Source organism: Pinus tabuliformis, chromosome 3_2, assembly GCF_031772625.1.
Source record: "Pinus tabuliformis cultivar Carrire ecotype Pingquan chromosome 3_2, CPIR1, whole genome shotgun sequence".
Taxonomy (NCBI): Eukaryota; Viridiplantae; Streptophyta; class Pinopsida; order Pinales; family Pinaceae; genus Pinus; species Pinus tabuliformis.
In genome coordinates this window covers 370000753-370072841 of record NC_142302.1, presented here as the reverse complement: position 1 = coordinate 370072841, position 72089 = coordinate 370000753, and the positions used below count along the sequence as shown (strand labels likewise).

The window sequence follows — 72089 nt, the reverse complement described above, 5'->3', positions numbered from 1 at the left end:
TAGGGAGAAATCCTACATGTGACAATGTGTTGGACTCATAATGAGTATTTCTTGTAATGACTATGAGCCTTGTTTTCTAAGCAATCCCTCGAGGACTGAAATATTTATATTACTCATGTGGAATATAAATATATTTCTCATGTATTAGAATATAAATATATGATTGAGGAGTGGGAAATGATCCACAATAAGTCCTCGGAAAATTGACATGAAGAAGATAAGTGCAAAAATAAAAGAGGTGAAATGGAAAAATTGAGAAGAAATACAAGGGAAAAATGGTGAAACAACAAATTAATAAACCATGGGAGGAACAATGATTAGAGATAGTGAGGGAAGATGTTTCCTCAAACTAGAGGTAACAAAGGTAGACATTAGAACTCTCACTTATGCAAGTGTACCTAAATAAACATTAAGCTCTATGCTAGTCATGAGAGGGAGGAAATCTGGGAAAGAAATGTGAGAACAAAAATTTAAATGGAACAAAGCATTGGGATTACAATCCTTGCTCGTTGAGTTTGGGTACTTTCTTTGTGGGCTATTGAAAAATTAGAAATGATCTATCTATGTATCTCGTTATATAATTAGTTTGTAAAATAGTTTCCAAGTAGATATGTTAGAGCATGGATTTTGTGAAATGTTTTTTACTCACCCTACCTATCTTTAGATGGAGATGAACAAATATGAGTATTGGAGATAGAATTCTCCCATTTTTTTTGTTGTAACAAATTGTACAGGTATAGCCATGTCAATCATTAAGTATGCCCCAACTGTATCGACAATATTCCCAAACCAAAAACGTTTTAGTACTAAAATGTTGGATCAGGTGCACAGCAAACATAAATACACACAGCAATTATCAAGCACATAAACACAAGAATTAACGTGGTTCACCCAACCAATCTCGGCTACGTCCACCAAACATAGGCATCAAAAGTTTATTAATCAAATTAGGAGATTACATCATGAGATCCTCACACTCTCTTAGCAAATCATCCAAATGACTACCTGTTATATAGCATAGAGAATCTAATAGCCTCATAACTCCCTCACATCAAATATAGGAGGCATTAACTCCCTCCCAACAACCTGGAGCTAATCTAGGAACTGAATCCCTATTGTTGTCATCCTTCAGAGATTTTTGCCTATTTGACTAAAACAGAAAATCTCAACAATCTCCACCTTGACAACAATTCACCTGATGCCCTGTTATTATTATTTTATCTTTTCTGCAAGCCAATAGAAGCCAAACACCAGTGTAGCTTCTCCAACAAAACTGGTTTCGTGAACATGTCTGCACAGTTCTCCTTTGTATGCACCTTTTCAAGAGAAACTCCCCTTTCCGTGATAACTTGTCTTACAAAATGATATTTGATTGGAATATGCTTTGACTTACTATGATAGGCCGGATTCTTAGCCAAATGTATTGCACTTTGACTGTCACAAAGTAACCTGATGTTATCCTGTAACCTACCAAACTCACCAAGCAAACCTTTCAACCAAACCGCCTCTTTGCAAGCATGAGAAGCAGCAATGTATTCTGCTTCAGTAGTAGACAAAGCAACAATGTTCTGTAGCTTTGACATCCAGCTAATAGCTCCACCTGCAAGAGTAAATACGTACCCTGAAGTTGATCTTCTCTTATCCAAATCACCTGCAAAATCGGAATCAACATATCCGCAAACATATTCACTACTCGTATTGTAAGAAATACAATAACTACTTGTTGTAAGGACTCTAGACACCACATATCTCCACAATGGTATGATATTGGCCACTTTGGGCCTAAGCCCTCATGGATTTGCTTTTGGACTTACCCCAAAAGGCCTCATACCAATGGAGATATTTGTCCATCCTTATATATCCATGATCCTCCCCACCTCTAGTTAATGTGGGACTTTGGTCGTATACCCAACATAAAAAACATGAAAAGTCAAACATTACATACTAAAAGAACATATTAATAAAATTTGCATGGTGAAAATTAGCACGAAAGGTTATAACGCATAAAGGTTTGCAATAGAAATCAGCCTTAAAACTCCTATGGCCAAGCAAAGCAATGATAATAAGTCCACGTCTCCTTTGAAATTTTATGTATCAAGATGAAACCCTGAAACGCGAAGCCCTAGTGGAAAATAAGTGAGAACCTCTGACATCAATCAAAGAAGAGGTTTCTATCCTACAAAAATGCTCAACATTTCAAAGTGACGTCCTTAAAATGTAGAGCCCTACATATATTCACAAGAGCTAAGAAGGAAGATGAGATTTCACTATTTGTGAGCAAGTAAATAGCCTGATCATTATTTAAGTAATGTTTTGTTAAATTTCAAGGGTTGCGGCTTGCAATTCAACTCAAATCAATTATAACGTAATTAAGTTATTTATTCTTTATCTTACAGTATTTTTTGAATTGCCAGCTTTTGCATCTTAGTATGATCCTCCCAATAATCTGAGCGCAAAGAAGCCTATCATGTGGCAGGGAATATTTTTTCTACTAGGGTTTTGGATTTTAGACCATCATTGGAAAACCTGGCTCAGTGTGAATAAAATTAAGTTTTGAATATTTAGTTTTTAAATATGTACTAAATAAAAATGATTTTATATAAGATTTGAAACTAAGGAGAGATTTATTTTTCAGTTTTGAATATTTATTTTTTAAATGTATATTAATTACAAAAGTCTAGGGAGAGTTGTAGTTTTGAGAGAGATTAGTAGATAAATGTTGTTATGATTTTGCTTAGTGAATTTTAGTTTTAAAATTGTCTATATTGACAAAAATTATTACAAAATATTTAAATTTTAAAATGAAGATACATGGTCAGCTTTGGTACTATGATTGTTTCCTTAACATGATAAAAAATGAACTAGTTAGAATCTAACAACACTTTAGGATACCTCTAAGGACACATATAAAATAATAATTATAGTTATCATATTAAAATAATAATTTATGTTTTAATTTAACGAAGTCAACATAATATTATATTGCATGATGGTTAATTTTCATATATATATAAATTAGACAAACCCTTGTAACTTGAAATGACCTCTTTAGTTTTGGAATTAAATAATATATATTTTTTTTTATTATGTTTTGTGAGTGACCTCCTTGTGGAAAAATATCATGTTTGATTGATGATTATGTAAATAAACCATTACAAATTTAATTATATCTCAATTTAGAAATTGAAAGTGAAGATAATCATTCACTCACAAATTTGGACAACTTGTAATTATAATTATCAAATCACTTTCCCTTTCTATAATATTGTCTCATTAATAATTTCTATATCAAGTTAATTAATTATAATTTATATTAATTTAAAAAATTAGCCATTAAGATAGAAAGTGATTAAATAGTTAATATACCATATTTTACTGTACACAAACTATAAAATAGAAAGCAACAAAAAAAACATTTTTCTCATGATATTAGGAAACCTAAAATCTCCCAACAACTACTAGTGCTTGTAGATTTTTTCAGCCCCATAATTGATATTTTTTGTATTATTGATTTTTTTTTTTAATTTAAAATGAAAAAAATAATAATTAAGTAGATAGATGTCTTTGTTTTGGAATAGGGTTTCAAAATCATGATCAACCTATGCAAACCTCCCAAGTGATATGCATAATATGGGCACTTAATAGGCAAGGGTAATAGATGCTTCACCTGATCAAAACCATAATCAAAAGTAAACCATATCCCTATATAAATAATCCTTGCATTGTGCAAATCCAATAAACTATATGCCTCTATAAAAACACCTTACATTTTGCAAATCAGAGTATACGACTTTAAGAATTCACAATATACCTCTCTTTTGATACACACCAACCTAGATCCATCCTTAGTTAAGGTGAATGGGAAATGAGAATCAAAACCAAGTGAGTGGGAAATGAGAATCAAAACCAAGGGTTTTGAGCGATACCAATAGGAAGAGGGAGAAGATGTATCTCTGTAAAAACACCTTACATTTTGCAAATCAGAGTATATGGCTTTAAGAATTCACAATATACCTCTCTTTTGATACACACCAACCTAGATCCATCCTTAGTTAAGGTGAATGGGAAATGAGAATCAAAACCTAGTGAGTGGGAAATGAGAATCAAAACCAAGGGTTTTGAGGGATACCAAGAGGAAGAGGGAGAAGATGTATCTAGGCTAGTTTATGAGAATCAAAACCTAGTGAGTGGGAAATGAGAATCAAAACTGATGGTTTCGACTCATAGGAAGAGGAAAAGGGAGAAGATGGATCTAGGCTAGTTTAATTCCCCCTTTAAAAAGACTATATTCCATGTCAATATCATGGGAAATACCATGGGTTCTCATAAACATGGAGCTCAAAAACCACTGGTAACTTCACAGAACAAGACAACATCCTTGGATGCAATAAAACAAACCTCCCAAATGATAGCTAGAATATGGGCACTTAATAAACAAGGGTCATAGACGCTTCACGTGATCAAAACTAGTATATGGACACTTAATAGGAAAGGGTCAAAACCATAATCAAAACTCATCAAAACCAAAATATGGGCACTTAATAGGCAAGACCATAATCAAAAGTAAATGATATTCCTATGTTAAAAAAATATTACATTTTGAAAATCCAAGTATACTACTTTAAGATATCCCTTTGTAAAAAAAATCTTACATTTTGCAAATCCAAGTATACTACTTTAAGAATTCATAGAATACCTCTCTGTAAATATACATGAGCCAAGCTAAATCCCTCTCTAAGCTTGAGAGATCGACAAATCCTGAGAGATCAACAGTTAAGGCTAATGCGAAATGTGAATCAAAAATTAGGGAAAGAGAGAGAGAGAAACAGGGAGAATGAGAAGTTGGATTTAGGAATGGTATAATTCCCCCTTTAAATAGATTATATTCCACATGAATACCAGGGTTTCTTATAAACCTCGAGCTCAAAAGCCAGTGATGGACAAAACAATATCTCTTGATATAATAAAAAAAGCAATAATGTAGAATTTTCATTTTTACATAGAGTTATTTTTAATAAATTAATAATGTGGAATTTTCATTTTAACATCGGGTTATTAATCATCAAATCTCGAGATAGATCCAAAGTTAAAATGGATCTAGGTTTGTTTAATTATTAATTATTATAATTATTAATTTTATTTCTTTTATGTAATTTCTATTTTTATGTAATTTCATTGAGTAGAAATATTTTAATTTTTAATTAATTAATTAATCAATTTTTTTAATTTGATTGAGACATAATGTTTAGATAACATAACATGACATTACAATATCTTTTCCATACAAAAAATTTAATAACATTAAATTAAAAAAAAAAAAACTATAAAATATTTTGATTGTAAAATGAGAGATGGTTTTTGCACATGTGGTATTGATAAGTCATGGTATTGGCCCATGGTATTGTAACAAATCATGTTCACAACTTAATAATTCCCATGGTAAAGTGGGGGTGAATATCCATGGTTAAATTTTTTTTTATATTGTAAGTATTAAATTTTTATGTGCTTATTAATAATGTTTAAATATGGTTACAAAATTATTAGACTAACTTTTATGGTAAAATGGATCTTAATTATAACTATTATTTATATCCCATATATTTGAATGTGATAAGGGATTTAGATATATCTTAAAAGTAATTATAATATTTTTTCTTTTAGATTTAATTAAAAAACTGTTATAAAATTAAATTCAAATAAAATATTTATAAATATTTTGATTGTGAAATGAGAGATTATTTTTGGGCATGTGGTATTGGCCCATGGTATTAGAAAAAAATTGCAGTCAATGTAAGGTATTAAATCATTTTAACCTCCCAAACCAAGGGCAATTATCAAACCCAAAACTAGCGAATCGAGCCAAATCAATGTTCGGTTAGTTTATCTGCCCACTTTTTATTTTGGGCTAGAATCAAAGATTAATTTTTTTTTAAATAAAATTGGGGCTAACTATATGAAAATGGTTTTTAATAATAAAAAAATTTCCCTCTTCAAATGTAAAAACCCTCAAATTTCACCTTTGGGCTATAATTCGCCCTAAAATTTACCATGCCTTCATGTTATATGTGTACTCTTGCAACTCAAAGAATTTTTTCATACCAAGTATGCAAGCCTATGCATCTTTCAACTGCTTCACATCTCCATCAAAAGTAGGTGGTTTTTCTTTCTTCATTCGTCTCAAAAGTACCCCCTATCATTCCTCCTGTAAGGATGATAACAACATTGATCACGATGTCTATGAGAACGAGAACTAGAATAATACGTGTACTCATCAGCCCTCCTTTCCGGAGTGTCCAACAACCTATCATCTCTTACCATCTTAGATCTATTTGACTTGTGTCTATGAGGAGATCTACTGCCATATTCTCCATTAGTCCCAAGCTCATGTGCACGGCTGATCGAAAGTGACCCTTGTCATTACAGTTCTGACAAAGTCTGAAGAAGTATATCATTGACCTCTTCTTGCTTCTCTTATTGTTGTATGATTTGATCATTATCTTCCTTACAGATCCTTATCTCTTCCTTCATGCTCCTCAATGTATCATCCAAATCATAAGTATTCCCTACACCACATTGCTCATCTAAGGCATGGGGAGACTCTACGTAGTCTACCACCTTTCTAGCCATTTTATCTCTTTCTTCCTACAATGCATAAAATGTCATATAAACAAAATCACAATAAATTGATGTACCTTAGTATAGCTTCGGTAGGATACCTTCTCTACAAGATCACCAAATCAGCTTGATACATGTATAACATAATGATAACAATGTATAGACATGCATAAATAAATGAATCAACACATAAACATCACTCTAACTAGGATCCAGTCATCCATGCAAGGCCATATCAACAATAGATGCTATTACGTCATGGATGACAAATATCATTACTCCATTGTACACATTGCTACATGCAACTGATAATATGCATCAGCAATGCCTAACCAACTACAAATACGCATAATTTCTTGTAGTCAAACATAATCGATTAGTTCTTGTAATCAACCTACAATACTGATGCATGTAATCAAAATATTTAGAATTTAACCTAATATGAAAGGATTTAAGTAGGAAACATAATATCAACATGTAAGCGACAAATAACCATGTGCAATTAGTGCGTCGAATACTCTTCACAAAATCAACATCAAATTCTCCATGATAACCATACTACAACCCTAATCCATCATGAGTAAAATGAAACAAGTATATAAGCATGAGAGACACGCATCCAACTGACATGCATGCATGAACGACAAACATTCAACTCATTCAGTATGAGATTTGAACAATGCTCTGATACTACTATGTAACACCCTCCTCCCACATCCACCCAATTTACTATGCCAATTGGGGTAAACATGAGACAAGAGGCTACTATGATCAAATTCGACCTCCTAGGTGACCTTAATGAAGTGGAATCGATAGAACATCACATATAGTCATCCAATACCATCAATAGAACCCTCAAGAGACAAGTCAACAACTCAAACAACCTGTCCCTGGGTGTCATTGCTATTCTGGAAAATTTAAGGCTCCGCTACACTCATGCTATGGGAGAGGGAGCAACCAAAGACCTAAATTTGTTCCCATATGCCTTCCTACCAGTGACTATGGTTGAAACTTACCAGTTATATAGCACCGACTCTGAAATTTGAGCCACTTTTTCGGGCCGAGAGCCCAGGTCATTGCAACGAATGGAATGAAAGCTCATAGTTAAATAAAGTACATGGAAAGAATGATGCAAAAGTAAATATTTGATCAAGGCCTTAATAAGACCCCTAATATCCATGCCAGGAATTTCATCAAACATATCATCGACATGTAACATACAGGTGTAAAAAACAGAGTCAAATGTAGGGATCTCTTACTTATCTAAGAATCATGATGAACCATTTTTTCCTCATGTCATTAGATGCCTTATCACTTATTAGGTCATAGATAAAATATTAATTCAAATACAAGTAAAATTATGCTAAGAGACAAAAATAGTTGTTTCCATAAAATGAACATATAACCAACATAGTAGGAACAAAATTATAATAACCATATCAGCCAAAAAAATCCATATATACACCAGTACATTTAAACGTGAAATCAATGGATTGAATTTCTCAATAATTAATACAATGAACCAGCTAGAGATGGGACTACCACATTCTATCCCACCATAGATTGGATGAGCCAAGTCTCTCTTCATTCAATCACCCTTGCGCCATTTTCGAAGCGTGAATGTGGGACTCATAGAACACATCAAAAACACCAATCAATGTTGATGCCACTAGATTTCTCCACCTCACCATGAGGAATTTGAGTGCCTCCTAGTCTCCTAGTCTTTATCATGCATCTGCAGTCCGATCCAGGGATCACTAGGTCGTACACCGAGACATACTCTATAGGCCTTATTGTGCATTCCATCTCGAAATCACTAGGACCAACTGAGACAAAATCCATGTCTTCGCTTTACCATATATCTCGCCATCCACTGGCCAGGAATTCTATGCCCACTGAGGCACACAATATACCTTTACTGCAACCCACAGCCAGCTTCAGGGGTTACTAGGCTAATGGCTTCGTACATCCTTAGTCCATTTCAGGGACCACTACCACCATGTGTTTGTCAATTCTGAGATCTACCCCACTGAGCTTCGATTCCAATCTAGCCATCCCACATAAACCGCATGAGAGAACCCATCTCATCAAATCTATTGGGAAATGGCAAGGCTAGGATGAAAATACTGTCGCACTTGGAAAAACCCATGCCAAGGTAGAAAAGGAGCACATGAAATCCCATGCATGGGAAATATAACAAGGAAAATAAACATGCAAGTTGATACCTACAATGAATCCTATTGTAGTTGCTTCCTCTTGCCTTTCCCTACTTGATCTTTACTTCCTCTTCCCTTATTTTCCTTTCTTTCTCTAGTGCTAAAGTACTCTAAGAAAACTCTAAGTGTCCAAGAGTATGAGAGAGAGAGAGAATAATGAGAAAGATCCAAAGCTAAACTGGCAAAAGGTTACCAATTGATCCTCAAAAGCCTTTCTATAAATGAGGCCTATATTTTATTCATTTTCCACCATTTTCCTTCATTTTCCTCCTCACGTGCAACTTCTGACCTTTCACCTCCTTCTTCTACTAATTTCCATTATTTTCATAACTATTTGTGCCAAAAATTCCATTTTTCCTTTCCATAGCTTTAGACATTTCCTTCACCATAAACAACCAAACGAAAACCCCCTAGGATGTCTTTCCCAACATTTTTCTTGGAATAATTGTCCCATTCATTGGTGGTTATTGTTTTTTAACTTTTATTACATGAAATTTTCACGAGGGCTATTACACTTGACCACTGGAGGTGCCACCTCTCGAGAGAAAGATGATATTAAAATATAGTCCAAATAAATGTTAGCTATCATTTCAAACAAGCAATCCCAAGATGAAAAATATAGCATAAATAACAGTGACCGAAGAAATGATCATGAACTTAGCTTTATAATGTGAGGGGTAGGGCAAGAAATCTTGATACTCTAAGGGAAGGTCGCGTGGCTGAAATGGTTAAGGTGTCACTGATCAAAAGAAGATTGGAATGGTGACATCATGACTCGAGGCTTTCAAGATGTTGATGTTTTGAGGTTGCAACTTTTCAAGATTAAGAGGTATCAAGAATGGAAGGTCACATAGTAACAAGGTCGCAAGATTATAGCTTATCACCTAGACTCATTATGTGACCGTGTGACCCAGCAATCTTGGGATTGAGAAGAGGAAGAATTTTGGGTTTGATCTGCTACGAGGTTGATTAGGTCTCCATATTACACAATGGGAGTTATCACGAGCTTTGTGAGTGTGATTTCATATTTCTCAATGGTTGAAGTGGCTAAGTGATGAATTAGGAGGGAAAGAAGGTTTTAGGGTGAGTGGTAAGCTTATGGGAGTGTGAAATATTAAAGGAAGATCACCTAATGAGGATATATCCTTGAAATGAGGAATAGGAGGGTTAAATTCATAATTGAGATGAGTAATGGAAGTTTGAAGGCTTTTAGGGTGATTTTAGGCTATGAAATGGCTCCTGGAGTTGATTAAATCATAGCTGAAAAGAAAATGCAAGATCTTGATGGTAGAAGAAGACATATGGAAATGACAAATGATTTTAGGGAAGGTGAAAAGACGGTTACTAGGAGAGCATTTGTGCACCTTTTAGGTTGCCAATTTCATATGCCTTAAGCACTGTAATAAGCTGATGAGTGATAAATGAGAGAGGGGTGTATGTATAGAATGGTCACACGTGCGAGATTTTAGAGATTACAGGGTCTGAGATTAAGTAATGTCATTAATCCTGATCTCTAATATGTTGCGACCTAGTGACTAAATAACTTAATGTTCTTGAGGTGACAAGTTGACAACATAGTATAGTTCAAAGAGAAAAGGTCAATAGGAGTGTGACTATGCGACCTTGTGACCTGAACATATTGATTAGTACTAGTCACAAGGTCACTAGGTCACTCATTATAAAATGTTAACACTTGTGTGACATGGTAGATGTGTGTCTCGATGAATTGGGTGAATAAGGTGTGCTTGAGGGGGGTCGTGAGTCACAACTTTACATTTGGAGGTAAGGCTTGCAGATTCGAATTTTTAACTTGAGAGAAAGCTAAGCTTGAAACATGTAACTTGCAATTTTCTAAGGCAATTGAGGAAAATCCGACTTGATACCGAGATGCAAAGCTCTGTGAAGGTGTAGAAAAAGGGGAAAAGTCTAGTAAGGAGGGGGGCTCGAAAATTTTGAATGGGGTCAAATGTTGGGGTTGTTGTAGTGGCTACAAAAACTATTTCACCATAATTATACATCAGTCTTTTCATCTTGGTCCTGAGGATGAACCATATCAAAGGGTTCGAAATGTTGAACAACAAATAACGATGATGTGATTAGTCAAATAGTAAGTTTCAAAAATCAATATGGATCACAAAACTTTGAGATCAAATATTGGTATTGTCAATTTGCAAAAAGGTGTATTTTTTTTTGTGCAAGTCGATCTAGTCTTAAAATTTGGAAGCATAGTTTATTGATTGCTTATAAAGGTGGGTGCATCGATAAGAGGTTGGTTCCTTAACCTGCTTGTTGTTTACATCATCATAGGTTAGTGCCTCAACTATATTTCTACCTACATCATTTGGAGGTTCATGCCTCAATTACGTTGTTGCCTACCTCATCACAAGATTGTGTCTCAATCAGGTTGTTCCATACGTCATCATTGGTTGACCTACATCAATGAGGTTGTTTCCAACATCATTTAGAGGTTGGTGCCTCAATCAAGTTGTAGCCTAGAAGAAGTCGGTTCTTGAATTTTTGAGGGGAGGGGTGTCTCCTTCTGGTTGGCGCCAGTACACATTGCAAATTGAATGTTGAGTATTGAGGATAAGAATATTTTAGTTTTCTCACACAAAGGTTTCCCTGTAAAGAATGGTGTTCTCATTTGTTGATGTGATCATTGTTATTTAATGTGCAATTTTATTTGATATTATGATGCATGTCATTTACTGATGGACTCCTAAATATTCATTTATTGATAAGATTATTTTTGAGATATTAAATTTACCATTCCACTGATTTAGCCCCCTCTTAGTGTAATATTTACTCTAAAAATTGGTATGGGAGGAGGTTCCTTTAAAAACAATTAACTACTTGAAGGGAGATCGAAGAAATTGTGGCCAATTAAGGAAATAGTAAGAACAAGTTTTCCTAGAAAACGAAGTGCTATGAATATGTGAACAATACATCAAGTCCCAAAGAATATATTTTCTTCATGGTCATGGATGTTGAAAACAACCAGAAAGAGGAATTAGCTATTGCATATTATTTTAATTGTGGTAATGAAGGTCACTATACATCTATGTCACAATGCCCTCTTATAGATAATGAAGATGATGTTACCCATCTAATTGATGTCAACAGATCATAAGAAAACGTCAAAAAAATATTTGAAGAATATATTTAATAAGAGAGAGGAAAAGTCTCCAGAGGAATAACATCTTGATAGATCAATTGCAAAAGAAACAAATAAATCTAGAAAATAATAAAGACAAATATATGTTGTTTAGAAAAATAGTGGAAAAACTATTTGACATACTTTGAATTTAAAATTTAATATATATATATATATATATTAAAAAAATAAAAAATAAAATCATTGTTAATAGTATCCTAAAATAATTGATAAAATTGATATAAATTTAGGAACTATATAAAACGCTAATATATTTAAAAAACTTCACTAAAATATATGCTCATGATTATTATTATGGAAATAACAATAATTATTATTACATTAACAATTATTTCTATAAAATTATATACAAAATCAAACCAAGTGTTTGCAATTTATACTTTAAAGTAAACGCTAATATTAAGTAAACACCAAAGTTAGAACAAAGTTTGGTTTTATGTAATAGTGAGAAAATATTTTTTTAATTAAATTGTTTAACAATGAGTATACACATATATTTATATTATTTTAATGCCGAGTTGTTTTTTCTAATAAATCAAAAAAAGTCCATGTAAAAGCTAATATTATGTAAACACCAAAGTTAGAATAAAGTTTGGTTTTATGTAAGGGTGAGAAAACATTTTGTTAATTAAATTGTTTAGCAATGAGTGTACAAATATATTTATATTATTTTATTATTTTAGTTTGTAGTTGCTTTTTTTAATAAATCAAGAAAAATAAACTTAATAGAATTATCAATAACTCAAGTATATTTAGTTTTTTTTAATGATTTGAGTTGTGTACTATTAATTTATTTCTTTATGTCAAAGAAAGTTGCACTCCTCCTTAAATATAAGTAATTTTAGGGCATATTATTTAGCAAGAGTTTTCTTTAAGATTAAGGGGAACCTATTATACTTTAGTTGTAAAATTAGGACTCGAGATAAATATAACGAGCTAGTATAGAAAATGAAGCTTGACTCATCACTTGTATTCAAGGAAAACCAAGTCACCTCAAATTAACAGTTGGTTGTCTATATAGGGAAGCTTTCACTCTTGCTAGATACCACCAAGATATCTAGGTCTCAAGAAAATAAATTCTTAACCAAGAATAAGAGCTTTAGCACATACTCAACCCCCAATTCTTTACAAGACTTATAATAACATTCATATATATTTTATTGTTAAATCAAATATATATATATATATATATATATATATGTGCATTGTGCTAAATTATTTATAGTACAACATTAGAAACTATTTTGAGTGAATCTCAAATGTGCTCATTCAAATTCATCATGATTATATCAATGACAATGTACACTCCTCTATATACATATTTTTTTGAAGCTTTAACTTAAATACTAATTAATTAAAAGTACTAATAATATCATAAATAAAGAGTATATATTTAATGTTTACTCGGAAAATATTTTTAATAATAATTAAAGATAAAAAAATTAGTTATATTTTTTCTTCTTTCGTTTAATTAATAAAATATTATCTACATAGGTATAACATTAATTAATTTTATAATTAATAATAATAATGTAAAATAACATTATAATTTATTTATTTATTTTAATAATTAATACTAATTACTTCCTGATTGTTTTATAATGTATATTAAAATTAATAATTATTATAATTCAACGCTGACCCTTATTTATATTTTCTTCTGGTTGCATCCAGTCTGTTCGCCCTGAAATTCCTTGTACCCTTTTAAATAAGCTGAGTACGGCAGAACAAGTATAGGGACTAATAGGAATTTCAGAGCTGTATCATCCATTAAATCCGATGGTTTGGTTTGTTAGGTTTTGTTTTTTTGTTTTTTTTTATTTATTTTAACTAAAAAATAATTATTTTTAACTTGAAAAAATATTCATAGTTTAAAATTTTCTTTTAAACTGTATTTAACCCAAATCACCTCATGACATACAATTTGCCATCAAATTTCATTCCATGTATCTCAAATTCCATGTATGGGAAGGCATGTATTGGAAGGCATTTGCATAATGTAAGAACACCTAAAACTTTTGTCTTTCCATGCACGCGAAGCACAAGAGGAATAAGACAGGGATTTTTATTTCCTGTAAGCACACATAATCTGTGCACTTGTAACACGACAGAAGAAATACAGAGACTGGCGGTGATCTAATTTGTTTCATGTGACCTTACATACCACCAACAACAAATGTCAAAAAATAATGTATGCTTTAATATCTAGCAGACGGGAGAGATTGTTAAAAGGCGTTGTCTACGGATCTCCAATTTCTTCGAGAGGGTCCGTAATTGGGCAATATTTTGTAGGAGTGTTGAATAATAAATTTGATGGCGAAAGTGAATTTAGTACGATAAAAAAATCTATAATTACTTAAATAAAAACATTCTACATCATTCTAGTCAAAAAGAAACAAAGACATTGTTAAAACAATTACAGTACAATATTGTAATTTATTTGGAATTTTAATCCCCAACACTGAAAAGAATGAGTATTTTGGATAAATATTTCTGAAAATGACTACAGTACAAACGTAGTGGCGAGATAGTATCTTCTAGAAACTCGGGCGTATAATACAATTTTTGGTCAGACTTTCGTTCATTTGTACAACAGAGTTTTTCGAGTTTCAGGGATTTGGTTAGGCAGAGAACTTCTAAACCTTTACTAATTTGTCGGTGGAACGATTCTCAGCATAACTCTATGTTTTTCATTGATTTATTTGCTCTCTTACATTGGAACAGCTCTTTAGAGGTGGCAAATTAGTTTTAATGGTTCTAGTGGTCTTGGAAGCTTTGGAACTGTATGGGAACGTTCTCTTTTCAATGGGAGCTGCAATGGGAGCTTGGTAAAATTTTGAGAGTTTTGAAGGCTGTTTTTTTGGAGTTCGGGGTTCCTTTGGGTTGGGGAATACAAAGCATGTAAACAAATATGTTGAACTGTCCACAAAAAGTGAGACATTGTCGAAACCTTCCAAAGACATCCTTAACACGGATATCTTTAATTGAGAAACTCCAGCAATCTCTTGATGGATTAAGGAAGCATGTGACACCTCAAGTTGATGAGTATTTATTTTGTTGCTTATGTATATGTATCCCAAAAGATTGTATGCATATTGTATTAGTCAATGCTTAACCATTAGAGTTTCTTTACTTTTTTTCATAAGAATAACTAGAGAAACATAGGTAAAATTGTTCTTAGTATTTTTAAGGCAGATTGTTTCAAATAGTGGTCAAGGGAACTCATAATGAACTTGACATTTCAATATTTTATATATATAAAAAGGAGAGACTCACCAAGAGAAACACCCATAGAATATATTTATATATAAAAGAGATTATATATTTAAATTGATTTTAATATTTGAATATTTTGATTTAATATTAATTTTCATTATTATATAAATTGTATAATTAAAAAAATATTTTAAATTTTTTTTATTATATAATATTACCGTTCCGATTAGCTGTTTCTTGTAAATTTTGGGGACCTACATTCCAGAAACTCATGCAACATAGTTTATTTGTTATTCAATACATTGTATAAATTTGTTTGTGATGGGAAGAAAATGACAAACTATGGGTAGTTGTAGTAAACACTCTTGCCAATTTTGGGGTTGTTATCCATTTGACATTTGTGGGTGTAGTGTTTTGAAATGGGTCAATTTTAATTTGAGAAAAAAATACATATTTTATTGTAAAGGATTATTTTTCTAATTTTTTTTTTTTTTTGTATATATAAATGAATGTTATAAATAATAATGTCTAAGTTATTACACAGGGACTTATTAGAATAGGAATAATCTCAAATCCCTAGGAAATTTGTGGGTTGGGACCTACCTCTCCAATCTAATTTTTTTAATTTATTAAAAGTAATGGAAAAATAATAAGGAGAAACTTATAATGGAGGAACTTTTTAGATTTGGAATAATTTCCTATTATGAATTCTTATCAATAATTATCAGGTGGATCATAAGGATATAACGTCCATGAAATATTTTAGAATTTTTATAGTAGTATACACAAATCAATGTTTGAGCTTTATCTCCAAAGTAGTTATGTCTTTTTTTCCTTTTAATTAAGTAATTAAAAAAAATGTTATATGAACAAGTGTCCTATGAAATGATTTATGGTTTTTTGAGCATGTAGTATTGATAAGCCATAGTAATGTCCCATGCTATTATAACAAAACCTATTTACAAATTAAGAATCTACATGAGAAAATTACGGATAAATATATTTAATTAATTGTTAATATCTATATTAAAAGTAAGTTAATTATTTCTTTTTTATGACTTTGAAAAGGAATAATAATAATAATGATAAATTAATTTTAATATTATGGCTAAATTAGACATTAAATTGACATATGAGAATTTTTTTATTTCAAGATTATAAAGGTATATATATTTTACTACTTTTTGAATTTGAACCTATAACATTTTATCAAAGAAACACATACTCTGAACCACACTCTCAACCGTTGTTTTCTATATATATATTAAATTTCTCTCCTTTATATATATAGTTTGTTAATATGAAATTGAGATTTATAATTTATCCATTCCACATACAAAACAAATATATGTAAAATAAACAATACAATAATATGAGAATTTTCCTAACTATAAACACATATCATATACTTAGTAGGTATTCTTCATATACTTAGAAGGTCCTCCTTAAGTCAAGACTGAGGAGTGTTTACTTATTGTTTCAAATAAAAAATGGTGTCTCACACATTATTAAAGAAAAGTAAAGCATAATAAAAAAATTATTAACAATGTTAACATTCAAGTGATGAAAAAATTATCACATCAATTAAATAACTCACAACAACCTAACAAATTTTGTAGTACACTAGAGCCATTGATAAATATTTCACCACGTCACTCATGAAGACATAAGTTTGCATACAAAAGAAAATGCATATCTACATATGTTTATGAAGAAACAAGAATACATATATCCATTTGCATATATGAGCTAAATAACACATAATATCTGAACACCAATCCGCATAAAAAGATACAAAATCCCACTTAAAAATGAAGGAGAAACAAAAAGACATAAGAAGAAATCAACCCCAAATTCATAAATGCAATAGTTGGATATTTCATGGTTTTAATATTATGTTGAAGAAGATCAAGGCACTCATGTTCTCATAGTGGGTAGCTTGGAGGTCCATATTAACCAACTATGGATTCTTATCAATAATTATTAGGTCAATTTTAAGGATTTAACCTTGACGAAATATTCTATAATTTTCAAAGTGTTAATGATGTTGGACCCACCAAAGTTCAGTGGATCTCGTCGACATGAAGTCCCAACTAGACCTCAAATCGTTTGGAGTAGGAGTCCCAATAATGGGTGGTATTGTAATTCCTTGATTGCATTAGCGCGTAGAGATAAGTAAGATAACTTGGGGTGAGAGAAAATGTGTGACCCTATGGAGAGTGAAGATTGATTCATGAAGGTTCTAGCACATTAAGGGGAAAAGGAAATGAGCCCCTTAGAAGCCTGTAATAGTACACATCTTGAAAGGAAAACACTAACATAATGACATCAGAAGATAAAACGCCTTATAGTCCACAAATTAAATTGATGAGTTAATCCAACAACACAAATTCAACAAGATTCGGACAATTGCATAAAAATTATTTCATAAGAAAATGCGTAAGTTAAAAAACATACATTGTGAAAGAAACCAGAATAGGTCAACTATAATAACAACATATGCATGAAAGCTTGTTGGCTCTGATATTATTATTATAACTGAAAGTTTTATCCATAAATACAACATTGATGACCAGTCGCCCTAGTAGTGGAACATTACATTCAAGAACATATGCTCCTCCAAAGAAGTATACTTGTTCTACGCTGTGGAGAAGCCAAGGATCGTCACAATACACCCAACCCTTTTCTAAGCCTAAGCCTAGCCAAAAGCTTGACTCTCAAAAGTATGTTCTATGAGTTATGAGGTTCTATTTATAACAAAGGGTGGGGTGACCCTTGAAATTCCGCTTTGTGACTCTTGGACTACCCTCATGAATCTTCAACTTCCTTACAAGTAACAAATTACATAACATGATGCCATTTCACATTCCACTAATGACACTTGGAATTTGACTTACAACATATTTTCAAATACTATTACATTTCCAAATGTACCCATCTAGGACAAAATAGGCTAGAGACAGCCTAACAAGACAAAACGCTATGATTTTGAAGTTAGGGAAAGACCAACTCGGCAACCTCCACTTGGTGCTTCTCAGTCACATATTGATGCCAAGTTTGGTACTGTTTGATTACCTCCCCAAAATTCTTGATAGTGTATTTCTCATAGTGGACTATATCCAACTTGTTCGGAAGCAAGTGAAGCATGGTGTTGACCATGAAAGGACGAACAATGTACTTATGCATGTTATGTATGTTATTCTCCAAGTGTTCCATGGTGTTCTCTCACCTTAGCTGCTCCATTACTCATCGATATCTAGCGGGAATTGGTTCTTGGGTCTAGCCTCAGTGAGGGAACCGATTGACGGGATCTTTTGCATTCTCACCATGACATCAAAACTCTTGTACAACCATGCATATGAGGCCTATACATTACTGATGAATGGGGTGAAATTCTCGTAGTTCTCGATCAACATCCAAATATTTTCTTTCTTCATCTCTGCCTGTGGCTTCATATTCTTTGCTAAGTGAAGCAGGGCCCCTTTGTACTGCATTGTCCACTTTTGTACATAAGTGATGCAAACATGTATGTTCTTGAGAGTTTGAAGAAAATCTTTACTCCGCTATTGTAAGACATACATATGGAAAACTTCTTTATGCATGGTGACAAATCCATAATAGAGCTTCTGCATGGTACTATCAAGTGTTGATACTTCAACAAGTATCAATTTTCTCACCTCTCCCATTGTGGAAACTAACTTTGGTGTTGATGCTCAGAGTTGTTCTACATCTTTCCTGGAAGCTTGCAAGTTCTTTGCTAGTTTTTCATTCTCGTCCATCAAGAACTTATAATTTGAGCTTGTTTATCCTACATAGGCCAAGCTAGCTTTAGCAAGGGTGGTTGGATGCTGCCTTGTGTCTAACACTATCACCCTTTCCTTGATGAATGCAGGTGATGCATGATCATTTATAAAGTGATTCCTCTAATCTTGTAGAATCCTCTTTATCAACTTGTCAAATGATAGATTGTACACATCCATGACGGATCGTCATCAAGGAGAATAACGTTTCCCTTCTCGCTTGAGGATAGTTCTGACATTGGAGGCGGTGAAGACTAAAATATGTCCTATGGTGCTCTCTGCATAATGTTAGTGTCTTCATTTTGTGTCTCCTTCTCCACTCCATGTCAGTGACTTCAATCAAATGCTCAATCTATTGAGAAAGCTCCTAATCTTGCATTTTTTTAGCCTCTTCAACAACTGCTAGACGTTCTGACTCATCAACATGTATGGGCATCGTTTTCTCTATCATGATGCCTTACTTTTGTTCCTCTTACTATTTTTTCCTCTATTCTCTTTCTCTTCTCCTCAACTCCTCTTCTTCCTTCAACTCCTTCTCTGTCTCTTTCACCCTTATTTTTTCTTCCTGCAACTTCTACTTTTCTCTGTTCCCTTGCTCTTCTCTCTTTATTTGCTGCTCCCTCTTAGCTTACACTACCAAATTATATTTCTCCATGATAGGATGCTCCTTCATCTTGTATCTTTTCTCCACCTCTGAGTTCTCAACGATCTTCCTCTTTCCCTTGTCCTATATTGGATTATTTCCTATTGTTCTTGTTGTTGTTGCTTCTTGTACTACTGTCGATAGAGTAGATTTCAAGGCCTTTTATATACTGATCAATTCATTGAGTGTGGAAGCATTATAAGAGTTCCTCCATGGTACCTCCTCGCACTAATGAAACGTCCGATGGATCCATGGGAAGTACACTCATAGACATTGGTGCTTTCAAATACTGTGGGGATCATATGGGTTAAATTATTTGGTGTTGAACTCAAATTTTACTATCTCCTTACTGTCAACATTTTCATCCCTTAAGCTCTTCTTCTCATATAATCTAATCCTCAAAGGAAGAGAGGGTCGTGGCGCTTTCTTCTTCCTATGAGGTTGTGCTGACAACCATGTGTATAGGTGATATGATACCTCTAGCATGACCAACTTCTCAATGGCATACCTTTGTAGAACATGTGGGGGCATCTCTTTGCCATAAACTCTGATGAAGGTTCCACGTAGTGAGGCATGCCAATCTGCAATGTTCATAATTGCATCCATTTCCTCTCGGGACATGCAAGGTGCATCCTGCTCAAATATGAGGTTATACAACGGGAAGATAAAATGGTTAGTTAGCTTTCCCATCACTCCTCGATAGCTGCAGTCAGAAAGAAAATTGCAATAAATGTTGATGATAGTCTCCTTTGGTGTCCATGTCTAGCTCATGCCAGGGAACTACTGGTAGTCACAAATTACATCAAGTAAGCATGCAAACATGTAAAATATTTTTTTCTCGTTCTTGGGTACATTATTAATTTTAGTCACATGGATCTTCAGGTAATGAGCCAACAATTCTGACCAGATTAGTGGCTTCCCATCATTCACCAATTTTCCCAACACGACTACCCAACCTTTAGGAAAGTTTTTGTGCTCTCTTGATCGTATATTCCATAGGAAAAAATGATGGAGAAATGGTAAGACTTCCTAAGATAATTTACCTTGTAAACATGATTAGCTGTGTATCTAAACTTTGACGACTCTTTAACCGAGTGCTTGACGATGTCTTTAGTGTTCATATAGTTGTGGGTGAAATAAAATAATGAGTTCATGCCTTTCACCAACTCAGGTAAATGATACATCTACTGAATGTTATCCGCACTGAAGGTTGCAAGCTCTATCCCGTTGGGACTTCTTAACATCATTGTCCATTCATTTGTGTGTGAGACTATCCAATTGACAATGTCTACACATGGGAAGATGGGGTACCCACATGCAACTTTCTATATGCCTGAGCGTTGGATGCTAAGGTCAAAATATCATTCCTCTAAGTATTCCTTGAAGTCCTCTGCAAAAGTATATTTGGTTTGTTGCCACGTTAATGTCGTACCCTTCTCAGTGAACCAAAAATTGTGTGCATAAACTCGTAGATTAACTCATATCTACTCAACTGCTTCCCTAGTACTTCTCTTGGTGGTTCCCCTTGATGCAATTCTCTTGGATGCCATGTTAACTGTAACTACTAGGGTGATTCTCAACAACTATTGTACATGTGGCATAGAGAGGACACCCATTACAAGACCACCCATTTCTTGGGTTCAATGCCCACTGTTAGTTAAGACCGCACAATTCCCAAGAGCAAGGTAAATTTCCCTCAAGAATTGTGAAATTCTCTAAGGCAAGCTTGAAACTGTCAAAAGATGAATTAAAGAGATCAGATGATGGGTTAGAAAAAGATATATTTGAGAAAAAACAAGACAAGATTAAAATAATGAAGATCATTTCAAGCACAAGTACACGAATTAGTGGATATGAGCTATTGTGGTTTATAAGGGAGGCTCCAAAATGAAGCATCGACAAAATTTTGGAGGGTAGTTGCAGTCGCTACAACATTGGTGGCACACTTAAAGAACTCCAAATCTCTATATGGACCTTCTCTCATGCAAAGCAAGTCTAACTCTTCCTAAAGTATTGTTCAATTCTTTGATGATCATAACTTCTACTCTTAGCTTGACTTAAATATGTAGTCCGTACCATTGTATTTATCAACAACACACATACCAAGCGAAGTCAAACGGAGTTGTTTCGATTTTGGATGAGGGGTATATAGATGCACAAGTAAAATAGACTATGAGAGTTTTAGTTTCATCTCTAGTATTTCTCTACTGCCAACAAGCCTAGACAGTACCCTGATGGAGTCACCTTAGGAAAAAAAGCATTTCTTTCCTACCAGCAAGCCTGGACTGTACCCCAACAAAGTTACTTTCTTCACCTCTCTATGTAGGAACCCTATCTCTTCTTTGGCCCTTTTTTTTAATTTTCTTTTTAATTTTTTTTTCTATTTTTGAAAGGACTACACATAGGCACGTATCTATTCCATGAGGTTGAAGAGGGATCCTAACTTATTGAGAGCATAAGAGGTTGTCCCTTCAGAGAATGATATTTATATATACCTCTCACATACTTGTTAAGGTTTTTCCCCTCTCCTTACTCTACTTGATTGAGTTGGAAAGGGTTAATTGAGAATACAAAACCGATTAGAGTAGGCAATACAAGTTGAGAGTGCAAGCGTCGTGATTTCACCATGACTCTCTCTAAAAGGAACGCACATTCCATTAGGGTATCATTGACTAGAATAAATGAAAGATTCACATAAAGAGAGGGAATAGGTAGATAACCAAGTGTTAATATTTGTACAAATTCCTCTTGGATTTCACCCTGCTTGTTTGAGAAGCTAAACATGGTTTCAAGTGAAAACTAACCTACAAGTGAAAAAGAAAGCAAGCATATGAAATAAGCAATAAAAAGAAAAACAAGGTAAGTAAATTAAGAAAGAGAAGAAAACTAACCTAATCACAGCATAGGCCAACTCAGATGAAGTGATACCTCCAATGTAGCCACTAACAAATTGGTTGGCCCATGTAGGAAAAATAATGATTGACAAGAAATATATACAAGAAAATCAACCAAAAATAAATATGAAACAATGTAAACCAATTCGTTTAAAGGTTCAATGCATCCATAGAAAAGAAAAAATTGAAAGCACATGAAAGGGAGCCTGTGGATGTATCATGATGTCCTATCCAATTACACATGGAAGACATGAATGTAAACACTTTAAAACATGACAAGGGCACAAACATAAGTAAATAAGAAAACTTATGTTTTGAAACAGCTCACTACGTCTGACTTCTCCAATGCATGAGCAATAGGATTGAGTGATTGTGGTGGAGGATCCAAAAACTATGGAATAGATTAATTTTTAGTCCAAACAATAGAGTGATGATGAGTCTGAAAAGTCTCTATAGATTTTTTATCAAATTTAGAACTAACCTCAAGGCTATAGGGACCTGACATAACCATCACCTTACATTGAAGTGCCTCGAAAAGTTGAGGAGTTTATAATTCATCAGAAGGTGGACCATCAAAGACTAGTACCTTGGAAAGATCAAGGGTAGGCAAATCAAAATCATGTTAAGATGAATGAATGAAAATATCACGACAACCACGATTAGAAAATTCAAGATGATGGAAAGCAACATACTCATTATATGACGAGTCATAAACAGGGGATGATGAAAAATGAGAAATTTCAACCTCTTCATTTTCGAAAAGGGGAGATGAGATATTCAGTGGATTTGGGAAGATAGATTTCTCCTCTCCACAATCAAATGAAACAATGAAATCCCACATGTTGTGCGAAATAGAAACATTTAGAAATGAAATTTTACAAGATGGAATAGAAACAACATAATCATGGAATACGTGAGGACAAGGTGGACGAGGTGCAGAAAAAAGGAGGGCATACCTCACCACAAATTCTTCTTTAGATGCCCACACATAGTCATAAACAATGATAGTGAAGTTTGGGTTTTCAACACGAACTCTGTCCAGAGCTTGATCCTCGTGAACATCAAAGGTGAGATCTAAGATGGATGAACACAACACACTAAAATCCGGGGGACCAAAGAGACCAAAGGGTAGATGCTGAGGAGATAAGACCGCATAAAAAGCATCGAAGTTACAATCAAAGTATACGTAGAAATCCTGAGCATGTGAGGTAGTTGGATATGGTGATAGATCAGCTTGTGGACACTCAACTTCTCCCACATCGACCTATTGAGCTAGATCTGTTTAGTGAGAAGGGAATGAAGGGTGACATGGGAGAACAACCATGTCCATCTTAGATTTAGAAGCTCTAACACAGAGGTATTTTTGGAGAGGTTCAAAAGATTCTAACTCATGTGGATTTTCATAAATGTGAACGAGATATTGAAATCTTTGATCCAAAAATTCTGAGCCAACTTTGAATTCAAGGAATTCATAACATTACAGAAGAAAACAATTGTCAAAATTTTGAAGAGATCCATTACATGATTTTCAAAATTTCAAAATGTTTCCATTAAGTTATTTATGGTCATAATGAATGAAGGAACGACATAACTCTCTGAAATTGTGATCAAAATAGTGTATGGAGGCTGTAGGCAATATGTGACACCATTTCTTTGTGCGCCCTTTGATTATGAAAGTGAACAACCCACATGTAATGTCATCTGATGGGACATCATGCGTGTCACAGAAGAAAACAAAAGAAACTATGTACTTGAAAAAGGGTGTTCCAATGTTTCCATTGAACTTATATATGGACAAGTCATCTATAATGCTCATCGATGATTCAAAATCAATGGCATGAGAGAAACATGTCGGGGTTGTGATTTCAACAGAACTCATGAAATATGTGAAAAACTTCAAGAAAAAATTCAATGTATCAATTTGTTATCTCACTCTCCTTCGCAAGAAATGTTGATAGTACTGGCCCCACCAACATTCAGGGGATCTTCCTGATATGATGTCCCAAATAGACCACAAACGGTTTGGAGTAGGAGGCTTAGAAGTGGATGGTAGTGTAATGCCTTTACTGCAGTAGCGTGTAGAGGTAAGTAAGATAAATTTTGGTGACAACAAGTGTGTGACCCTGCAGTGAGTCAAGTGGAGTGCATGAAGATTCTAAGACACGGAGGGGAAAAGGAAGCACACCCCTTAGAAGCTTGTAATAGTATGCAGCTTGAAAGGAACACATGAGAAAAATGCCATCACAACATAAAATGTAAAATAGTCCAAAAATTAAAGTGATGAGCTAAATTAACAACACACAGTAAACAAGATTCGCACAATTCCATACAAAGTAGTTCATAAGAAAATGCATAAGTTAAACAACATACATTTCGAAAGAAACTAGAATATTCCAACTACAATAAAAACATATCCATGAAAGTGTGTTGGCTCTATGATAAGCCTCATCATCGGGTAACTATATGGACCTTAATATACCTCCTAAATTATTCAAATCAACTCTTCTGATAATTTATTACATATTTAGATTGTATTTTGCTTAATCAGATGAGTCAAAGTGAAGTATTATGCCTAGTGGACTAATATGCATTGATTGCAGGTTTTTGAGAGAGAATCATGCATATTTTCGCTAATTAAAGGCTTAAACTCGATTGAGACAAGGAGGAGAGACTGTAGGAGCTATATCCTCCTAATTTAATCCTCACCCATTCGAATATTCCTCCATCAATCACACTAGCTCAAAGTACAAGAAGCCAAGTCATGGAGATCAAAAGGCAGCCGAGCAGGTGACAGTCAAAGAGCTAGTTTATATAAAGTTTGGAAGCCGAGCATCCCTAGATTTAATGAAGTCATCAGATAATTCAATTGTATAAATAAGAAGGCCTAGAGACTCATTAGGATTCAAATTTTTGTTGTAAAAACAATAGTCATTTTTCGAGTTCAAGACCTGTGGAAGATATTATTATGTAATTTTCTATGTTGATAATGGCAATGAGTATTTCATTCATCCAGCACTGCATTGACCCAAAGGGCTAATGTTCTTGGGTTATGGCCCAACCCTAGAAGCAAAGCTTCCTCTTCTTGTATTTGTATGCTTAGTTGATTTCATAGTTGAATTGTCTTTAACATTATTTCGTTGCAAGTAGTTGTGGATTTGATTAGTTTTCTTCCATTTGTGCTTTACTTCAGCATTAGCTTCGAAGAGATAAAGGAGCATCACAAAGCTATCAGTAGTGTATTTGGCCTCACTCCATCCTTCAGGGATCATGGTTTGAGGAAAGAACCCCTATGCAGCACCTACAAGACAATATTCTAGTTTCTTGTGAAATTTAGGGTTTTCTGTACTTAGGCCAGCATTTGATTAGTTTGAAAGAATAGGATTTAGTTGTTAGTTCTTTTATCTTTAGTTTTACTTTAGATATCATCAAGGTTTCATCTGATTATGCAAGTTTTCCCCTTATGCATGAAGTAGGCAGCTAGCTCATGAAATTCCATTTTCCTTAGTTAATTGAAATCATTCTTTCCTTTCACCAATACCCTCACCAATTTCATCATTTCACAAGGGTACTTCTCCAAGCTTGTTGAGCAAATCCAGCCATTTCCCAACTATAGTTTTGAGTTATGAAGTAGTCCTAGGAACTCCCTTACCTCATTCCATCCACCAACCACCTTCCCTAAGCCTTCCATCACCTTAAACATCCCTCCTTTTTCTCTCAGCTGTATCGTGTAGGAATATAGGGTATCTTGTAGGAATTCACGACATCGTGTAGAACACATTAGGACATCCCGTAGGTTGACCTGTAGTGGCTTGTTTTAAGGCCGAATTGTGGGAAAAGCCCCTAGGAAACTAGAAGAGGGCCCCTACTTGTCTCCCAAGCCTTCTAACCATTCACCATCGTCCTTAAGTACCCTGCCACATCAAAAAAAGAAGTTAGCTTTCAAACCTTCACACGAAAAGGACAAAAAGAAAAAACATAGTTATTTTTGTCATTTACATGAACAACAGTAGAATATTTGATGTTTCAATTTGCATGCTTAGGAAATTATGATTCCATACATGTTAACTTAGCACTCTTTTGAAGTAAATCCTCTTAGTAGTTAGTTAGGAAAATGGTGTGTTTTAGTATTTGATTTCAGTCTTTTTCTTCAATATAGTAGGCAACCTTTCCCTTAGTGTAGATTTTTCTTTTCCTCAATGGTAATCAAGCTTCTTTTGAATCCATAGAAGTTTAGTTTGAAAAACCTTAGAGGTCTATCACCATCTTAGCAGTGACAAAGAGAAGACCCATCACTTTTACTTGTGTATACAAAACTATTACCTCCATGTTTGTACGAACCCCGAGTTGATAAAGTAAAGTTGGTAGCCCTAGGAGTTACAGCATTCTTGCTGCGAAATTGGTGTTCACCACTTTTTGGTGCCATTGCTGGGGAGGTTTCTGAGTAATATGTGATTACTGCTTTCTTCCTTCAATTTCATATCTTTGATATTATGCTATTAGTTTCATTTGTGCAAAACTAATTTAGTTTACTTTTTTCCATTCTGCAAGTGAGATTTCATTGAAATAGTTACTTTTCATTCAGTCAATTAATTTCCATTCATTTTGTAGTTTCAATTATGCAATTATTCTCAAAGCAAAAAAAAAAAACTTCTTTGATGCCTCATATGAATAGCGATAACTTGGGGGAATTTCTCCCAAATACCACCACTGCTTTAAACAACCAACCTCCCCTCTTCTTCGGTGGCTATGAATTGGATGAACCCTTAGGTCAATGATCAGAGATATTTGGAGAGCCTACAGGGGAAGAAGAAGAAGAAGAACCCATTCCAACCGACCCAATGGCTAAAAATAGAAATGACAAGGAAATAGAGAAAGAGTTGAGGGTAACTTTCCCATCAAAGAAATTAATGGGGATACCAAAATGAATAATATAAAACCCTCTACTTTTCCTCATTTCCATGGCCTGACTTTAGAAGATCGAGACACTTTCTTGTTTGAGTCTGTTGTCATATGCAAAAACTATGATTACACCAATGACGAGCAAAAGTTGAAGCTATCCCCATCCACTCTTAAGGATGAAACTTTGTGCTCATTCATGGGTTTACCTGGGGATATCATCTCAACTTGGGCTCAGATGTAAGAAGCCTTCAACAACAAGTATCGAGACTACTGCAGGTCCAAATACACTGAAGAATATTTTTTTAGGATGACCTTAGGGAATGATTAATCCTTAGAGGATTATGAAGAAAGATTCCAACTTAGCTACAAAAGGGCTAGGTGCACACTTGATCCTGAGTCACTGAAGCTAGTCCTACTTAGAGGGGTAAGGGAAGATCTTTTGGATACCCTAAACATGCTAGCATGAGGGGACATCTACAAACTACCCTATTAATATATCAAGACTGTCTTTAGGAAGCATTCTAGGGCATCTAGGAAAAAGGGTAAGGGTATTTAACCTATGGTAAGTCCATCCTCTTCAAATACATCCATCAAAGGTGAAATTGGAAATATGTTAGAAAATTTCAAGAGTGAGATGTTGCAAAACTTTGCCCTAAAGATGGACACTATGCACATCAAGACTATCTTTAGGAAGCATTCTAGGGCATCTAGGAAAAAGGGTAAGGGTATTTAACCTATGGTGAGTCCATCCTCTTCCAATACATCCATCAAAGGTGAAAATGGAAATATGCTAGAAGATTTCAAGAGTGAGATGTTGCAAAATGTTTCCCTACAGATGGACACTATTCACATAAAGAGAAAGAAGGAGTAGGCAAAGAGAGCCTTAGCCATTTTCTGCCCTAGATTTATAAGGAGGGACCCTAAGAATGAATGTCCATTAAATCTGATTGAATTCAACTTGGTCTGTGAGGAAAACCACTCCACAGAAAGGAGCCCTTCTCTACCTGGACTAAAAGTTGTGTATCAAGGGACTGAAGGAGTGACTGAACAACCATGTTACATAAATCAAAAGAGACCTCATGTGCCTCAACCATACTAGCAGGGCATGAAAGGGTCATCCCATGCCTATTAAAGCCCTAACCATACCACTTCAATTCCCTCTTGGGGCCCCCTACTCATCCCTCCTGGTCTACATCTCCTGCTTGGTCCTTTTCACCTCAGTACCATTCCCAGCCAACCAGCCAGTCATTTCAGCCATATGCTCCAACTCAGTCTCATTGGAATGCATTGCCTTAGGGGTGGAGACCCCCATATAATAATTCTCTAGCTTTATTTCCTTCACCACCTACTCAACCACAACTTTTACACCCTGCTCCTCCTAAAAAAACCTAGATGCATGCCTAGTCAAATCTGAACCTGAAAAATAGACATGCGTAATAATTTTAGAGTGGAGAGACATCCTATCATGCTTATGTTGTGGAGATTAAAGAAATCAACATGAGATCTGGGAGAGTAATCCCGACAACCAACCTTTACCTCCACCTAGCGAGAGTCAGGAAAAAAGAGAGAAAAGCATGCCCATAATAAATCCTCCACCCTTCCCTGAGAGATTAACTCATATAGTCCAGCCTACCCCAGAAGAGAATGAACTTCTAGGTGAGTTTGTATGTGTCAAAATTACACTTCTCCAAGCCATAAAGGATGTACCTATTTACAACAAGTTGATTAAGGAGAAGTTCTTCAAACATCCATGGAGGTGAGAGAGAGACACCCCTACCACTAATGTCATTGGACAACTATCTGACTTAATGCTGGGGAATGTAATTTGTCTGAAGTATTTGGACCCTCGAACCCCTATAGTATATGTGCACATCAATGGCACCATTGTCCCACACACTTTGATCTATATTGGGACTTCCATTAATGTGATGACTAAGGACACCATTCTCAAGCTCAACCTCGAAAGTTCATTGAGAAAGACCACAACATTCTTGCAACTTGGAAACCATCCCACAGTGACCCCTGAGGGGATTGTGCAAGATGTGATGGTCTCCATTGACTCTTGGGAGTACCCTGCAAACTTCCCAGTTTGTCAGCCTAACGCCAAGCTTATTGGTTACACTCTCATCCTCGGAGGCTTTGGTTAGCCACTATTGATGCCTACATCAGTTGCAGGGATAGAAATATGACTATAAAAAATGGGCATATGTCCAAGAAGTTAGTCCTGTACCCTCATTCTTAGCCATGTCTAGAAAATGACTTACTTTTATGGCTGGAAGAGGAGGAAGAAGATGAACTTTATTCAGCCCAACTCTATACCTTAGAAACAACCATTGGTGGAGGACAACCGGATGAAGATAACTTGATTGAGCACATACTCCAAAGTCCAACTCCCAGCACATTGTCCTTAGAGAAAGTGGTAAAGGAAACCTAGAATAACCATAAAATTGACCTGTTCTTAGCCGATTCAAACCATAGCCATGTCAAAATCATAGAATTCGGCCCTGAGAGAACATTGAAAATCAACCCATCTCTTTTTGTATACCAAGAAGAAAAGTGGTGCAACATGCTAAGGGAACATCTAGATGCCTTTTCTTGGAGCTACAAGGAAATGAAGGGAGTGCACCCCTCGACATGTTCTCACCACATTTATATTAAAGAAGGTTGCAAACCAATTTGATAACCCAAAGGAGAATGAATCCAGCTGTCAAGGATATAGTAAAAGAAGAGTTGAAAAAGCTACTAGATGCAAGATTCATTTACCCTATCTCAGACAGTGAATCGGTCTCTCCTTTGGTGTTGGTTCCAAAGAAAAATGGAATTTGGAGGATTTCCGTTGATTACAGTGAGTTAAGAAAAGCAACAAAGAAGGACCATTTCCCTCTACCTTTCATTGACCAACTACTAGACGGCCTAGCAGGGAAAAACTTTTTCACTTTCCTAGATGGGTTTAGCGGGCAAAATCAAATCTAGAAAAACCCAAAAGACCAGGATAAAACCATCTTCACTTATCCTTGCGGTACTTTCGCCTATAGGGTCCTTCCTTTTGGCCTATGCAATGCCCTACCACTTTCCATAGAGGAGTCTTGAGTATCTTTGGCGAGCTAGTCCATGATGCAGTAGAGATTTATACGGATGATTTTACACCCTATGGGTGTGATTTCTACGAGGCTCTATCCAACTTAGGTAAGGTGCTGAAAGAATGCATTGAAATGAACCTATCCCTTAGCCCCAAAAAATGAGAGTTATTGATGACTGCAGGGACTATTCTAGGTCATTCAATATCCCAGCAAGGACTGCAGGTGGACCCAAACAAAATAGCCATCATCCAAAGGGTCCCACCCTTAAAAAAATAGAGAGATGTTAGAAGTTTTCTAGGTTTAGATAGATACTATTAGAGGTTTAGAAAAGACTTCAACAGATTAGTTTCTCCTTTATTTCGGTTGTTGGCCAAAGACTCTGAATTTGTATGGTCAAAAATTTGTAAAGAGGCCTTGGACACCGAGAAGGATGGGGTCCAAATGGGGCCCTTCCTTTTTGTATACATGTTGATCCCTCACACAAAGCCATAGGAGTAGCTCTAGGTTAGATAGATGACAAATTACCTTATGTCATTTACTTTATCATTAAGAATTTGTCAAAGGCCGAACTGAACTACACATTGACTGAAAAGGAGCTCCTAGCTATTGTGAATTCATTAAAAAACATTAGGCATTACATTACAAGTTACGAAACATTTGTAAACATTGACCATGATGCAATTAAATATTTGGTGAATAAACTTCATGAGAATGCCCAGATTATTAGATGGTTACTTTTATTACAACAGTTTGATCTAATTGTTGTTGATAAGCCTAGCAAGGATTATGTTGTTGCAGATTTTTTATCCAAGTTAACTTTGCCTATGGGGGAGGAAGTAATGGTTGATGATTAGTTACTGGATGAACACTTATTCACCATTTCAGTTCTCTCTCCATCATTTTCTGATGTAGAAAACTATTTGGTGTCTACAAAATTCCCACCGAATTTGTCCTCCAAAGAGAAAAGCAAGATTGTGAGGAAGAGCACCCCATTCACTTGCATTGGGGGCAACCTCTTCAAATTAGGCCTGATCAAATTCTAAGAAGATGTGTCAGGGAGGAGGAAGTCTTTCACATCCTTCTAACCTGCCATGATGGGCCTTGTGTAGGTCACTTCACATCCAAGAGGACAACATTCAAGGTGTTACATGTTGGTTATTATTGGCCCACTCTTCATCAGGATGTGACAAAGTATAATAGTCAGTGTGATCAATGCCAGAGGATGGGAAAGACTACTCCAAGGGATGAAATGCATCTGCAACCTCAAGTGACTTTCTAGCAATTTAATAAGTGGGGCATGGACTTCATTGGACCTATTAACCCTCCATCCAAGAAAAAGCAGTACATCATTGTGTGCACTGACTACTTGACCAAGTGGGCTAAAGCCAAGGAAATCAAGGCAACAACAGAGGAGAAAGTGCCTGAATTCTTAAGGGAAAATGTATTTTACAAGTTTGGGTACCCTAGAGAACTGGTTACTGATCGAGGTAGTTAGTTTACATCTCACATGATCTAAGACTGGTTAAGCCAGCACAAGATCAAGCATAGAACCTCCACTCCGTATCATGCAGAACCTAATGGGCTAATAGAGGTGACCAACACAGCTTTGGAGGGCATTCTGACCAAAATGGTCAGCACCAACAAAAAATATTGTGCAAATAGATTAGTTGAGGCCACTTGGGCCTAGAATACCACCTAGAAGACCACCACTTGATTCACACCCTATGAGTTCGTTTATGGGAAAAAGGCCCTGTTGTCCATTGAATTTGCGTACAATACATTGAGGATGGTAACCCAACTAGATATAGATCTCAATAGTGCACTAAAAGAGAGATTGATCCAACTGAATGGGTTAGATGAGTTTAGAATGTCGAACCTCCTACACCTAATGGTGACTCAAATTCAGAGGAAGATCTGGCATGCCAAGAACATCAAGGAAAAATAATTTCAAGAAGGTTATTGGGATTTGTTATGTGATTCCAGATATAAAGAGTTTAAGGGAAAGTTAAGCACTATATGGTTAGGGCTTTATGTCATAGAGAATGTCATGATAATGGTTCAATGCAGATTATAACCATTGATGTAGAGGCCATTCCTTTACTTGTTAATGGGTACAGGTTGAAGGTATACAATAAGCCATTGTCAAGGCAAGAGTTGATTAATGGCATCAGCAAGACAAAAATGGTGTTGGAGCAAGTCTTAGCTTCTACCTCATCATGTCACTAAAAAAGAAAAAAGAAAAAATATAATTAAAAAAAGAGAGAGAAAAAGAGAAAAATAAGGAGACTCAGGTTAAAACTTCCATGAGATGCCTGAGTCCTACTATTGGGTTGATAACCTCTTGAGGCAACCCAATGGTGTCAGAGAGAAAAAAAAATGATCTTTGGGTCAAAAAATCGTTTGAGGCATCGAAGGCAAGTAGCTAGGATGAAAACCTCTTGGAGGCAGACTAGCTATTCTCAAAAAGAAAAAAACAACAAAAAAAAAAAGGTGAGAGAGAAAAGAAAAGCTGTGAAAAAATTGTTTCCAAGTCAACAGGAGGACAGTCAGAGCAACAAGATAGGATCAAAAGGGACCTATCAAATTCATGTTTTTATTTCTCCATTCATTATCCTTCATCATTCCATTATTCCCCCCATTTTTCTTCTCATTTAGCTCAGTTTGCAAGGGTTTTGTGCTTTCTCCAGGATTCCCTGTAAACCTATAGGATTCCCTAAAAACCTATAGGATGATCCTGTATGAATTATAGTGTCTTGGGAACACTAGAGCAAGGGGATGACCTACCCATCTCAAAAAACTAAATTTCTACTTCACCATCTCATCACCATACCTCTCTCCACATGATCACCCCTGCATTCATCCAAAAAAAGTCAGTTTCAAAAATTACAGTTTTCAAATAAAAAGACAGAGAAAAGAGGAGGAAGACATAGAATAAGGGGACAACACCTGAAGGCTATTTTCCTCATTCAAAAATCCTTAGACCCCTCTCTGCCCATGCCAACCATCCTTATGCTGCAGAGGTGGAAAATGATTAAAAAAAATTGAGGGAGAAGCAGCTATAGGACATGTCGTACGAAATCATGTAGAAACATATCCCACAGAACAAAAAATCACAGGTTGCAATCAGCTTCAAGCATGGACGTCCAGAGGTCAAAAAAGTTCCTCCAGAGGTTAGTAGTAGCATTGGGATCATCAGCATCAACATCAAGTACCTGCCCATCAAAGAAACACATGAGAGGAAAAAAATATAGAAAAAAGAGACGAGAAAAACACATGCTATTAGTACATAGCAAGCACATCATTCTTTAACAAACAGCATCAAGGCATCACTACCAAAGGTAAGTATCTTGATTCCACTCTCTCATTAGCATAATATGATCAAACATGTAGAAGTTGTGAAAGAGCTGGTTTATAAGTGAAAGGTGGCCAGTTAACTTGGCCACCTTCGCTCAATCAACGAGAAGGAGACAGTTAGACCTTACACACGTGGAAATGGTCAAGTCAAGGAAAAGGAGAGATGTGGTTAAAAGTGGTTAAGCTATGGATGCCTGAACTGAGAGTTGATTACTAGGTGAGGAGAATAATGATGTGGTAGTGGGTCCAACGGTCGAAAAATAGATATTCATACCTCGGTTTCCATCACACCACCCCACTCAAATCATGCATATGAGGAAATACACATTGATCCACACGAAAATTCATATTCTCGAGGCTACACACTAGAAAAGTCGCTCTTGTCCCTCAAGCAGTCTAAAGGAAAGGCATAATTCATCTTTTCCATGTGTAGGATCACCTACATGATCCTAGAGGAAACCCTACAGGATCGTACATGAGATCCTACAGGATACAGAACAACACCTACAGGATTGATAGTGATTAGTTCTATAAGGGAAAAATAGAGGTTGGCTTCATCAAGCAGTGATAAGGAGGTAGGCTCTATACTTTCCCACAATTTCCAAGTGAAAAGAATATGGAAAAGCATTCTATTGTGTTGAAAATGATTGCAGTCTAGGGGAATTATATACACAGAATTTTCATTTAAAATTCCTCATTCATTAAATTTGGTATTAGACATATACAACCCTCCATCCATCAAAAAAAATGATAGGGGATTTAATCAGAGGGATCCCATCAACACAGTGAGCATTCATCAACACCCTCCTGTACTAGAGATATTCACAATGCACAATTGGATGGGTTTCTTTGAGAAATTCAGGGGATATGATGATGAAATAGAAAGATATTTTTCTCTCTCCCTCATTCCATTAATTAGGACCCATGCCACTGTTGTGGTGAAAGGCCTCTCTATAGGAATCACCCCTAAAATCATAGGCAGAATCATCACCCTTTCTTTAGGGATGACTTAGAGAAAGGAGGATAAGGGAAAATAGGCAAATTGCAAAGAAGAAATTATTTTTAGAAGGAGTGGAGGCCATGGAAGACAAAAACCGAGTCAGAAGACAAATCCTGCCATATCCTTGGAATGAAATTAGATACCACCTTATTAAGTATATCTCATGTGAAGGTAGGTTCAGTGTGGTATATGAATACCATTTTAGGATTCTCCTAGAGTTGAGGTTTGGAGTAGACACACCTCCTAAAAATAGACTTAGCATATCCTACTTCCTTCTTCAATCAGTGATATATATGAGCATTAAGGTGCAGGAAGAAAACCATTAACAAATAGCCCAACATGGGTTAATTAGGCTTATCATAGAAGATGCCCTCCAAAACCTCAAGCTCCCTATCACATGGCCAAATTTTAGAGACATGCAGACAAAGGAAGGCATAAAAGCACCTGAGTATGACAAAGGCCGCACTGCGAGTGAAAGAGATGAATAAGAAAGAGAGAAGGAGGAAGAATAAACATAGAGGGATGAAGAGGAAGTAGGTGAGGAAGAAGAGGAAGAGAACGATAAGGAAAGTGGTGAAAAGATAGAAGAAGATGCAAAGGGGGAAACTGATGAACAGACTGAGGAACTAGAGGGAGAAGGAGAGGAGAACGACAAAGATGAGAAGGGGAATGGAAAATGGGAGACAGAAGACAAGGAAGAATCGCCTGGGGTATCCCCAGCACCCACTGAGAAAGAGGCAGCAATTTCCCTCACTTCCTTTAGCACCCCTATCAAACAAAAAGGGAAGAGACAGAGACAAGCTCTACTGTACTTTAGGACAAGAAAGTACAAGAATAAGGCAAGGAAAACATCAAAGTACCACCATGGTTCCTATTGTAAATGAAGACTCACCCAAACAATAGGAAACGATAGCTCCTCTTATGAAAAATCGAGGAGAAGGATCATCAGGACAAGACACTCCCAAGTTTTCTATCACTTGTGTTAGGAGGCCTGTCACTAGATCTACCTCATCCAAAGGGAAAGGCCTCCTACAGGATACACAAAAGGACCTATAGGAAGCAGAGCCAATCCTACAGGAAACTATGCTAAACCTACAGGAAAATCAGAAATTGGACAAAGAAGGGAGTATGCAGCAAGAACTAAAAAGGAGGATCCAAAGCTAAGGGAACCTACTCCTCACCCTAACCTTGAATCATACTATATTTTCATTGAAGGGCACAATTGCATTCCATAGAAATCTCCCATCCCATTATTCTATAAGCTTGAGAAACGAAGGGCAAGATCACATAGATGGATGCAAATTGTCAAATCCATAGTGGAGGACATAGGTAACATGCAGGAGAAAGTAAAGGAGATGGGAAAGAGAACTGAGTAGCCTGAGGGACATAAAGGCAATGATGAAAGCTCAGTTGGAGGCAAAAAATGCATGGTTAAGACAACATGTAGAAGAGAAAGAGAATGAATTGGCATCTATGGCCAGTCTATCCTTATAGGTAATCCATTGAAGGAAGCCAACTAAGTCATATGCATTGTATCTTAAGGAACATTGGCTTCACTTCCAAATCAAGGCTTTAGCATAGAGAGGCACTATGCCATTCCAGGATTACAGACAACTCATTGATCTTTATGATCAAAGCACATTGTAGGATAGGGCTAAGATGTTTGAGTACTACCTACATAACTTAGCCTTGACAGATCTGAATGTCTCGAACGCTAATTCAAAACTAGGGGACTTACAGTTGATGGCTTTGGCATCGTGGATGAACCATGAGGAAGCAAGGGCTACAGTAATGAAGAAAATAATGGAAAGCGAAGAAACAAAACCTCTCATGATAAGCGTTGAGCAGTCAAATCCAATGGTTGTCATCAGCACCCATAACTTGATTGCAAATGACCGTCAACTTGCACCTAGGTACCTCGCTTCCCAAGAGTAAGAAATTGCACACTTTGAGGACATGTTTAGGTTGTTAGGGGATGATATTATGTAAGCCTTCCATAGGAGATGGAACAATCTTCCCTACAGCTTGAAAATTAGAGAGTACCATTCTCCTCAAATAATGAGAGAAGCATTGAATAGGACACCCATGGACAAGCAAGCTCTCCAAAGACTCAAAGTCAATTGGATTGGATTCAAACTCAGTCAACCATTTCTCTTAGGAATTTTGGAAGGAAGGAAGGAAGAGGAAGAGAGAAAGAAGTGGGAGGAGATAGAAATGAATGTAGGATTCTATGCACATGAAGAGGAAACTAGAACAAAAGCATGGGATGTCAGGGAGGCCACTAGAGAGATGAAGGACATGTATATTGATTGAGTTGCTCAGAGGATGAGAAAAACATTTTGTACGGGGGTGATGATAAGCCTCATAATTGGGTAAATATATGGACCTTAATCCACCTCCCAGGTTATTCAAATCAACTATTAATAATTTAATACATATTTTGATTGTATTTTTCTTAATGAGATGAGTGAAAGTGAGATATTATGCCTAGTGGACTAATATGCATTGATTGCAGGTTTTTGAGAGAAAATCTTGGAAATTTTGGCTAACTAAGGGCTAAAACTCGAATGAGAGAAGGAGGAGATATTGTAGGAGCTAGATCCTCCTCCTTTACTCCTCACTCATTTGAATATTCCTCTAGAAATCACACTAGCTCGGAGTACAAGCAACCAAGTCATGGAGATCAAAAGGCAGCTCAGTGAGTGATAGTCAAAGAGCTAGTTTATCTTGAGTTTGGAAGCCAAGCCTACCTATATTTAAGGAATTAGTTGGAGACTTCAGTTGTATAAATAAGAAGGCCTAGAGCCTCATTAGGATCCAAATTTTTGCTGTAAAAGCACTGGTCATTTTTCGAGTTCAGGACTTGTGGAAGACATTGTTATGTAATTTTTTCTTTTGATAATGAGAGTGAGTATTTCCTTGATACAAAAATGAGTTGAATCAGAGGGCTGAAGCTCTTGGGTTAGGACCCAACCCTATGATCAAAGGCTCCTCTTCTTTCATTTGTATGCTTAGTTGATTTCATAGTTGAATTGTCTTTAGCATTATTTCATTGCAAGTTGTTGTGGATTTGATTATTTTGCTTCCATTTGTGATTTACTTCACCAGTAACTTAGAATAGGTAAAGGAAACTCAAACATCTGTTGGTAGGTGTATTTTTCCTCACTCCTTCCTTTAGGGATCATGGTTTGAAGAAAGAAACCCTGTGCGGTGCCAAAAAGACAAAATTCTAGTTTCTCATGAAATTTAGGGGTTTCTGTACTTAGGCCAGCATTTGATTAGTTTGCAAGTATAGGATTAAGTTATCAATTCTTCTATCTTCAGTTTTAGTTCAGGTCTCATCAAGTTTTCATATAATTCTGCAATTTTTCCTCCCATGAATGAAGTAGGTAGCTAGCTCATGAAATTCTATTTTCCTCAGTTAATTGAAATCCTTCTTGTTTGCATGACTTAGGGATAAATGTCAATGTTTGATCCAGTGCAGGAGTTTCAAAGGTACATAGAGATTTCATGATCAGGAACCCCATCCCAACTTCATCCATACATGATCATTCCTTCCTTTCACCAAAACCCTCACCAATTTCATCATTTCACAAGAGAAATCCTCTCAGCTTCTTGAGCAAATATAGCCATCTCCCAACTCTGGCTTTGAGTTATGAAGTAGTACTAGGCAATCCATTGCCTCATTTCATCCACCAAACACCTTTCCTAAGCCTTCCATCACTTTCAACATCCCTCCTTTTTCTCTTGACAGTATCCTATAGGAATAAAGGGTATCTTGTAGGAATTCAGGACATCTTGTAGAACACATTAGGACATCCTGCAGGTTGACCTGTAGTGGCCTATTTTGACGCTGAATTGTGGAAAAATCTCCTAGGAGGCTATAAGAGGGCCCCTACATGTATCCAAATCCTTCTACCATTCACCATCATCATCAGTCCCCCTGCCACATAACCAAAATAAGTTATCTTTCACACTTACACACAAAAAAAGACAAAAAGAAAAACAAAGCTATTTTGGTCATTTACATGCACAACAGTAGAATTCTTAATGTTTCATTTTGCATGCTTAGGAAATTAGGATTGCATATATGTTAACTTAGCACTCTTTTGAAGAAAATCCTCTTAGAAGTTAGTTAGAAAAATGGTGTGCTATAGCATTTGATTTCAGTCTTTTTCTTCATTGCAGTAGGCAAGCATTCCCTTAGTGTAGATTTCTCTTTTCCTCATTGGTAATCACTCTTCTTATGAATCCATATAATTCTAGTTTGAAAAACCTTAGTGGTCTATCATGAGCTTAGAAGTGACAAAGAGAATACCCATTGAATTTGCTTTTGTATACAATATTTTCGCCTCCAAGTTTGTATGAACCCTGGGTTGATAAAGTAAAGTTGGTAGCCCCAGGAGTTGCAGCATTCTTGTTGCAATACTGGTGTTCATCACTCTAATATTATTATTACAAGTGAAAGTTTCATCCATACAAACATCACTGATGACCACCAGCCCCAATAGTGGAACATTATAGTCAAGAACACCTCCTCCTCCAAAGAAGTATACTCACTCTACGCTACATACACTCTCAATCCTTTGCTAAGACTAAGCCTAACCAAAATATTGGCTCCCAAAATCCTGTTCTATGAGTTATCATGTTTTATTTATAGCGAAGGGTGGGGTGACACTTGAAATTACCCTATGTGACTCTTAGACTACCCTCATGACTCTTCAACATCTTTACACATAAATCATTAGATAACATGATGAGCTTTCACATTCCACTAATAACACTTGGAATTCACTTACAACATATTTAAAAATAATATTACATTTCGACATGTACTCATGTAAGACAAAATAGGCTAGAGACAACCTAACAAGACAAAACACTATGATTCTGAAGTTAGCCAAAAGACCAACTCGACACGCTCCACTTGGTGGTTCTCCATCACATATTGATGCAAGCTTGTTACTATGTCATGATGTCCCCAAGCTACTTGATGGTGCCCTTCCGATAGCGAACTCTTTCCTCCATGGAATCTGAGTATATGGTCATGTAACCTATATCCAGCTCATTCTTAGGCATGTGCATCATGATTTTGACCATGACAGGACCACCAATGTGCTTCTCCATGTTATATGTGCTTAGCTCTATGTCTTCTATGGCGGCCTCTTGCTTTACTTCTCCATGTACTCATTGATATTTAGCTAGAATTGGTTCCCTTATCTAGCCTCAGTCAGGGAACTGATTGATGGGATGATGTGAATTGTAACCATGAAACCTAAAATATTGTACAACTATGCATATGAGGCATGTAAGTTGCCGACGAATGGGGCAAGCTGCTTGTAGTTCTCGATCACTAAGTTAAGCGGGGCTACTTTCTACAACATTTTCCACTCTTGTACATGGGTGATGGAAGCATGTATGTTCTTGAAATTTTTAACAAAATCTTTGCTCCACTATTGTAAGCCATGAATACAAACAACTTCTTTATGCATGATGAAAAATTCTTCCTACAACTTTCACATGGTACTCTTAAGTGTTGATACTTTAGCACCATTTTCTTCATCTCTCCCATTGTATAAGCCGCATTATGCATCGATGCTCGGAGTTGTGCTACCTCTTTCCTAGAAGACTGCAAGTTATTTACTAGTCGTTCATTTTCGACCATGAGATACTTAACGTTTGAGCTTGTTTCTCCTGCGTAGGCCAAGATAGCTTCGAAAAGGGTACTTGGATGTTGCCTTGTGTCTGACACTATCATCCTTTCCTTAATGAATGCATGTAATGCATGATCATCCAAAAATTGCTTCCTTCGTGCTTGAACAATCCTCTTCTTTAACTCGTCAAATGATAAAATGTACACATCCATGACCAAGTCATCATTAAGGAGAACAACTTCTCCTTGCTTGCTCGAGACTAGTTCTAATACTAGTGGTGGTCGATATTGAGAGATGACCTCTGCTGCTCTTAGCATAAGGTAGGCTTCTTAATTTTTTCACCCTTCCTACAACTCCATGTATCTCACTTCAACCAGTTGCTCAATCTGTGGAGCAAGCTCTTGATCCTACATTTGTTCACCCTCTCCTTCAACTGCTAGTTGTTCTGACTCATCAACCTCTATGGGCATTGTTTTCTCTCCCATCATACCTTTCCTTTGTTCCTCTTTTTGTTTCTACTTCTCTTCTCTTTCCCTCCTCCTCAGCTACTATTCTTCCTTCAACTTATTCTTTGTATCCTACAACTTATGTTCTCCTTCCTACAACCTCTACTTTTCTCTCTTCCTTCACTCTTCTCTCTTTATCTGTTGCTCCCTATTTTCTTATGCTACCAAAGCTTCTTTATTTGTGATAGGATCTACCTTCATCTTGCATATTTTCTCTACCTCTAGGTTCTTAGCATTCTTCCTCTTTCCCTTGTCCTGGACTAGATTTTTTCCTATTGTTATTGTTGTTGTTTCTTCTTGAGTTGTTGCTATCTGAAGAGAAGCTTTCCAAGTCATTGCTATACTGAATGGTACATTGAGTGTGGATGCATTATAATAATACCTCCAAGGGTCCTCCTTTGACCAACGAATGTCCCGTGGATTCAGGGGAAGTACATTCTTTCATAGTTGTCCTTGAAAATATCTCGGGGATCATACAGATTAATGTCCTCGGTGCCGAACTCGAATTTTACTATCTCCTTAGCCTTGACATCTGGATCCTTCAAGCTCTTAATCTCATACAATATGATCTTCAAAGTAAGAGTGGGAAATGGTGCTTTCGTCTTCTTATGTAGTCCTGCATACAACCCTGTGGAGAGGTTATATGAGACCTCTTGAATGACCAACTTGTGAGTGGCATACCTTGGTAGAACATGTAGAGGCTTCTCTTTGCCATACACTCTGATGGAGGTGCCACCTCGTGAGGCATACAAGTCTACAATGTTCAATATTGCCTTCATTTCTTCTTGGCATATGCAAGTTGGTTCCTGCTCAAAGATGGGCTTCTCCAATGGGATGATAAAATGGTTAGTTACCTTTTCCATCACTGCTCAATAACTGTAATCATAAAGAAACTTTCAATAAATGTTGATGATAGTATCCTTTGGTGTCCATGTCCAGCTCATGCTAGGAAGTGATGATGGGCACAGATTGCATCAAGTTTGTATGCAGACATGTAAAATATTTCTTGTTCATTCTTTGGTAGATTTTGAGCATTAGCCACATGGATATTCAATTGATGATACATCAAATTGGACAAGTTGAATGGATTTCCATCATTCACTAACTAGTCCAACAAGACTAACCAACCTTCAGGAAAGGTTTATGTGTTCTCTTAACTATATATTTTGCAGGGAAAGATGATCAAGAATTTATAACCCTTCGAATGGACTTTTTCCTTTAAACATGATTGGGTGTCTGTGTAAAATTTGATGGCTCCCTTACCCAAGGCTTGATGATGTCGCTAGTGTTCACAAAGTTGTGGGTGACATAGAAAAATGAGTCCATGTGCTTCACTTACATAGGTAAATGATACATCTACTGAAAGTTCTCCACCCTAAAGGTGGAAAGATCTATCGCGCCAGAACTACTCAATCTCATTGTCCATTCATTTGTGTGTGAGACTATCCAACTGATAATGTCTGGACATGGGAAAATAAGGTACCTGCATGCAACCTTGTATAGGCCTGGCCACTATATGATAAGGTAAGCTTATTCACCCTCTAAGTATTCCTTGAAATCCTCTTCAAAAGAATCTTTGATTTGATCCCATGTTAATTTTGTACCCTTCTCAATGGACAACAGAGTGTCTGCATAAACTGACAGATTAAATGATATCTGCTCAACTACTTCCCCAATGCTTCTCTCGATAGTTTCATTTGATGAATCTCATTTAAATTCCATGCTAACTATAACTTCTAGAGAGATGCTCAACAACAATTGTAGATGTGGGACAAGGAGGACACTCATGGCAAGAAAATGTCAGCATAAAAACCAAAGCCACTTTAAGACAAGACAAAGTGATAAGCATGGCTCGTGACGGGACATATTTTGCAATCCTTATTGATAGAGCTCATTGGTTGCCTATGGAAACTACACATTGGAGGGTCACAGTGGTCAATCAGGAAGCTTTATGACTAGAACTGCACAATGCATAGTTTATTCTTGGGTGTAGGCTGAGAGAGACAGTCTGCAATGCACAGTATTAGTGCCCATGCTGGGAGGCTAGCTCCTAGAACGGCACAGTGCATAGTTGGAGCTAGGCTAGGGATGGCCTCTGTGTAATTCTAGAAGTCATAACAGAGGCCTTGATCTCCCAAATTGCGCAGCACATTTAGTGGAGTGTGAGATCTGGGGAAGAGGGGCCCCGATCTATCCAACGGGAGTGTGAAATCAAGTAGATCTGAAGGACTGTGTGATGTTGAGTGCATATCTGACTAAGTGTTGATGTTTGCATTTGAAACAAGTAAAGGGATCAATTAAACTGATGGAAAATGAAGCATGTGAAAAGAGTCATCACAACGACGACCTTTGGTGCAAAAACTGGAAAACACATAAAAAACTTTTAAAGGAAATCTAAAACTTCAAACAATAGTTCTACAAGCTATAACAAGTTAAAAATGAAACAGACATTCATATGAATACATGAAATAGTACTCTCACAAGGTAAACAACAAAAGGCGCCAAAAAAGCGGCAAAGGACTAGAAAATCAAAACTCACCCGGAAAAGTGACAACAATCACACTAAAGATTCCATGATCTCCTCGGGAATGGAAGAGGTCAAATATTGGATGTGAAAATGAGCTCTAACAATGTCTATTAAATATTTTTGGTCCAATTAGGGTTTATGATGCAGATGCCACAAATCAAGGAAAAACCAACACTTCGCAACAGTTTCCAAAAAACTCAAGTGCCTCCTTCAAGCTACTAAAAATAGATCCTTATTTTTTAGGATGTTTGTTTTTTTTACTTTTTTCTTTTTCGGGAAAATCTGACATGCATTTCCCATAGCGATTACATTGTTCTGGTAAGAGAAAAGCAACTCTCTGGCTCATGCATTGTGCAATTTCTAGGTTGAGTGGCTCTAGGCTACCTCTCATGTTCTGCACAATTTCCTATATCAAGGATGGCTTCTAGTTAGTTCTACACATTTCATGGGCTCAAGGCCCACTATCACTGAAGAGTGCATAATTCCTAAGAGCAATGCTAATATCCCTCAAGAATTATCGAGATCTCTAATGCAAGTCCGAAACTATCGAAATACCAAGTCAAGAGATTGACTTGTGGGTTCGAAAAAGATCTAAGTGAGCAAACACAAGTGAATATTGAAAGAATAAATATGAGTCAAAACACAAGTACCTGGACCTGTGAAAAATGAGTTTTGTGGTTTATAAGGGAGGCTCGAGAATTAAGCATGGGAAAAACTTTGGAGGGTGGTGGTAGCCGCTACAACAAAGTAGGATACACAAATCAATGATTAAGATTTGTCTTGAAAGTAGTTATGTCTTTTTCATACTTTTTATTAAATTAATTAATAAAAAACAAATTATATGAAGAAGTATCATATGAAATGAGTTATGGTTTTTTGGGAATGTTGAATTGATAATCCATAGTAATGGCCCGTGATATTATAACAAAACCTATTTACAAATTAAGAATCTCCACAATAAAGTTGGGATAAATATATTTAATTAAGTTTTAATATCAAATTTAAATTAAGATTGTTATTGATTTATTTTTTATGTTTTTGAAAAATAATAATAATAATAATGATAATAATTTAAGTTTAGGATTATGGCTAAATTAGATATTAAATTGATGTATGATATGTTTTCATTTAAATTTTATAAAGGTATATATATTTTAATCCTCTTTGAACTTGAACCAAACAAACACATACTCTTAACTATTGTTTAATATATATATATATATATATATATATATATATATATATATATATATATATATATATATATATATATATATTAAATTTCTCTCCATTATATTTATTACTTTGTTAATATGAAATTCATATTTATAATTTCTCCATTCCACATACAGAACAAATATATGTAAAATAAAAAAATCAATATGTGAAAAAATTCCAGAATATAAATCTACATGACATACTTAGTAGGTACTCCTTCAAATTAGGAGTGAGGAGTGTTTACTTATTGCTTCAAATTAAAAAAGGGCAAAATATTTACTCACTCATTATTAAAGAAAAGTAAAGCATAATAATGAAATTCTTAACAATGTTAACATTCAAAAAATTATGACATTAGTTAAATAACTCACTTTCTTTTGTTTTTGCTGAAGCAAGAGTCGTACCTTCTATTTCATTATATCTATTAACAACTTACATAATATACAACATTCCCATAGGAAAATAGGGCCAAATAAAAACCAACCGCTTACTGCCAAGGCTAAAACATTGAACCTCGGTCCTCAAAAAAACTGCCATAACCTCAAAATACAAACCAAACCGAGACCATTTGAGCCAGAGACAACAAGCAATTAAAAGGTTATAAATGCACCCAATGAGGAATTAGGGTAACAACTTAAGAGGATTTTGGGTCTAGAAGGGGGATAGTCCTCGAGCATGTGGAGCACACAAAAGCCACCGAAACCCACCAAGGCATGAAACCTACCCAGAACAGTGCAATTAACCTTGACTGTCGATCCTTCATGCCAGATCAAATGGCGGAGGATAATATCGCAACACCAAGTAGCCCAGTGATTAACGCCATGATAGCCTTCCTGGACCCACCAAAAAGCATGATTGATCTTGACCGTAGATCCATCTTGCATGATCCGACAGCCGAGGTGCATATCGCACGGGCCTAACATACCGAAGATTAGCATGTGATGAAGGTAGTATTCCTTCACCGTACTATGACACATGTTGGTTGGTGAGTGCAATCGCTCCCAACTCCGTAAAACCACTTCACGTGTGAAAGGCCTACGATGGACGATAAACCACCTCCCGAGCAGTATTGCATCCACATAAAGGAAGACGAGGGTATTAAGGCTGTCGTGTAAGCTAGAGTTCCGGCCCCACTTACCGTATCTTCTCCACAGACACAAAAACTCTTGTAGAATGAAAATCCCTTTGTTCAGTCGACTATCCACGGAACTATATCTGCTCAACAACTCTGATCTAAATCTTCTGTGTTCATATTGTCTAGGTTTGGGGAGGCTGACAGTGCCCTGAATCCCCAGAATATACTTACATTTGAAAAAGCACTGCATAAAGAATCCAAATCAACTCGACCCCACCTCTGTGACCTTGTTTCGAAACACCATTATGTCCTCATCTGCCTGGTCATGACATTGCGCCCTTAATCTATTCAAAGGCATCTCATGCCAACTCATTACAACCCTGCTATTGTCACAGAGCACACCTTGATTGGCCAAGATGTTTGCCAGTTTGTTAGCTATCCTTTGCACATGGTCAAAACTCACAGTATGTAAACCACGAAGATGCAGCTGAATCCTTTCAAAGACCTGGAGTAGCCTCCATTGTTTTGAAACTTTTTCTGCCTCCTTGCCATAGCTGATTCTTTTGACCGAGTTTATGATTAACTCTAAATCAGCTTCGATAATGACATTCTAGAGATTATCCTGCTTCAATAATTCCAAACATTGCTCCAGAGCCATTAATCCACCATATTGTTAGTTTCTCTTCCCAAATGGCAGTGGAAAATGAAAAGGAGACTGCCATTTTCATCCCTTAACACCCCTCCACAACCAGCAATACCCGGGTTATCTTTGGATGCCCCATCAATGTTTTATTTCAGAAAGCACTGAGGGGGAGTACGCCAATAATCCTACTTAGTATCCATTTTCAAAACCTTCCTGTCTAGGCCCTGTGGAATAAGCACCTGCATACCTAACTTGCAAAGAATCTGTGATTCAGCCTCTGAAGGAGGATTTTTGTGGAAAGTTCGCACAATGGTATTTACTGTCTCCTTGAGTTGTCTTAAGATTTGCTTAAAAAGGCATTGGGAGGAACATTTTCCATTCTTGAAGATTTTGTTGTTCCTTTATTTCCAAACAGACCGAATTATGAAGCTTGGTGTTAAAGCCTAGGCTAAGCCCAGAAGCTCAAAATTAGAGAAGTTTTGTCTCCAATTGATAATATTATTGATAATACTTCCTTTGTCCCTATCTGTTTGCTGGAAAATAATGGAAAATGTATCCCACAACCAAGAGGTGAAAATGCAATTATTGACAAGGTGCTCCATTGTTTCCTCTTGGGCTTCATAGAGCTAGCATCTAGAATGGCCCAGAACACCCCTCCTTCTAATGTTATCCGCAGTTAAAATTTTCCTATGATAAACCAGCCACATGAATAGTTTAATCTTCTTCCAGCCTTGATGTTTCCAAATGTTCTACCAAACCCTGTCCGAATCATTGGAATCCAGCTCAAGGAGAATGTGTTTTTCCTCCTTAAGATTGAAGGTGCCTGCATTATTGATGCCCCATCTAAGTTGGTCACGCCCCCCTGTCACTAATATTTTCCTTTGTTCCAATATTATCATAAGTGTAATCTTCTTTGGATTTCAGTGGACTGTCTTCCCTGTGATCGATATTCTTCCAGGTTCTCCATTTTCCTTCACTGTTGGTTTGATCCCAAAAATCTTTTACCTTAAATAATCGTTTGGTATCTGTTTCTTTCTTGAGGTATAGAAGGTTCTCTCTTAATAGTATAGGTTCTTTTTGCCATTTGTCCTCCCAAAACAAAGCAAAATCACCCTCTCTGATTTCCCGGAAGCTGTTTTTTTGTACTAAGCCTCTATTCCCCCAGACCTTATTCCAGATGTGTGAGCTAGACATCCTTACTAGATCATTATCTTGCCAATTGCTGGCGTATTTTTCCTTCCAAATTTTAGCCCACTGCGCCTTTGGGTCTTTAACCCAGCGCCACCATAATTTTTCCCCTAAAACTTTACTTAGTACTTCCGGATCATCCAGTCTAATACCCCCATAATCTTTGGGTTTGCAGATCTTCTCCCAGGTCACCGAGGCCCATTTATTTTTTTCCTCCCCCATACCCCAAAGAAAGTCTCTTTCAATGGTTCTAAAAAGTTGCAAAACTCCTTTTGGAGCTGGAAGTGCTGATAACATGAAGACGGGGATTGATTGGAGAATAGCTTTTGTAAACACTAACCGACTAGCCAGGTGTAAAGATCTACATGTCCATTTTGTAATTTTATCCTGCATCTTATTAATCACCAGCTCCCAAATGCCCTTCTGCAAAGGCTTATCAGTAAGAGGAACTCCCAAATATTTCTAGGGAAGGACATCTCTTTGAAAGCCTCGAATCCTTAAGATATTTTTCTAAGTAGCTGTATTGGCATTAAAGAAAAAAATATTAGATTTGGAGAGATTAACTTCCATACCTGTAGCCATGGGAAAGTCAGAGAGGATAATTTTGTATGCTACCGCTTCTTTGACCAGGGGATTCCCTGCAGCATAGTATCATCAACAAATTGTTGATGAGTCAAAGCCTGACCAGTCTCTAAAAATTGGAGGCCTTTGATATTACCAACGTCTTTCGCATGCTTGATAGATCTACCCAGTCCTTCGAAAGGGAGAGAGCGGATCACCCTACCCGAGGCCTCTGGAAGGAGTAGAAATCGTGGAAGGAGAACCATTAACCAAAATTGAAAAGCTGGAAGAAGTGACCAAGGCCATGACCCATGTAACCCAATTTTGATCAAACCCAAAAGCAATAAGGACCCTCCTTATATATGACTAATTCAGCTTATCATAAGCTTTGTCAAGGTCCAATTGCATAACCATACCAGCCTTCCTATTGCTAGTCAATGAGCGCACCACCTCATGTGCTTGAATGATGTTATTGAGAATTTGTCTACCCTCCAAATAACCAAATTGCTCTACATAAACTAGAGTAGGAAGAAGTGGTTTGAGTCTATTAGCAACAACCTTGGATATAATCTTGTAAACCACATTGCACAAGGCTATGGGTCTAAACCTATCTGGAGTCTGAGCATTGTCCTATTTTGGGATCAGGGAGATCAAGGAAGTATTGAGCACCTTCAAAATAGTTCTATTCAACCTGGAATCTTCCACTACGTTCAGAATATCATGTTTAACTATATTCTAGCAAGCTTTAAATAAATCCACATTGAAACCATCAGGGCTTGGAGCTTTACCATTCTTCATTTCTTTGATGACCTCACTAACCTCCTCTTTTATCACTGGCCTATTGAGATTGAAATTATCCTCTCTAGTAACCAGTCTAGGAATATGCCCAGTTAAATCCCTGATAAAATGCTCTCTATCTAAAATGGTTTCCTGTGTTATTCCATGAAAGTGATGAACTAACACATCTTCTATATCCTCATGGGAATTATGAATATGACCTCCCTCATCCTTGATCAAAGAGATCCTATTATGAGATCTGTGTGCTATGGTTGATCTATGGAAAAATCTAGTGTTACACTCCCCTTCTTTCAGCCATTGAACTCTGGATTTTTGTCTCCAAACTATTTCCTCTTGTTTGCATAAATTCTCCCAATTTTTATGGTGTTTGGTGACTTGGTCATTTCTATCTTTATCAAAGCCCTCTGAGATAAGGGTTTGATTGAGTTTCCACATTTTATCTTCAACAACATTTTTAGCTACAAAAATATTGTGAAATTCATTCTTATTCCAATCATTAAGTCTTAGCTTGATGTGCTTAAGTCTTTTGTGAAGTTGGAACATACTTGTACCATGAATATGCAGGTCTTCTGTTCACCAATTTGTAATGTTGTTGATGAAATCGGGGTGTATTAGCCAGATATTCTCAAAGCGGAAACGTCTGTTCTTGGGGGTACCAATGCATTGAACCTCAAGTTGAACAGGGCAATGATCCGAGCCTCCAAATGGGAGAATACTTGCTATCATTTCTGTTATCACTCAAGAAAAAATATTTTAAATTCTGAACATCAATTTTTTTTTTTTGTAAAGGTTTGGTGTTAGTCTGAGTTTAGTTTTCTTTTGAAACAGGACTTTCTTCAGTGACCACCATGCTCTGCTTCAACTCAGCAATGTTTGTGATACCTATTTCGTTAGGGCGGGCAATGTTGGCTTCAATTCTACGGCTTCCAATTACCCATGGCATTAAGTGCAACGATCTTTATGCCTTCGATATCGGATGTTATGTCATTTGGGTTGCAGCAGCTAGAGTTGGATATTTAGTAGACTATTTGAGAGTTCACAACTTCAGAGTTCTTTTCATGCAGTTCATAAAATGGTTTTTAATAGTTCTAAAAAGTTGTATTGTTCTATCATTGTGGATCATCGTGACCCCTGTTTTATCAGACCTTTGTTTCATCTTCTGGGTGTAGTCTCTTTGCGGGTTCCTGTGGATGAAAGTCTCATGTTTCTTCTCTATCAGGATTGGGCTTTTACATTTATCTTTCTCAAGATATGGAAAAAATTGGTATTGCTGGGTCAAATGGTACTCCTTACAGATGACAACTGGCGAATAAAGTTCGAGCAAGTCAAAGCAGATGGGTTTTCTTACTTACGTGGATTATGGGTGCTTCGCCAAATTCTGTCATCAATACTCGCAAAACTTTTGACAACACTCTATGTGCCATATGTCTTTGCTCGTGATTATAATGAAAATTGAATAACAGCAGTTATCATGACAACACATAGCATGAATGAAGCACAGGCCCTTTGTACATGCATTGGAATTATGGTTGAGGGCAGCTCTGTTGTCTTGGAAGTCCTCAACATTTGAAAACACGCTTTGGCAATTCTTGCTTGTGCAATCCTTATTCCAGTAAATGCTACAGGAGGAACTTTAGTAAACTTAAAGAAAAAGCTGGTCTTTAGTGACATTGACAAACTTTCAATATCAAATGTCCAGAGTGGTTCTCAAAGGTTTTGGGCTCATCTATTAATGGCGTATGTGTTTTCAGCATGGACATGTTTTGTGCTTTACGTAGAGTATGACAAAATAGCAAGCATGAGGCTGCATTTCTTGGCTTCACAACGTCATCGTGCCGATCAATTCAGTGCCCTAGTCAGAAATGTGCCTCCAGATACCGATGAGACAATTAGTGAGCATGTTGATCATTTTTTTTTCCGAGTTAACCATCCTGATCACTACCTCACTCATCAGGTTGTCTACAATGCTTGTTAAGAAGAAGGAGAAAATAAAAAAAGATGGCTTGATTACTACCAGATCAAGTATTCCAGACATCCTGAAAAGAGGCCCACAACAAAGGAAGGTTTTCTTGGTCTTTGGGGTGAAAGAGTGGATGCCATTGACTTTTACACAACAGAAATTGACACTTTGGTTACGAAAATAGCAGAAGAACGAGAACGGGTACTGAAAGATCCTGAGGCAATCATGCCTGTTGCATTTGTTTCATTTAATACACGCTGGGGAGCTGTTGTTTGTGCACAAACACAACAAAGCAAGAACCCAACAATTTGGTTAACGGAGTGGGCCCCTGAGCCTAGATTCGTTCAAGATTCAATTTTTTTCGGGAGATGCAGACTTTGTATTGGTTGCCAAACTAGCATGGTTATCCAGTGAAGAAACAGAGTTTGAGCTCAAGTTATGCCAACCTGGTGAAGCTTCTTGTGTGGCGCATATAAGAGACAGACTGAATGCTGATGAATCAAGTTCGAATGTTTCCAATGGAGCTCCATAAATACTTCAAAAATGGCACTTGGAAAAGATAGTTAAATCACTTGCACCAGATCGTTGTGTCTTTGGCTCTCGTAATGAAATACTTGATGAAAATGTCCATTTAAGCCAAGACCAACTTCTACACAGGTTTCTTCATTTTCATGACAATCAGCAAATAACAACTCAAGAACACGAATCAACCAGTAATCCTGAATGGATATAAGGAGAGCATTTTGTGCATCAAGCCCTACAAAATTTTAGGTTGTCGTATGCATTAACAGACATAACTCCAGTGATGAAAAACTTGTCAAGAAGTGCGAGGATCAACAAGTCTATTTATGCAAAGTTTAAAGTAGATGAGCCAAAACTATGTCAAGAGCTTGCAGGACTTTGGAGTGGAATATATGGCCCCCATGGTGTGGAAGTAGTAAATGTGTCATATACAGATGAAGAAATCATAGCCACTAAACTCCTTGGTGGTCCAAATGTACCTTGCGGTAAAGTGACTTTCAGAGTTACACTTTCCTCAGAAAATACAGATGCTCCAGTGGATTTTCCGCTTACACATATAGCACCTCGACAGGAGAATGCCTTCAAGATTTCTATAATGTACAAGGGTCATGGCAGAATTGCAGAAAACAACTACCGCCGTGATGTATACTGGAGCAATCTGGCCATTCCATTTGTTGCAATCACAATTCGGAAACTACACATGGGTGTTACATTCTTTTTCCTTGTATTTTTCGTCATGATCCAAATTGTAGCAGTCCAGTCATTGGCCAATCTTGATTGAATTGAGAAGGTTGCTCCCTTCCTAAAACCAATAATAGAGGTGAAAATTATCAAGTCATTTTTTCAAGGATTTCTATCAGGGTTGGTTTTGAAGATATTTCTTATTTTACTTCCTACTATCTTGATGAGCATGACAAAAATTGAAGGTTATGTAGCAACATTTATACTTGAAAGGAGAGCTGCTGCAAAGTATTATTACTTTATGCTGGTGAATGTATTTCTTGGAAGTATAATTACTGGAACAACATTTCAACAGCTTCATGCTTTTCTTCATCAATCTCCAACATAGATACCAAAGACTATTGGAGTTTCAATACCAATGAAAGCTACCTTTTTCATCACTTATATCATGGTTGATGAATGGGATTGCATTGCTGGTGAAACTCTTCGATTGAAGCCATTAATCATTTTTCATCTGAAGAACATGATTTTGGTGAAGACTGAGAAGGATAGGGAGAATGCCATGGATCCTGGCAGTGTCGGTTTACCAGAAGCCCTTCCTCAACTTCAACTATACTTTCTGCTTGGACTTGTTTATGCAGTGGTCACACCAATACATCTGCCTTTCGTAGTCATCTTTTTGGATTTGCATACTTTGTGTATCGACATCAGGTTATCAATGTGTATAATCAGGAGTGTGAGAGTGTAGCAGCATTTTGGCCTCATGTTCATAGTCGTATAGTTGTTGCATTAGTAATATCACAGCTACCACTACTTAGCCTGCTAAATAAAAAAGCAGCTGAATCCACGTCTATACTTTTAGCCCTTCCAATGTTGACAATTTGGTTTCACAGGTTTTGTAAAAGTCGTTTTGAGCCTGCTTTCCGAAGATATCCACTGGAGGAAGCCATGGCAAAGGATACTTTGGAGCAGCTGAAAAGAATATTTAAATATAAGGAATCCAAAGATAGAAAACTTTTGGTATTAAGCTGTGTTTTGGAATCACATAGCAGTTTCGTAGCGCGCTACAAATTTGCTGAAGAAGATGACTAATGCACAGCAGCTTCGTAGCGCGCTACAAAACTGCTCAAGCTACACAATCCAATCTCAGTCAACCGGTTTTGAAATACAAACGGAAATTTTGAAAAGGGAATATCCTCAAGGGACCATCTGAAGCTATCAACATTCAACAAGGTCAAGACAAGTGGAGGACACATGTATCTGAATCCAACTCTAAACTTTTTGTCATAAAGTGAGCACATTTACTACAGTCAAAGATATGTCAAATAACTTGGAAGAGCTTTCGCCTTCACACATGAAAAAGGTTGACAACACATCAAGGATGTGGCAATATGATATATTTTGGATAATCGAAGGTGAAGGGCAAGGTTCTTTGGATTCGAACATTTTGAGGCAAACCAAAGACCGATAAACAGGGGTAATTTCCTATGTTTCAGGGGAAACGGAGCAGATGTGACATTGAAGACCAACATGGAGCTTTGAAAACCCACCATAGCCAAACTAAAAAGGGACCAGATGTCAAAGAATGTGAATGATTGTAATCAAGGATATTATTAGCATAATATGGAGTTAGACTCCTACTTGATTTAGATCTCTAGAAAGTCTAGTTGCAGTTTGTTACATTTAATAGGAAGTTAAAAGTTGAACAGGTGTCATTAGAAATAGATTTCGAGTTCCCCTCAGGTTTGAGGAGGAATCTCAGTCAGGTAGAAGAACTCTATAAATAGGAGAAATGGAAATGTAATAAAGAGGGGAAATTTATGTAAAAAAGCTCTGTTATCAAGCTTATGTTAAAACTCTGTTTCTTTTGGTAATACAGTACTGGCTTCTGCTGCTCAAGAATCATAGAGAGTTCAATGTATGAGTTCCTTTTGTTGTCTACAGTATTATGACTATTTGATTACTTATAAATCACTTGCAGTGTTCTAATTTCCTTCATATACTCGTAAACTGTCCTTTTTGTGTTTGGTGTACTCTACCTATATTGAAATTTGAATGCCTTGATTTTATTGCAAAGCCAAGTCTACTGTTAATGCTAAATGACATATGACTCCATAAGCCCAATGGATGCTTGTTAATTTTGATTCCACTAGCTTTATTCATATTTGTTTCACAAAGAGTTAGCCATCTTAATCATAATAAAAAACATTCAATCCTTTGAGAGAGCCCTCTCAGGCTAAGGAGGCTAAGCCTTAGCTAAAAGATTGTTTTGAAATAGTTACTTGAAGTCTTCCTGGTCTGCAGCCTTCCAGGGATTGATTTTGAGATAACATTTTGGTGCATCTGCCAAGAGCCTGAAGATTATTCATTCCCGAAATCAAGAGGCTAAACTTCTGAAGGTAGCAGGAGCTCAGAAGAATTTTCGAGGCTGCATATCTACCTTGGCGACTCCATTGTTGAGGAGTTCAAAATTCATAGATTCATGGTGATTCCACTGGAGCTATGAAGGACCCAGATGCTACCATTCTTATTTCAAGGTATGCATGCATAAATTTTTTAGGAATTCATGGTTTCCCAAATCATTTTCCCAAAGACGCATATTTTCTAAGGAATGGTCTAAAATTCAATGGAGAAGATTTGAGTTTAAATTTGAAGCATATATCAGATTTCTGCGATTTTACCGAGCTTCTTAGAGTTAAACATGAGGATGTTTGCATTATGTTGTTCTATGGTTCATTTCAAGGGAAATGTAAACGGTGGATTGAAAGCTTTCCTGCCAAATCCATTAAGTCATTTGAAGACTTTTGGTTTATGTTTTTGGAGGAATGGATAGATAGATCAAAGGTGGTGGCAAACTCTCCTTCAATTCATGGTTTCAAACAATGGAATGATCATCATATTAATGAAGAAATAAATGAAAATTTTTCTTTGTCCTTGTCTTCTTATCTAAAATCACTTGACTGCAAGACGAAAGGTAAGATGAAATTTTTGGATGAAGTTGCTAAGGACATTGAGAAAGACATTGAAGGTCTACAAGGTCAAATTCAATCATATAGTCTTCATGTTGATGTTCATTCTTTTCAAAAGGTTTCTATGTAAGAACACAAGGAGAGGGTGTTGCTTCCTTTCTCTTTCGTGATTGAGGAAGAATACACTGTTATTGAAGATTAGTTGGTGCAACCAGAAAGTTATGAGACCCATCAAGCTGATCATGTATTCTGGGATCCTACAGCTAAATACATGGAAGAGTTTTACTCTCCAGTGTTTCAGTTTTTCTATGAAGATCAGAGGAAATTTCAATGGCAGTGGTCATCACAATATCATAGTGGCTTTGAACTCCGATGCAGTCAAAGAAATCAAATTTAGATAAGACAAATGATTGGCTACATTGGAAATTTCACATTGATTGAGCTGAAAGAAGTTTGAAATTGATAGGGTAGGTAGGTAGGAAAATGTAAAGAAGCTCATGGTCGACTGAGCATTTTTCAGTAGATGTAGATTTCTTTCTCTTACAGCGATCATCAAGCTTAAGCCCGAGGTGAAGGCCCAATAAGCTTGAAGGGTATGCTTGCCCATCAAGTATATGTTCGTTATAAATAGGACAAACCATTGGACCTGCATGTTCTTAGTGTACCACAGGGGCACACTATCCCAAGTGGAGCCACCTGTTATCACTCAAGAAAAAATATTTTAAATTCTGAACATCAATTTTTTTTCTGTAAAGGTTTGGTGTTAGTCCGAGTTTAGTTTTCTTTTGAAACAGGGCTTTCTTCAGTTACCACCATGCTCTGCTTCAACTCAGCAATGTTTGTGATACCTATTTCGTTAGGGTGGGCAATGTTGGCTTCAATTCCACGACATACAATTACCCATGGCATTAAGTGCAACGATCTTTATGCCTTCAATATCGGATGTTATGTCATTTGGGCTGCGGCAGCTGGAGTTGGATATTTAGTAGACTATTTGAGAGTTCACAGCTTCAGAGTTCTTTTCATGCAGTTCATAAAATGGTTTTTAATAGTTCTGAAAAGTTGTATTCTTCTATCATTATGGATCATCGTGACACCTATTTCATCAGACTTTTGTTTGATCTTCTGGTGGTAGTCTCTTTGCGGGTTCCTGTGGATGAAAGTCCCGTGTTTCTTCTCTATCAGGATTGGGCTTTTAGGCTTATCTTTCTCAAGATATGGACAAAATTGGTATTGCTGGGTCAAATGGCACTCCTTACAGATGACAGCTGGCGAATAAAGTTTGAGCAAGTCAAAGCAGATGGGTTTTCTTACTTACGTGGATTATGGGTGCTTCGCCAAATTCTGTCATCAATACTCGTAAAGCTTTTGACAACACTTTGTGTGCCATATGTCTTTGCTCGTGATTATAATGCAAATTGAATAACAACAATTATCCTGACAACAAATAGCATGAATGAAGCACAGGCCCTTTGTACATGCATTGGAATTATGGTTGAGGGGCGACTCTGTTTTCTTGGAAGTCCTCAACATTTGAAAACACGCTTTGGCAATTCTTGCTTGTGCAACCCTTGTTCCAGTAAATGCTACAGGAGGGACTTTAGTAAACTTAAAGAAAAATTTGGTCTTTAGTGACATTGAAAAACTTTCAATATCAAATGTCCAGAGTGGTTCTCAAAGGTTTTGGGCTCATCTATTAATGGCGTATGTGTTTTCAGCATGGACATGTTCTGTGCTTTACGTAGAGTATGACAAAATAGCAAGCATGAGGCTGCATTTCTTGGCTTCGCAACGTCGTCGTGCCGATCAATTCAGTGCCCTAGTTAGAAATGTGCCTACAGATACCGATGAGACAATTAGTGAGCATGTTGATCATTTTTTTCTCCGAGTTAACCATCCTGATCGCTACCTCACTCATCAAGTTGTCTACAATGCTTGTTAAGAAGAAGGAGAAACTAAAAAAAAATGGCTTGATTACTACCAGATCAAGTATTCCAGACATCGTGAAAGGAGGCCCACAACAAAGGAAGGTTTTCTTGGTCTTTAGGGTGAAAGAGTGGATGCCATTGACTTTTACACAGAAGAAATTGACACTTTGGTTACGAAAATAGCAGAAGAACGAGAACGGGTACTGAAAGATCCTGAGGAAATCATGCCTGTAGCATTTTTTTCATTTAATACACGCGCGAGGAGCTGCTGTTTGTGCACAAATAGAACAAAGCAAGAACCCAACAATTTGGTTAACAGAGTGGGCCCCTAAGCCTAGATTTGTTCAAGATTCATTTTTTTTTGGAGATGCAAACTTTGTATTGGCTGCCAAACTAGCATGGTTATCTAGTGAAGAAACAGAGTTTGAGCTCAAGTTATGCCAACCTGGTGAAGCTTCTTGTGTGGCGCATATAAGACACAGGGTGAATGCTGATGAATCAAGTTCAAATGTTTCTTATGAAGCTCCAGAAATACTTCAAACATGCCACTTCGAAAAGATAGTTAAATCACCTGCACCAGATCGTTGTGTCTTTGGTTCTCATAATGAAATACTTGATGAAAATGTCCATTTAATCCAAGAGCAACTTCTACACAGGTTTCTTCGTTTTCATGACAATCAGCAAATAGTAACTCAGGAACAAGAATCAACCAGTAATCCTGAATGGATACAAGGAGAGCATTTTGTGCATCAAGCCCTACAAAATTTTAGGTTGTCATATGCATTAACAAACATAACTCCAGTGATGAAAAACTTGTCAAGCAGTGCGAGGATCAACAAGTCTATTTATGCAAAGTTTAAAGTAGATGAGCCAAAACTATGTCAAGAGCTTGCAGAACTTTGGAGTGGAATATATGGCCCCCATGGTGTGGAAGTAGTAAATGTGTCATATACAGATGAAGAAATCATAGCCACTAAACTCCTTGGTGATCCAAATGTACCTTGCGGTAAAGTGACTTTCAGAGTTACACTTTCCTCAGAAAATACAAATGCTCCAGTGGATTTTCCGCTTACACATATAGCACCTCGAGAGGAGAATGCCTTCAAGATTTCTAGAATGTACAAGGGTCGTGGCAGAATTGCAGAAAACAACTACCGCCGTGATGTATACTGGAGCAATCTGGCCATTCCATTTGTTGCAATCGCAATTCGGAAACTACTCATGGGTGTTACACTCTTTTTCCTTGTATTTTTTCTCATTATCCCAATTGCAGCAGTCCAGTCATTGGCCAACCTTGATGGAATTGAGAAGGTTGCTCCCTTCCTGAAACCAATAATAGAGATGAAAATTATCAAGTCATTTCTTCAAGGATTTCTACCAGGGTTGGTTTTGAAGATATTTCTTATTTTACTTCCTACTATCTTGATGAGCATGACAAAAATTGAAGGTTATGCAGCAACATTTATACTTGAAAGGAGAGTTGTTGCAAAGTATTATTACTTTATGCTGGTGAATGTATTTCTTGGAAGTATAATTACTGGAACAACATATCAACAGCTTCATGCTTTTCTTCATCAATCTCCAACACAGATACTAAAGACTATTGGAGTTTCAATACTAACCAAAGATACATTTTTCATCATTTATATCATGGTTGATGGATGGGCTTGCATTGCTGGTGAAATTCTCCGATTGAAGCCATTAATCATTTTTCATCTGAAGAACATGTTTTTGGTGAAGACTGAGAAGGATAGGGAGAATGCCATGGATCCTGGCAGTGTCGGTTTCCCAGAAGCACTTCCTCAACTTCAACTATACTTTCTGCTTGGACTTGTGTATGCAGTGGTCACACCAATACTTCTGCCTTTCATAGTCATCTTTTTGGATTTGCATACTTTGTGTATCGACATCAGGTTATCAATGTGTATAATCAGGAGTGTGAGAGTGTAGCAACATTTTGGCCTCATGTTCATAGTCGTATAGTTGTTGCATTAGTAATATCATAGATATCACTACTTGGTCTGCTAAACACTAAAAAAGCATCTGACTCCACGCCTATAATTTTAGCCCTTCCAGTGTTGACAATTTGGTTTCACAGGTTTTGTAAAAGTCGTTTTGAACCTGCTTTCCAAAGATATCCACCGGAGGAAGCCATGGCAAAGGATACTTTGGAGCAGCTGAAAAGAATATTTAAAATATAAGGAAGCCCAAGAAAGCAAACTTTTGGTATTAAGCTGTGTTTTGGAGTCACACAGTAGTTTCGTAGCGCGCTACGAAACTGCTGAAGAAGATGACTAATGCACAACAGTTTTGTAGCACGCTACGAAATTGCTCAAGCTACACAATCCAATCTCAGTCAACTGGTTTTGTAATACAAACAGAAATTTTGAAAAGGGAATATCTTCAAGGGACCATCTAAAGCTATCAACTTTCAACAAGGTCAAGAAAGGTGGAGGAAACGTGTATCCGAATCCAACTCTAAACTTTTTGTCATGAAGTGAGCACATTTACTACAATCAAAGATATGTCAAATAGCTTGGAAGAGCTTTTGCCTTCACACATGAAAAGGGTTGACAGCACATCAAGGACGTGGCAATCTAATATATTTTGGATAATCAAAGGTGAAGGGGAAGGTTCTTTGGATTCGAACATTTTGAGGCAAACCAAAGACCGATAAACAGGGGTAATTTCCTATGTTTCAGGGGAAATGGAGAAGATGTGACATTGAAGACCAGCATGGAGCTTTGAACATCCACCACAAGCCAAACTAAAAAGGGACCATATGTCAAAGAACGATAATGATTGTAATCAAGGATATTATTAGCATAATATGGAGTTAGACTCCTACTTGATTTAGATCTCTAGAAATTCTAGTTGCAGTTTGTTACATTTAATAGGCAGTTAAAAGTTGAACAGGTGTTATTAGAAATAGATTTCGAGTTCCCCTCAGGTTTGAGGAGGAATCTCAGTTAGGTAGAAGAACTCTATAAATAGGAGAAAGGGAAATGTAATAAAGAGGGGAAATTTATGTAAAAAAGCTTTGTTATCAAGCTTATGTTAAAACTCTGTTTCTTTTGGTAATACAGTACTGGCTTCTGCTGCTCAAGAATCATAGAGAGTTCAATGTATGAGTTCCTTTTGTTGTCTTTTCATGTTTTCTACAGTATTATGAGTATTTGATTACTTAGAAATCACTTGCAGTGTTCTAATTTCCTTCATATACTTGTAAACTGTCCTTTTTGTGTTTGGTGTACTCTACCTGTATTGAAATCTAAATGCCTTGATTTTATTTCAAAGCCAAGTCTACTGTGAATGCTAAATGACATATGACTACATAAGCCCAATGGATGCTTGTTAATTTTGATTCCACCAGCTTCATTCCTATTTGTTTCACAAAGAGTTAACCATCTTAATCATAATCAAAAACCTTCAATCCTTTGAGAGAGCCCTCTCAGGCTAAGGAGGCTAAGCCTTAGTTAAAATATTGGTTTGAAACAGTTACTTGAAGTCTTCCTGGTCTGCAGCCTTCCAAGGCTTGATTTTGAGATAACAATTTCCTTGTTGCTGAGCATAAGGTCCTCTGAGATTATGAATCTATCTAACTTTGAGGCAACTTGAGACTCTCCTCCTCTTTTATTGTTCCAAGTGAAGAGACCATTACTCATGTCAGTATCAACAAGCTTCATATTATCTATAAAAGTTTGAAAATATGTGGAGTCTCTACTTAATGTTTTGGTTCCCCCTTTTCTCTCTGAAAGTGATTTGATCATGTTGAAGTCCCCACACAAGATCCATGGTGTATCTACATGTCTGTCTCTAAGCTCCATAAGGGAATATAGAGACCTGAGTTTATCATCCATTCTTTGAGGGCCATAAACATTCGTGACTAGATAGGTCTCCTTATCTACTATTAGCTATATAACCACTGCTAAATAATTTCTAGATGCCTCAACATCTATTATTCCAATCTTTTGGGGGTTCTAGAGAGTATGTATGCCCCCCGTTGTGTTATCTGCTTTGACTTCTAGAAACTCAAATCTATTGAGCCATTTGTTGTGAATTTCTTTTATTTTTGAATGGAACATTTAGTTTCCTTGATAAAGATCATATCGAGAGCTTCTTGTTTCATTATATTACTAAGAATTTTTTGTTTCCTTTTACTACCTAGTCCTCTGATATTCCAAGATGTAAAATTCACTATTAAAGATTCATAAAGGAGTAGCTGGTTAGATCTTTCATCTTAATTGAATCTTTCATTAGCTTTCCACATTCCATCAATATATCATTCTGCTTTTTCCTACCCCTTTTCTTTATTGGGTTTCTGGGTGCTAATCCAGGTGTGATTTTCATTGTTTTCACACCTTCGTTGCCCTGCCTTTCATTTTTTCCATGTCTGTCCAGCCATTTATCCTAAGTTTTCCATAGGAACAGCTACTGTACTCTATTGAAATCCTCTAGTGGTGAAGAGTCTACCCCCCTCATGGTCTCGTGTTTCAAGAACCCTTCCAGATCTAGGTGTTCCCTGTCAAATCTCCTGTAGTTCATGATCCTCCATTTCCATCTAACTTTGGGTCATTTCTAGGTCCATCTCTGGTTCTGCATCGCTCAGCATAGTCTCTTTCTATTTGTTATAACCTGTGTTTGTACTCTATCTTCCTCTTTCTCCTTCTCCATTGGGCTTCCTTCCATTACCTAATCTACTTTTGTTATCTCATCTTCTTCTTTGAGTACTTGGAACCTATTCAGATTAGCCTATTGCTCTTCTATTTTATGTTGCTTTTGCCCCTTCTTAACCCCTTTTCCTCTACGTGCTACTTTGTGAAAGCCTTCAATATCTTTCATTGTGGTTGCTTTACTTCTATTCTCTATTTTACTGAGAGGGCAGTCTCTAAATAGGTTCCCATGCTCATGGAATCTCTAACATCTGAAATGAATATGTTTGTAGTCTACTGTTTGCACCCATTCTTCATCAAAAACTTCGAAGATGGCCTCATCCAGTAGAGCTCCAGAGAGACCCATCTCCACACATATTCGTGCGAAGGAAGTGTACTTTCCCCTTTCGCTGGCCTCAGAAGCTCTGACAAAACGCCCTGATTTGTTTCCTATGGCAGATAATGATTCTAGTTGCTAGTAATCAAGATGTAGAAAGTAGAGTCTTACCCAGACTGCGACCGAAGTGGAAGTTTCTTGCTCAGGGATAAAATTCATCATCCACGGTCGCATGTACAAGCCTGTTACCGCATAGAAGTAGGGCCCTCCTTCAAACACCGTATCTTTATCCTTAATATTTGTGAAGACCACAGTAAAGAAACCCTTTGACCCAAGATGTAGCTCAATGCTTCCTTTTAGTTTCCAGTTGTATTTAATCCATGTCTGTAAAGCCTTTCGAGTGGGCCATAATCCCATGAATTTACAAATGATAGCATATGTCCCCATGTGGTCCTTATGCGCCTGCAGCGCAGGATCATTTAAAACTACTCTAGGTGTGACCTCAGCTTCGGGTTTACATGGCCCCTTTTGTGCTTTGTTTTTTTCTCCCTGTCCCTTGTCTTCTTCCTCATTTCCTTTATTGCTATTATTCTCCCTTGACTTGTTAGATTCTTGCTTCTCTTCCGTGTTCCTTATCCCTTCTCCTGAAGGACCTTTGACACTATCTAATGGTTTCTTACCTCGGCTAGCTACTGCGTGCCTGTAGGAGGGAGTGGAGCTCCCCCCTCTTCACCCATCCATGGATTTCTACCGCTAAAGACACCTAAAATCCCTAGTTCTTCCCGTCACCAGTCTTCCAACTAGAGCTGCTAGTCTCAATGTAGTTGATTGACACTACTCTTATTATCATGAAATAACTCACTTTAATTTAAACTAAATATTTCCATTTAAAAAAATTATTATAATTCTTTTATTTTTTAAATATATATAATTTTTAAGTTATTTATAAAAAAAATCCATTTAATCAAATTTACTTTTATTTATCATTATTTTAAAAAAACATATTTAAATCTTTATATTAATAAAAATTTGAACTTTTTACAATTATATTACATATTTTAGTTACTAAGAAATAAGAAATAAATATGAATCACTATAATATGACATTGAAAAAAAAAATATAAATAAGCAGGCTAATGCAACAGATCAATTACTGAATCCATAAAAACTTTTACAATAATAGAGTTCTTCTTTTATTAAAATATAATGCATTATCTTCATCTTGGAACTAGGAAAGGTGAAGGGTTTTACATAGATTGATTTCTATACATGTAATGTGCAATCGAATATTTATTTATATATCATAAATAAAAATAAATATATTCATTTTAGGATGTGGTTATGGAGCTTTATGTTCAAAATCCATGATACCTATGATGTAGTGGGGAATGGACACCTTAAATTAAATTTGATTTGAACAACCCATTTTAGACATGGGCGTTTACACTATTCTTCATGATAGCATATTAATAAATATGATAAGATTTACATTTAATGATGTATTTTTAAAGATTTCCTTTAGTTGTTTAAGTGATTTTTTTAGGTAGAATGATACAAAATGTTTAATTGAAAATTTAAATGGGATTCATTTTGATTTTTTTGAACCAATTTACAACTATATCATAACCTAACCAATCTTTTTATATAACAAAAAGTATCCAAATTTTTGGACAAGTTCGTATAGAAATTTCAGCTTTGGGGATTCTTAATATAACTCCCACATAAAATTGGTTTAACTAATTATGATAAAGTCTCGCCATAAATAATATTCAACCTGAGACATTATTGGGTATTTTTTTGTTTAGGAATGGTCATCCTTGACATAAAAGCTTCTTAATTACAATTTGTTATCACTCAGATTTTCCCTTAGAAGTTATCAAAGGAAGGGACACTCCGAGGTAACCACAAACCAATCTTTTAACTACATAATCTAGCCAATCTATACTCAGAGAGGGCGCTCTCTTTATGATTTAGCTTTGTTTATGGGATATTAGGCTAGTTATGAAAGCTTGGGGGGTTTTGATTTTTCTTGGTGGTGGAATTCGAGAGAAGATGGATAGAAAATGGTATTGTAGGCCATTGGGCTATGGAGTCAACTAAATATGGCTTAACTGGATCAAGTTGATTTAACAAAGGAGAAATTTCACAGGGCAAGATAGCCAAACAAAAGACAAATGATAGTTTCAAATGGGTGATATGGTCTTGAATAGGGAGGAAGGGCAACTAAGAATCCTTCAATAGGGTCCAAGATGAGGGAAAGTGGGTGCTCATTAACAAAAAGGAATTAAGTATTCTTTGTTAAATGGTCATAGTGATAAACTATGAAAGCAGGGAGCAATTAAGAATTCCCTTCCTATAATAGCCCGGAACAAAACATTAAGAATATAAACAATTTTAAAGACAAAATGCAGTAAAGCTCTTTTTGATATATAACAATTTTTTTTCATTCAGATATGAAACACATGTGAATATTTATTAAACTAGAAAAACTGTAAAAACACAAGATATAGAATACTTATTTGTTTCTCGTTTGACACATGTATCCTATAATAGTCCTTTGCTTTATTACTTTGTTCCAGCCAGCCATACAAAAGTTGTTCAATAGCACTTCAATTCCAAAAGTACATTGTCTACATAAATGTCTAAGAAACCCCCAAAATACTTCAAATGAAGAAGTATTTATACTAATTGTAAACTGAAATATCTTGAAAATATATCAAGATTAGTTTCACAAATATCTCCAACCATCTACATTAATAGAACATAAATAAAGGACATTCAAAGCTAATGAATCTATTTGGCACTATTTATATGGATTTATGGTGACAAAGAAGAGAAATTTGAATTTGATATCAATTCTTAGTTGATGATGAGGCATCCTAGTCACTAACTGCATCCTTCCTTTGTGCATTCTACCCCAGAAATTTTGCAAACTAAGGGTCCAATGATACGCTTCTATCTCTCAATCCGTGATATACATGTAAGAAGTGAAAGAGGTTGTTGTATATAGGAATTCTTTTGAGATAAAACTCACTCAGTTTCCCAAAATTCAACTCCAGTTGTTCACAATATTCTCTACAAAAAGATGTCAAAAACAGGACTTTACACAAACTGAAAAATAGGCTGTGCAGACATGAACTTATCTCCCTTTCGGTAATACATGTATAAAAAGTGAGATAGATTTTTGTATATTAGCCTATTAGGAACAAAAACCTCTTCCAGTTTCTTGAAATACTTCTTGGATTGGCCACAATAGTTTTTGAAAAATATGACTTAAACAGGAAATTTCTGAAGAATGTACCATTTCTGCTCTGATTTCATCATTTAACCTTAGATTCCTTTCAACTATTTTTCACTTTTACTTTCGATAAACTCCATTGTAGTTGGTGAAAGTGTTTTCATATTTGTTTAACCCTTAATGTCTTCATATTTACTTTTACTATTTAGTGTTTATTTTTTACATTTACCGCTCTGTTTTGTCATGTGTCTTCACTTTGACATGAATTTGTATGCTTTGTTTTGTAACTGTCTTCCCTGCTGTTTATTTTTTTAATGCTAGCTAATTTACTTGACTAGGTCTTAAATCTGATACTCTTTAATCCTTATACACTTTGACTGTTCTTTACTGTGTCATTTTACCTTTACTGTATATTTTAGGTTTTTACTGTCTATTTCACCAGTAAATCATTCAATTTCATGTCTTCCTCTACATGTACTTTAACTGTATGTTTTATTTTCCATCTCGGTTTGAATAGATTTGATAACAATATTGGAGTAAACAGGTTTTATTACTAGTATTAACATTGTTTATCCAAGGCTGTGGTCTTCTGATCACCTGTAAAACAAAACAAATTGTTAAGAAAGGTTTGGTTTGCAGGGGAGGTCGAAAAGGTTTCATTTGAGCTTGAGAGGTCTGTGGAGTGATTCCAGAATGCTTTTCAGGAGGTAAATGATGCTTGAATTGGTTAACAGAGGCTTCAGGTGATTCGATGGGTTACATAGGGTTTTACTGCACAATCAGGTGAAAACGAGCAAAACTGGGGTTTTTGTGTTTAAACGGGTAAACGGTTGATATTGTTGGGTAAACAAAAATGACAGTTGGATTTAACTAACTGATGGGACATCTTTGTCATTTAGTGGAGGTGGTAAGTAGGAGCGGTATTGGTTTTCATCGCACAACATTTGGGAGGTAAGTTGTATTAAGAGGGGGACGCACGATTCCACACATCTCTTGACATGTAGCATGGGAACTATTTAGGAAACCGCTCACATCACACACTAACGGTCGAACAAAAAGCGTGTGCGATATGAGTGATATCCGTCAGATCTTAGGGATCTGATCAGATGGTGGTCAGCAATGGGAAGTGGCGCAAGGTTAATGTAGGGCAGGCCCAATAATAATTAAAGTGTTAATCATATCAGGGGTAAAGCGATTGGTCGAAAAGTTATTAATTAATCGTGGGGATTAATTAATCCTTGTTTGAGCATTGGGGGGGTCGGGTTCTTAATTAACCATGGACTGGTTAATTAATTATGTTTATGGACTTTATTATTGTTATATTGCAACCAGGGGCGGGATATGTAATTTTTTGGGTTTTTAATAATAATACAGGGAAGGGGTAGTTTGTTTTAGGGAGTTAAATAATAATACAAGTTAAAAGTTAATATGACTTATGTGAAATGTGCTAAGTTAAGTGTTTCTGAAAATGTATTCATCATATAACATTTATAACTTAGACTAATTGAATTTGAGGGTTTTTTTTATATAGAATGTTTTAATTTCCCTAAGTAAAATGGGGATTTTTCTTAGGAAAACCTTTTAAAGGGGATGAATGAATTTATGAAGGGGTAAATATTGATGAAAGGGACTTAAGTACCTTAGGCATTACAAATTTCTTTAGTGTATATCATAGGCAGTAAGATCATAGGCTTCTCCATTTCTTTAGTGTATATTTTCACCTTTAGGGGAAATTTCTAGTTGGTACACAACATTAGTAGCATAAGACACCGCAGGATTACGATATTCCTTGTTAATCTTATTAAAATCTTCCCTAAAATTTCTGTTTAATTCCAATAAAAAATTATGAGTTTAAACTTATGGTAGAGCTATAAATTTACATAAATATTTGAAATTACAATTTGATTAAAAACCATTCTTAATCCACCTCATTAGTATCAAAATATAGCATTGTATTAATATAGGAATATAGTGTTTTTAAATTTGTAAATACATTTAACATATTTATCAAGTTATTCAAGCTCCTGGACACATATTATTTAGAAGAATATATTGGATACTTATTCATTCATTATGTTTATATCGAGTCATATTTGAATACATGATATAATATGAATATGGTTCATTGGAGGGAATAAATTATTATGTTTTAATTATAAGAGTAGTGTATTGTTTTTTGTTATTGTATTTCATTTTTTTTTCATTTTATTGTGTTTTCCTCCTATTAAATACTAAGGAAAATGCATGTTATTGCTTAGTATCTAAAATATTTCTATGTGTTTTCATCTTCTTATTATACAAAGGAAAATGCATGTAATTACTTAGCATCTAATATGATTTAATGTCTGTTTTCTCACTACAGGCAATTCATATACGAGATAGTCGAAAATCATATATAGTTATTAACTATTTTAATTTAAACAATCTTCTTATTATGTATGCCTCAACATTCTTCTCACTTTTACAAATTCAATAACTATCCTAGCCTATCATTAATTAAAGGCTGTTATTATTGTAATATTTTCTATCCCTTCATAAATAATATCAAATGCGAGGCATACCCCTTATAGCTCGAGAAGACCAGTATCCAACCTCAAGCGTGATGGTTTTTAGATCCTCATTTGATGTCTTTATGATTTTTTTATGTCATCGAAATAATTGAACCGACAATAGAGTCACTGGGCTAGTTTTATTTTAATTTGATATAGAACATAAAGGTTGGTCAGATGTGTAAAATATTTGGGATCACCATCCTGAATGTGAGCCCCAAGGTAGACACTCATGTGCCCTAGACCCACTTTAGTGTATATATACATGTATAAAGTCAATTCGGAAGAGCGTATACTTAAACATAGGATTAGTATTGAACTGTATGGTTATGCTTAGAGTGTTGGATACTACCAACATATATATGATCTACCCAATATGAGGTTCCAATTAGGCCTCACACTCTTTGGTGTAGGATTTCCATCAACAATATTTCCTATATGTTGTTTACTTAAATATATGCCTTGCCTTTAGTAGTTAGCATGAAAGAGAAGCACACATGTGCTTTTGAATGAGAAAGAGAGTGTACCTTCTGAATGTTTGGTTACACATATATGAAGGTCCTCTTACTATAGAGGGAAATTGAAGTGAGCCTCTAAAAGAGAAGTAATAGTACTACCCTAATGGAGAAACACACGAATGAGAAAGGGTTCATCTAACATTAAGTGAAGTAGTACACATAGATGCAATGATTTTTATATTCATTACACCACATTTCGAATAAGTTAAGCACCAAACTCACCGAAATAGTTTAATTATTTCAGGACATGTGAATGTGAGCATGAATCATAAACATTCCAACATGTTGGGCGTGGGATCCCCCAAGGAACGTTTTCGGGCTTAGAGCCCTGATTTTGGTCATAAATTGTGTCTTTGATGTAAAGACTCCACATTTTATGGGCATGGAACACGTAGCTTGTAAATGAGTCAAAGGGCTGTTTGTCGTTAATTTTGTAATGTAATGTCAGCTATAGAGATCTACCCATAGTCCACGGACCATGGGATTATATAAATAGAGTGAGGCTCTAAGTTGTAGAGGAATCAATTTACTGATCATGGAATAGAAGCATAGCAGAATATCTAATGGTAAATTCGAGTCTTTGGGTCGTAGAGTAGGAGAAGGCACTGTAGCTAAGTGCACAAAGGCCTAGTAGTACACAGCAAAGTGCACGGACCCTTGCAGTTGAGTGCGCAGGGCAAGTTGAGTCTGTAACCGTTAAATCATTAATAGAGAGAAGTTTTAAATCATTCCTTTGTATTTATCTCCTGTTTTCTGCATTGAATGTATTGGGTATAAGTTATATTTGTGTTGTTTATATGGTGCATGAACATGTACGGATATGTTGAATAAGTGAATGCAAGATCAAATATATGTTTATGTGAAGTTAACTAACCTTAGTAAGACGATAAGTAAGATACGATGTATAATTTAGGGAAAGAGGACAAATCGCTGCCATAGTAGCATGAAAGCACCTCAGCCCCTGGTTAGGGTTACACGAAGGCAATTATAACAGATCGCGAAGGTCTCACAGGTCAGCACAATGTGTGAAGTGACCTACGCGAAGGTAGGCACAGTTGGACTAAATCGACTGGTCAGACATCTCAATGGTGGAGAAACTTGGTTCCAACATCCCCCCATACTAATTCGGCTGAGACTTCAGTCCACGCTCCTCAGGCTGATGCCGAAAGGGCCAATAGGGTAGGGATTTGTTTGGCTAATTAACTCCAAACCTAGGTTAGGCTCCATCAAGCCAACAGATGGTTTCGTTGTCTGGACCAAAATCTACATAGAGATTTCTGATGTCATATCATTGGAATCCAACTAAGAAGGAAATTGAAGGATGGTTGGACAGAAGAATTCACAAGTTTGTGGCGTAGGAGAATAGGAACATGTGACTGATAAAATAAGAGTGGTTAGACTGATATCTATACACAAAGATCCACGAAATCTACTTCGCGTCTTTCCCTACTGAGTTCTACGAGTGGATCGCGAAGCTAGCAAATAGCCAAGGAAGGTGGAAAACTCGACAATCCTATTCTATGGATCCCATAATTAGTATGAAGGTTGGAAGCATCAGAGGATAATATCGCATGGGTCGTTGATCATTGGCTCGATCAGATTATAGGAGGATTCATTACTGAGTTCACGGTTGACACTTCAGTCTACTATAGTGAGATAGAGTGACACTTTCTCAAAGGACTGCAAGGTACGTACGTAAAGTATTTGAAAATTTGGATTAAAATGTTATTATGTCAAAAGAGGGTTATGCAATTACCTTGATGTTCAAGGCTATCTGAGGTGGAAATACCTACAAGAACGAAGGAAGTAAGGGACCAGAAAATAGCCCCTTGATTTCACCTTTGCAAGGGGACAAGGAACAACTCACGAAGGTTTCACTGCGAAGTGCGATCAATTTGATAACGCAAAGAATTTCGTGAATACCATCCCCACCCACACCTCCACCAGCTTCACCACCATCACCTCCATCTTCACCCATACCACCTATGCCACCACCATGATTCAATATGGCAAGCACAATAAAGTTGCATGTGTTCAAGGGATTGGGAAATGAGGATCCGAAACAATTTTGGTTCATTGTAGGAGCCATATCGGAAGCATAGGGAGTTATAGATGACAATATAAAATAAGTGACACTACTTAGCGCCCAGTAGGACTACGCGCTGAACTGGTATATTAAGCACTCCAATGATAATCCAAATGTGTGAGTCATGGATATCCAAGCAGTGCTAAATAGAGAATTTAGCAGGCTGAAGTCTGAAGCATAGTTGATCATTGGATTTAGAGAGATCATGATGCTACCAAGCGAGAATCCTTAGGAGTTGGATTAGAGATTGAAATTCATGATTCACGAAGATAATATGAATCTGATAGATGGACAACATCACAGATGGTTTGTAGCATCGCTAACACCACATCTGAGGATTGCGCTATCACAGCAGAAGTTAACGACTCATGTAAAGGCCTTAGAGATCGCGATGAGGCTCCATGAGACACCAATGTAGGATGATAATTTGGGAGTTCAGTAGATCCATGCACAGTGAATAATTTATACCTAGAGATGCAGAGTCTAAAATAGGACAGGATAGCTTGACCAGAAGTGCGCACAGAGTTGTGCTGTGTAAAATCCAAAGGTCAAGGTCATGACAAAGGACCATTATTCAAGTTTTTTGAATTACCTCGCAGGAGGAGGACCAATTCTGTTAAGGCCAGAGGCACAAGTAGCACCTAGCATGGCACCTGCTTTGTGGTGCACGATTTGTCAAATAGGTGGAAAAGTTGGTACAAACAATTGCCATTTGTTACAGAAGTATACAAAAAATTTGCATCAATTGTTCAGTAACTTTTGTAGGTCGGTGGGACACAATGAGCACACTTGTAGAAACTATGAGTTAATTATGGATAGAACTCCCACCTACAGAGTACAGGTCGAATCATGGCCCCTGGACTAGAATGTAGGAGTGGTGTGAACATGATTTCAGCAGCGCGTACAAGGTCGAGCCGAAGGAGGACCTAGAAGAGGTCGCAGACAGTTGATATGGTACAATTGCGGAGGGCTAGGACATTATGCCCACGATTGTACAAACCCAATGCGTATGTCATGTTTGTATTGCAACTTGTTTGATCATGGGACTAAGGATTGTCCTATGGTGATAGCTAGGATATGCGACAAAGGATCTCTACTGCCTCCCCCGACTCAAAACCTATAGATGATGAGGTATGAGCTGTGGGAGGAAGGTCCAAATGTGAACGTTGTGCTCCGAAGTGGAATTGTGATAGGAGATGACAAAGGCATATAGACAGAAGATAGTACTTGGGTTCGCATATCTCTGACAAAAGAAGTGGACTTGATTTGGAACGTGCTCGGGAAACCTTCATGGAAGCTAAGGAGAGCTTCGCTTAGGCCTCCACCTCAGGAAGCAAAGATAGACCAGAGCCAGAGATGGACCCATCCATGCTCACAATATTCCTGGAAACATGTATGAAGCTACTGCGTTATAGTAAGGCGGTAAAAGGGTTACAGGAACTCATTGACAAATATCCTCGGACCGCGCCAGGAGAACCATGCGTAGTCAGAAAGATCGAAAAAGATAAGACAAGGACCAGGAGAGAAATGAGGCTAACCACACAAATCAGATAATATAAGATGGATCAAGTTATATTGGATTTAGAA

The 72089-nt window shown here is 36.4% G+C and overlaps 3 pseudogenes; all 3 read left to right on the top strand.

The window, feature by feature from the left end:
* Positions 1-50675: 50675 nt before the first annotated feature.
* On the top strand, positions 50676-53409 carry LOC149180962 (hyperosmolality-gated Ca2+ permeable channel 1.8 pseudogene; annotated as a pseudogene).
* A 2865-nt stretch (positions 53410-56274) lies between these two features.
* LOC149180961 (putative E3 ubiquitin ligase SUD1 pseudogene) lies at positions 56275-56616 on the top strand (annotated as a pseudogene).
* A 262-nt stretch (positions 56617-56878) lies between these two features.
* On the top strand, positions 56879-59323 carry LOC149180960 (hyperosmolality-gated Ca2+ permeable channel 1.8 pseudogene; annotated as a pseudogene).
* The last annotated feature ends 12766 nt before the right edge of the window (positions 59324-72089 follow it).